This window comes from Lissotriton helveticus, chromosome 4_1 (assembly GCF_964261635.1).
Source record: "Lissotriton helveticus chromosome 4_1, aLisHel1.1, whole genome shotgun sequence".
Classification (NCBI taxonomy): Eukaryota; Metazoa; Chordata; class Amphibia; order Caudata; family Salamandridae; genus Lissotriton; species Lissotriton helveticus.
In genome coordinates, this window is record NC_136063.1 from 911415055 (window position 1) to 911487143 (window position 72089).

The window sequence follows — 72089 nt, forward strand, 5'->3', positions numbered from 1 at the left end:
GATAGAGATGAAATATGGTCCCTAATAGGTTGAAAGTTCTACAGGTATAATTTACCCTCGTTTTCATTGATATAGGTGGAGTAGCGCTTTGAGGTATTGTTGTGTACAGTTTAAATTAGATAAATATCCTGCTGATTGATTGTAATTTTTGTATGTTATGTACATTTTTTAATGATATGCCACAGTCAATTTTTTGCTGTTCCTTAAATTAAGACTATAGATTGTATGAGGGGCATGGTCTCACACGGGTGATCAGTCACATTTTTGTTATTATTTAATTTTTTACAATATGGTTTTGGGTGATTATAATTTGGCGATTAATGGTGGCCTTTCTATTGCATGCCTCTGATTGGTACCTCGGTTTGACAGGAGTCCTGTTTGTATTCAGATTGGGACTCGGAGGATTACCGTTCTAATGGGTTTAGTGGACATACTTGATTTTCGCGCTGAGTGGCGGCCATTTTAGTTTGGGCTCGCCTTCCTCGATTGTTGGTCCCTCTTTGATTTTGTTTGTTTGAAAGAGGCGCGGATATCCGCGGTAGGCTGTTGTTTTAGGATGTCCTTTCCGGTGAGACTTTGAAGAACTAGTGGAAAGTTACATTTGGCGTGATCTACAGACGCTTTCCGTTACAGATAATCCGCGTGCGGACCCTATAACTTGGATAAGTCGCGCATTATGGATATAAGGTATAATAGCTATTTGAAGTGTAATACGGCGTTTTTCGTCGAGTGTACGGTCCACACAGTGTACTTAGTAGTTAACAACATGATCGGACATACCGACAATAATAGCGGCGAGGTTTACATAGGTAGTACATGTAATGACTTTTAGATCTATGTAGAAATGGTTTTATTGTACAGTTCGTAGATTATAAGAGAAGTGGGGAATCATTAGCCATGTACAATATGACATTTAGAATTGGTTGTCGACTATGCCATTTTGGACTTGTCAGAATTTAGAAGAAGGGATATTATGATAGAACACAGATATGTCTCTATACAGATAGATTTTGGTTTTACTGTGACTTGATTTAGTTAGATATAGTCTTATTTTGTGCACATTGATATTGCAGGTTGTACCGCCGAAATGGATAATGGCCATATGATACTCTTGGTATAACATATATTTGTATATACGATCTTGAAACTAGGCTGGGACTTTCACCAGTTGGGTATGTGGTAGGTAATGTACTGAGTTTCACACAGGGTGTTTTTGGTGTGGAAAATGGTTTGGATGTTTGATAAAATGGTGTCCTTAGGTTTTTAGGAAGAGTGATACCAGTAATTTGTTTTTTTAATTTTTCGAATATATTCACTTGGTGGTGGTTTTTACTATATTCACATTTCACTCAGGTGTGATAATGATTAAGAGACCCCAACCTCAAGGAATCTCTCCCTCTAGAATGGTAGTGGCACCCTAGGGTACCTGTGTCCGTGAATTTAGCTGTCATGATATTGTGACTATTTATAATGAATATTTATTGTATTTTTTTATTTTTTGTCTTAGGTAAAATACTGCGTGTTTTGTTTGCCCATTGTCCTGATGAGGCCTGAAACTGCTTGACTGCCCGAAACGCGGCGACAGTTTACCATTGATTTCGACACCTTTTGTTTGATTTAGAAGCAATATGGGATACATTCCCTAGGAGTTGGATTGACCTGAGGAGCCACAAAAACATTTAGTTGTGCTTCACTGACTCCTACATATAATTTTGGTGTTCGAAAAAGGAATTAAGGTTACAAAAGACATTACCAAATTTCCTTGTGTTACAAACTTTTGGGCTTCAGACATAACCCATGGAGCAAGGGTCAACGATTGTTTAACTTTGTTATTTTTCTTGTATGTCCTGTTGAAAATTAATCGACACAAGAATATATATTGTGTGATTTTTTTGATGTGTATGATCGAAATACTGAAGATCTTGAAACGATTCTTTATAGATTAATACATGAAGACTACATATCATTTATGTGTTTGGTTTTTATTGTTTCTTTAGAAAATTAGCCATAAGATGAACATAGAAATGGGACAGTTGATTGAGTTAGTACAAATGTGTATGTTGGAGATAGTTAATTGATGGTATCTGTTTCCTCAAATAATTACATTTCAATTTGAATACCTTTGGCATCACCTGTATTTCGTTAGTTTAGATTCACCCAGATGCCTTTCGGTTGATTGGGTACCCCCTGTTATTATTAGAGACACCCTGCCCTATCAGCAAGGTTTCGCTGGTGGCAGTGTGATTATCGCTGTGATAATCACACTGTTTACCAGCTAACGCATGGATTCCTATCGCTTGGGAGATAAGCATTGCTGATAGCATGCTATCTCCGCGATGGAATTCAGCGTTAGCCTGCGATAATTATCCTCGCGCTAAAAGCGCTGAGAGATCATTATCGCAGGACCTTGCTAATATGCCCCATTTTTTCTACAATGGGAAGCTCCTCCCTTCTGCTTCTGTGAAAGGAAAGGACTTTCTGGAAATTGTGGTGGCCCTCTATCCAAATTGAAGTTTCCCAGCCTGACCTAGTTTGCCAGAGTGGCTGTGCCAGAACTGCCTCATAAAGCACTGCAATTGGCTGGCAACACTATGAAGCACAAACAACAATTGATGGACAGAATGCAGAACAATGTCATACATTCACCTAGTACAGAGATCTGGGCCTAAATCCATTGTTTTATTGCTCACCATGCCATTCCAGTTTGAACCAGCCATATGCAAATCAGTCTTGACCCTGTGCCTCATGGGAACAGTCCAGCCCGAACTGCCAAGCCAGGTCCTCCCTGGACTGGAAACAAGCATCCTAGGACCGGTTTCGGGGATTCACCCCTCTTCAGCCAGGATAGCTTGATTCCAGTGACATGGAGAGCACGGGACCCACGTCTGAACATAGCCGTCCCACTCGAGGTGACAAATGCAAAAACAACAGTTGATGGACAGAATGCAGAACAATGTCATACATTCACCCCAGTACAGAGATCTGGGCCTAAATCCATCCTTTTTCTGCTCACCATGCCATTCCAGTTTCTGGGAATCACCCCTCTTTGGCTAGGATAGCTTGATTCCAGTGGCATGGAGAGCACGAGACCCGCGTCTGGGCATACCCGTCCCAGGAGCAATCAATCAATCAATCAATCAGGACTCATGCTAAGCGTGCTACATACCTGTGAGGGTCTCAAGGTGCTGGGGAGAGGGGTGAGGGGGTGCTGCTACGGATCGAAGAGCCAGGTCTTGAGGAGTCTTCTGAAGGCCAGTGGGTCTTGGGTCTGCCGTAGGTTGGTGGGGAGGGTGCTCCAGGTCTTGGCGGCGAGTCGGGAGAAGGATCTGCTGCCGGCAGTTGTTCTTCAGATGCAGGGGATTGTGGCAAGGGAGAGGCTGGCGGAGCAGAGCTTTTGGGTTGGGGTGTGGAACCTGAGTCATCTGTTGATGTATGCTGGACCGGCGTTGTGGAGGGCTTCGTGTGCGTGGATGAGGAGCTTGAAGGTTATCCTCTTGTTGACTGGGAGTCAGTGTTGGTCTCTCAGGTGGGGTGTGATGTGGCTGCGGCGGGGTATATTAAGGATCAGCCGTGCCGAGGCGTTCTGGATGCGTTGCAGCCGTCTCAGGAGCTTGGTCGATGTTCCTGCATAGAGCGCGTTTCCGTAGTCCAGCCTGCTGGTGACGAGGGCCTGGGTGACTATTCTTCTCGTTTCGGTAGGGATCCACTTGAAGATCCTGCGGAGCGTACGGAGGGTGTTGAAGCAGGATGAGGAGACTGCGTTGACCTGCTTAGTCATGGAGAGGGTGGTTGTTTCCGGTCCAGGGAAGACATGGCTTGGCAGTTCAGGCTGGACTGTTCCCATGAGGCACAGGGTCAGACTGATTTGCATATGGCCATGTCTGAACTGGGGTGGTGGAGTGAGCCAAAGAATGATGATGGATTAAACCCAGATCAGTTAAGTGGGGGTGAGTGTTTGATTTGCTCAAACGCTCCGTCCATTATCCGCTTTGTTTGCCCTACATAGGAAGGGTATGCCCAGACGTGGGTCCCTTGCTCACTTTGCCACTGGATTCAAGATAGCCTGGCTGATGAGGGTCATGAACCCGAAACCAGTCCCAGGATGTTTTTTTCTGGTCCAGGGAAGACATGGCTTGGCAGTTCGGGCTGAACTGTTCCTATGAGGCACAGGGTCAGACTGATTTGCATATGACCATGTCTGAACTGGGGTGGTGGAGTCAGCTAAAGAATGATGATGGATTAAACTCAGATCAGTTGACTAGGGGTGAGTGTTTGATTTGCTCAAATGCTCCTTCCATCATCCCCTTTGGTATTGCTGTGTTCGCCCTAAGTTGGCAGGCTATACCCAGACGTGGGTCCCTTGCTCACTTTGCCACTGGATTCAAGATAGCCTGGCTGATGAGGATTATGAACCCGAAACCGGTCCCAGGATGTTTGTTTCCAGTCCAGGGAAGACATGGCTTGGCAGTTCGGGCTGGACTGTTCCCATGAGGCACAGGGTCAGACTGATTTGCATATGCCATGTCTGAACTGGGGTGGTGGAGTGAGCTAAAGAATGATGATGGATTAAACTCAGATCAGTTGACTGGGGGTGAGTGTTTGATTTGCTCAAATGCTTCGTCCTTCATCCCCTTTGGTATAGCATTGTTAACACTATGAAGCACAGCACTGTTCAGTCTATTCAGCTCAAGACAGACATGTGGACCACTTCTGAAGCAACAGATTGGATATACATCCCTGCACACTCGATCTCGATCTCCATCCAGAGAATTATGCACAGGCTAGCTCCTGGTCTCACCACTAATGATGCTTTTAAGGCATTCAGCAGCATGCACCAGTTGGGATGTTCCCCAAGTACAAATTGCATACTGCTACTAACATATTTGAAGAGTCTAATAAAAAGGTGTATGAATGGCTTAAACCCAGAGGTCTCACAATTGGATTTGTTGCCATTGACAATTGGAAGTAATATAATCAAAGCTATAGTTGATGGTGGATATTTCTGAGTCATGTGTTTAGCACATTGCATCAAACTAATTGTGCAGTACTTTTCTAAAAAAAGAAGAGGTAGTCAGTAACATATTGGTCATCTGCTGAAGATTATGCACAAATCTTAGACATTCATTCGGAACCAGGAATCAGTTGAGGATCCTTCAGTGTGCTACTAAACTACCTGTAAATGCCTATCTACAGGAGAAGCAAACACATTTAAACTATTGCTACATGCTGGAATGCCTGTTTGAGAAATACAAGTCTAATAATGAATACTTAATTCAAAGAATGGAACTGCCAAAACCATGACAATAGAAATGGATAGATGGGGCTACTGGAGTGCCTGCTGCAAATGCTACTCCTTTTAAAGAATATAGCATTGCAAGTGAACAAGGAAGACAGCACCAAGAGCCAAGCAATCCCATGGTTGCATCTGCTACAGGATCAGTTAGAAAATGTGAAGCATGGTCTAGGAGGGAATGGAAGTGATTCACCTGCTCTCCAAATCCTGCAGGTCCATCGAAGCACCATCGACTGCACCGGGGCAATCAAATGGGCATCCTGACACATTCATTGCCCAACACCTTCCATCCCAGGGGCACTGACTATATATAACAGTGAATAGTGTATTTTCGCCAGTTAATAGTACCCTCTGTGTTTTTCTCTTTTTTGCGTGCGCTGTTGTACATTGCTCTTTCTTTCTGGAACACAGGTACTAAGGCTGCTAATTATTAGGTACTTTTTTTTAAGATTGTATGTTATGTTATTGCTTAGTGTCTGAGTATAGAGTCTTTTATCAGGTTCAAAGGAGTAATTCGTTTTTTATTATTGTTTTTTTTCTCATGGCCAGAGTATTGGAAGTCATTGGCTGACACAGAGCCTGACTTTAGTGAGACGATAATATCTAGGTACACATTGTCCCTTTCTTTTCCTTTTTTGCTAATCCTTTGTTTGACTATAAACACATGTAGGTTGATTGTAAAAATATTTCATTTCTTACTCTTATGTTGACTGGCCCCATACCAATCCTATTATTTTTGGGTAAGGGCCAGCTAAATACTGCTGCAAATATTTTGTGAACATCAATTAAAGACTGGGTTGTTAGCGAGATTCAATAACTAGGGAGATTGTAAATGCATTACTATATATCCCCATGTGTTGATCTGCCACTTATAAACTAAGAGTTTCTGCAAAAATACAGCATTTTGAGCACCACAATTGTCATAGATGTATTGTTTTTTTAGTGCTGCTACTCTCCTGAGTGCACACTTGGTATTCAGGATCACCCTCTCCCTCCACGAGCACTGCAGGCCCTCTCTAGGGCGAGAACATATTTAAATGTAGAGCGAGAGACTTTTTGTAATTAGCCCATTAGAACAAGGAAGATGGTGGCGATGGTACGCCAGTTAAATGAAAAGGAATGAGACAGGTTTGCGCCGAGATGGTTGAACGGGGATGCCCCCCTCCCGTTTTAATTACATGATTCATTTTCTGTCACGGTAAGCGGAGGCTTTGAATATGTGTCCGCATATTGAGATTAATCAGAATACAGCTTAATGTGGGATTTCTCGTAAAAGTATTGAGTGAAGTTTGTGAGGGGAACTAGAATACGTATTATTGAGAAAGTGAACCTAGTATGTTAGTTTAATGCATTCTACCATGAAAGTGCAACAAATGTCAATCAATTACAGGTTTGAATAGAGATTCTCAGTAATGTTTAGATCGTAAACATGATGATTTAGTTATCTTGGCATACAGTGTTTAAACTGATGTATTTGTTTATAATTGTAGATGTCCCTGACGAAGGGAGGTTTTCTCCCTAAATGCATTGGACCATTGTAATAAATCGTGACACGGAATTAATCCCATGCCTCTGAGTGCTTTTTGGAACGTGGAAACGACAGATTGAATAAAATGAATTGAACTTAAAGAAAATGGTTTAAACGTGAGGAGGAAAACTCAAAAGAATTTAAAAGAAATGAAGAATGAAACAAACTCCATTCATTGGATTTAATCCAAAACTTGGCTGTGCGACTTTTGTGTATCCGTAATTGGGTCCACCGTACTTGTAGATATTGTTAGTAGCGCAATGAGACGAGCGCGGGAGAAGCACGCACGCCGTTAATGTTGAAAATGACAAAACTAAGGAATGCAACTAAAATGGAGTAAAAAAGGTGTGCATCTCATATCCAATAATTCATAAACATGAACTTTTTCGTCTCTCCTGAGATAGCACCCACGGAATGAAACTTTGTAGAAATTCACTTAAAAATGGTATGAAAACATTCAGCAAACAAAAAGATTACTATAAGCATGGGAATGACCACGTGCCACGTTTAAATATGATTTGTTAAAATATGATTCATTTAATTGTTGTAGACATCACAGTGGTGTTTGAAGTCTGATTTAGAAGCAGTTGTGCCAGATAATCTAAGGAATGATGTGCGAGTATATCAGTTGTTAATTACATGTGGCAGGGTTTAAATTTAACGGTTGTGAAAATCACGTTATTACGAAAAATCTGGAAGCACACAAGTATAATGCACTCTGGGAGATCGAGGAATCCACATATTGTAAGGACCAAAGAGGTTAAGGTTTGCACTCAACATCACCTGTTGACTATCAAGGAGGGCGTGAACATATTTAAATGTAGAGCGAGAGACTTTTTGTAATTAGCCCATTAGAACAAGGAAGATGGTGGCGATGGTACGCCAGTTAAATGAAAAGGAATGAGACAGGTTTGCGCCGAGATGGTTGAACGGGGATGCCCCCCTCCCGTTTTAATTACATGATTCATTTTCTGTCACGGTAAGCGGAGGCTTTGAATATGTGTCCGCATATTGAGATTAATCAGAATACAGCTTAATGTGGGATTTCTCGTAAAAGTATTGAGTGAAAGTTTGTGAGGGGAACTAGAATACGTATTATTGAGAAAGTGAACCTAGTATGTCAGTTTAATGCGTTCTACCATGAAAGTGCAACAAATGTCAATCAATTACAGGTTTGAATAGAGATTCTCAGTAATGTTTAGATCGTAAACATGATGATTTAGTTATCTTGGCATACAGTGTTTAAACTGATGTATTTGTTTATAATTGTAGATGTCCCTGACGAAGGGAGGTTTTCTCCCGAAATGCATTGGACCATTGTAATAAATCGTGACACGGAATTAATCCCATGCCTCTGAGTGCTTTTTGGAACGTGGAAACGACAAATTGAATAAAATGAATTGAACTTAAAGAAAATGGTTTAAACGTGAGGAGGAAAACTCAAAAGAATTTAAAAGAAATGAAGAATGAAACAAACTCGATTCATTGGATTTAATCCAAAACTTGGCTGTGCGACTTTTGTGTATCCGTAATTGGGTCCACCGTACTTGTAGTTAAACAGACATAGCCCACCAGTCTCGTACTGTGCCAAACGCTCCACACCATTATTAAAATATCTAAATCTGCAAAGAACAATCCAGTGATGTCTCTCTGGAGTAAGGCTTCATTGGTGGACTCTGAAGCACTGCCCCTCTCACTGACACCAGCAGAGGAAGCTGCATCCCAGAGGCCCATCAAAGGGCCAACGACTGCACCGCGGGAATTGAATGGGCATCCTGCAGCCCCTGGACTGCTGCCGCTCACCCTCCATTGCTGTGGAATGGTTCGCTCATTCTCCTATATGGGTCTTGGCTGAAATACGGAAGAGGCCTCCTGCTGCCAAGAAGGGCTCTCTGCGTCATCCTGCCCCAGTGGCTGCCGCATTATCCTCCCTTGGCACGGCTTCAGTAGGACGGCATGGTGGGCTTTCCCTAATCCGAGCCGGGTGGCAGGGACTGCCCGAAGGTGTATGTGGTGGAGACCGCTCTGCTACTACCTACATGGCACCCACCAGAAGTATTAGAAGTGTGTGGGTACTTGACTCCATGTGGGCCCATGAGCTCATAAGCTTTCCTGTAGCTTGGGGGTGACCTCTGCTTCCCAAGCACTGAGTACCCCGCTGGGAGGAGCCGCTGGACTGGAGTACCCCAACCCTCCCGCTGCCTCTGGCCTGTGAAGTGGCCCATCTGAGAGGACCCTGAGGTGAGATGTTGTGGCGTGGTCTGTGGGGTACACCTTTAGAGTGGAAGGCCCTGGGGAACCAAGCTTCTTTCTGGCCTGGGGCCTGCCCAAACTGCAGCTGTATGAGGGTTTGAGGATCTACGGACTCCCTGGGAGTCCCTCATTCCACACCCATTGAGGGCCTGGGGCATCCTGTGCTGCGGCAGCAACTCCTTGGGATATGCAACCCTTTCCGGTGAGCCTCCGGCCTTTGGTTTGTGGCCCCTGGTCTGTGGCCCCACTGCCTGGAACCCTGCTATTCTGCATGTTTGGTATCACACAGACTTAGGCCCGATGGGGAGACACTGGCTGGCAGTGAGCTGAACGGTGAGCACGCTGATCTCTGTGGGGGCCCGCGACCGACCCCGCATTTTACACGCTGGTCACAAAAGATGGAGGCAGCCTCCCTGGAGAGTATGGCAGTTTTCTGAGCGGGCCAGGCCTGGACCTCGAGAGAGGGTCCAGCTGATTCTACCCACGGAAACACCTTTTGCAAAGCCTGAACATTACATGGGACTCTTGTTACAACGTGTGTGGTCAAAGATTTCCTGACTCCACCTTTGTGGCTTCAGTGGGAAGCCAGAGGAACATCTTGGGCTAGAGAAGACCAGGACCCTTAAATGATTCAGCTGGCCTTGCCCACAGGAAAATTGCGGGTGAGGCCTGTGCACAATGCCGGACTCTGTGCATCATGTGGGATGGTGTCTCTTTTGCTCTTAATCCAATGGCTCAGTGACCTCTTACCTCTGCCTAAGAAGCCAAGTGCATTGCTCAGCACTTCCCATTCCAGGGTCGCTGACTGTTAAATTTCAAACAGCCAGAGTTTGAAGTGGAGCGATGTGAGCTTCAGAGCCCTACTAGCCTCGTACTGGGCCAGACACTCAGCACCATTATGCCACAATCTAAAACTGCAACAATCAATCCAGTGATGTATCTCTGGAGTAAGACTTCATTGGCAGACTCTGAAGTGCCATCCCCCCACGGACAACAGCAAAAGAAGCTGCATCCGCAGCCCCATTACTCAGGACTATATGGAACGCTTCATATAAGAAATCCGCACTGACATCAAGTCACTCAAAGAGCAATTCAAATCCTGCCTCCGTGACATCCAGAGAGATGTCTCTGAAATTGTTGAGTGAGTTGATGATCTTAGGCGGACAGTTGATGCTAGATCTGAGGATCACGAGAAGCTGGGGCAGCGAGTAACAGCCCTGGAGGAGCAAAACATTGACTAACAAACGAAACAGGAATATTTGAAAATAGAAGCTGCTGCAACAAAGGTCGCATCCGGGGAGTGCATAGGGGTATGAAGGGCAGTAATGTCATGGCCTTCACAGCATAACTTCTGCAGGCGATCTGTGGAGATGACAACGCTTCTCCACCTGCTCTTGACAGGGACCACCAGGTGACCGCCACCAATGGACACATGGATGTATTCCCTGACATCCTGTATAGAGTACAAATTTTCACAGAGAAAGTAGCGATATAATGAGTATCTAGTAGCAAAACTGAATTCACGTTTCGAGGACATGTTGTATACAACTTTACCAGGATCTCTCCCCCATATTATTGAGAAAGCGTGGTGATTTCAAGCCTGACACTTAAAAGCTACATACCCTGGAGATATGCCGTCAATGAAACCACCCCTTTGCCCTTCATATCACATGGAGAGGTAAACGTAACTCACTAAGGTCCCTAACGGAGGCAAAGCGTTTGTTGGGACTCATAGATGACTGTCAGAAGGATGATGTCTCCCCATCCCAGAGTCCCCCTGAGAATGATCTCAATTCCAAATGGACCATGGTGAAGCTACAACGGCCCTACAAAATACAAGCAGAGGTGCCCTCACAAGAGTCTAAATATGATATTATCCATCATCTCCACAGCATTGGAGGGGTGTCTCCCCTGCTTGCTCGACCACAGACTCTCTTTAAGTGCAGGTACTGCCCTGCACTATCCTGCACCATCATGCATGGGTTGACTTTGCTTCCTCTTTCTACTGCCGATGGCGCTGGGCCTCATGGCCTAGGAAAGTCCTACTATCTCCTGAACTTCTATGCCTCCCTACTTCATCTGATTGCCGCCTGACAACTTTCTCTGCTGGAGGGTGACACTTATAGCTGGTTTGGAACACTATGGTGACACACTCCGCAAGATGTAGAAGTCACTGTTGGACCCTATTGGTCTGTTGTTACCATTTGCTATGATATGTGTTCTATCACAGGTCGCATTCATCTGACAGTGGGAACAGCGGATGGGCATGGCTGCTGTCCCTGGTCCCAGGGGTGGCGGTGGGGCGCTGGTGTCTGCCTAATAGCCTGTCCCTTCACAGCCCTCCTAGTGGATTATCAACGTAAGGGGCTCATTTGTTTTCTCCTATTGTTGCTTCCTCAGGGGAGAGGCTGGGTGGAGCTGAATCCCTCCCTAGTTTGCACAATGCGCCCCCTCGTAACTCTGCCTCCCCATCTGTAAGACACTTTACACACACTCCCTGGCACCATGTAAATTCTGGGAGACTTTAAGTTGATATCTCAGAATGTGCATGCTCTGAACGCCCCAAACAAACATGAGCAAATCTTGTGTTATATACTACAACACTTTGGTTACATAACAGACACCCCTAAGGTAGGGTCTAGGTAGCCCAAAGGGCATGGTACTATGTACATAAAAGATAGGCCATGTACATTTTAAGCTTTACATGTCCTGTTTGTGAAAACCACCCAAATTTGCTTTTCAATACTGTAAGGCCTGCCCCTCTCTTAGGATAACATTGGGAACTCCATATTTTGTTTAATAGGCTGTAATTCCTAATTTAGAGGAGGTGGATCTGTTATTTTTAGTACGTATGGAATTGTAATGATACATCCTCTTTAATGGCATAAAGGGCATCCTTAGTATTCCTGATCGATAGCCAAATACAATGGTAGCTTAGGTGTGACTTGATGGGCCATCCTGGGAGATGGGAGGGAGGAGCTGGGTACAGCCTCGCACTTAAACTGGCATGAGCTATATCCTGTCCCTACACAAAGGGCTGCATACCCCCTGGAATGAGTCTGGAGTCATGACAGGAAGGAAGGAAGAGCTCTGTGCAGTTCATATACCCTTCTTTGAATACCGTTGGAACTGTGGATATTCTGCCAAGAAAAATGACTGTTGTGCTGCTGAAGGCCTACCACTCTGATGGACTGCTGCCCTGAAGAATTGCGTTATTGCTGTGCTGACCTGCTGCCTGCTACCCTCTTGGCCTGGATGAGAAGGACTGGATCTGCATCACTTGATGCCCAGAACTCACAGTGACTCTAACGGCTAGTTGGCTGGCCTTCTGATCTGAAATCTCAGGGACATAATGTTGTGCAGTTCATACAAATTGTCTAGGACTGTGTATCCTGGCAACATAAATGTCACAATATGTGGACTGAGTCCGTCCATACCAAGGGAGCATGTTGCCCTACTTGCTAGCTAGCTCACAGTGTGTCATTTGGACAGCTAACCTTATAGGGTGCCAGATGGTGTCTGCAACCTCAGAACACAACCACAATAATTCCCCAAGGGAGATTGTGGAAACAGTTCTACGGTTTCCTTATTTCTTAGGCATGCCCGACGAGAGACAGAAGACAGATACAAGGTACAGTTTCAAGCATTTATGAAGCAATAGAATTCTTATGTAAAAAGCATGAGCAGCAAATATTAGCAGGAGGAAACAAGCATTGTTACTAGCATTACAAGAATGCTGAAAAAGATAAACAGTTCAACCATTATGACAATATTGTGTGATTATATGGCTATATCAATCAATCAATAAATCTTTATTTGGATATGATATATCCATAAAATCACAAGTAAAATCAAACAATTAAACCATAACATACATGATCGATAAAAGGTAGTGCAATATCTTAAAGGAAACAGTTTCTGATAAGGCCATGAAGATGTGCGGGGTAACTACCAAAAAAAAAAAGAAAAATGCAGTTAATAATAATGAAAAAGCAAAAATACAAATGTTAAAAAGTGGTTAACATGATGCAATTAATATACAATTCAGTCGGCCGTCATGGAGTACACATAGATCTGCGTGTGCATACTGCTGCTTTCAGATATGATCCGACACAAAAATTAATACATCATTTTCCAAGCTAAGGATTTCCTTGTAGGCGACTTTAAAATCAGTACTAGCATGTTTCCTAAAAAATGGCTTTAAGAATCCTTTTCTAAATTTAGAAAAATATCTACAATGGAATAAAAAGTGTAGTGATGTTAGTTTACTTCGTTCGTCACATGGGCAGGGCAACTTGTTGAGGTTAGCATTATATCCTAAAGGGAAACAGAATACGAATTTCAGAGTGCCAGCCCTTAAGCAGAAGAACAGTCCTCTCTCCCAACGACCTATGGGTTTTAAAAGGTATCGGGCTGGCAAATAGGAGGCGTCCTCAATAGACATGTACCTAACAACTAAGCTTTTCTGAGCCTCTTTCCCATACTGGCACCACTATGATGTTCGTACAAAGCTACTTGTAGCACTATTTTGTTTATAGCCTCAGAATTGGATAGATTTAGAAAAATATGCAGGAGTTTCACACTTTAAAAGCTCTCTCTTACAGCTGCAAGCCAAGGTATATTCCTGCCCTTCTCGCATTTGATTAGTTGTGAAAAACAATTGGTCCTTCAAACATTTAATTCAATTAACAATAATTATAGACCAGAATCAGTACTATATTGTATCAATGATGTCCAGCCTGACACTTGATTTAATGGATCAAAGCAATTAGTAGTGATCAAACACAAAGTGATTGAGTGGGACACAGTCCTGTATCCATCAGAAACACACAAAAAACAATTACAACTGAACAAACATTTTTCAAGAAAAACAGGGAAAAGCTTTTCGCCAATACAAATAAACTGGGCAAGCTTTTTCAGTAAACAGTGATTGCACTTGTTTTAACAAATCAGTTTAACGTGCAAGCTGTTTAACAAGTCAACAACGTTTTGATCCATAATTAGATACTTGGATCATCATCGGGACAGGGAGAATTGCAGGCCTGAGGCAATACGCTGTCTGTGGAGAAATTGAAATGGGGAGGGTGGCAGGACACAGAATTAAAATGATGTAGGAAAAATGTAGGAGAGCAGTGACCTCCTGGAGATTGCTACAATGTGATATGGGTGAATCGGGTAACCGAGCGATGGTGGATTTAGAGTGCAAGGCCTAAAGGACCAATGGCCTTGTTTGTAGCCAATGCGTGAAGGCAAGGATCGAGGAGCCTGCAAGCAGTCATGCTGGTGCGGGTCTATGGCGGCGCTCAAGTTGGAGAAGCAGTAAATTATGGTGAGGACCGAGTGGTGGTGGAATAACAGCTTAAGGAAAAACGCTGCAGTGGGTTGGGGTGTGTAAAAATGTAATCAATACGTGAATGCACGGATCGAGGTGCCTGCAATTACTCATGTCTGGTGGGGGTACTGGCGGCGCTTGAGTCAGGGGAGTGGGGGATCGCTTGCTATTTTACGCAGAAGCGTCTGAGCTAAGGGTACGCTGCGAAAAGGGTGGGAAGGTGTTTTAAACAAGCATTTACAATGCAATGGTTTCGCCTTTGGAAAAGTTAGAGCTATTGGCATTGTAAATGACAAAATGTGTATTTATGTGTTGGTTTTGAAAACAGATAAATAAATGGCATTGTCATTTACATTGCCATTAGCCTCTGCAGTCACTCTGCAGTCCCTAGCACTCCATAGCATTCCCTAGTCACTCTGCACTCCCTAGTCACTCTGCACTCCCTAGTCACTCTGCACTCCCTAGCCCTCTGCACTCCCTAGCCCTCTGCACTCCCTAGCACTCCCTAGTCACTCTGCACTCCCTAGCACTCCCTAGTCACTCTGCACTCCCTAGCACTCTGCAGTCACTCTGCAATCTCTAGCACTCCCTAGTCACTCTGCACTCCCTACCACTCCCTAGCACTCCCTAGTCGCTCTGCACTCCCTAGCACTCTGCAGTCACTCTGCACTCCCTAGCACTCTGCAGTCACTCTGCACTCCCTAGCACTCTGCAGTCACTCTGCACTCCCTACCACTCCCTGGCACTCCCTAGTCAATCTGCACTCCCTAGCACTCTGCAGTCCCTCTGCACTCCCTAGCACTCTGCAGTCACCCTGCACTCCCTAGCACTCTGCAGTCACTCTGCACTCCCTAGCACTCTGCAGTCACTCTGCACTCCCTAGCACTCTGCAGTCACTCTGCACTCCCTAGCACTCTGCAGTCACTCTGCACTCCCTAGCACTCTGCAGTCACTCTGCACTCCCTAGCACTCTGCAGTCACTCTGCACTCCCTAGCACTCCCTAGCACTCTGCAGTCACTCTGCACTCCCTAGCACTCTGCAGTCACTCTGCACTCCCTAGCACTCTGCAGTCACCCTGCACTCCCTAGCACTCTGCAGTCACTCTGCACTCCCTAGCACTCTGCAGTCACTCTGCACTCCCTAGCACTCTGCAGTCACCCTGCACTCCCTAGCACTCTGCAGTCACTCTGCACTCCCTAGCACTCTGCAGTCACTCTGCACTCCCTAGCACTCTGCAGTCACTCTGCACTCCCTAGCACTCTGCAGTCACTCTGCAGTCACCCTGCACTCCCTAGCACTCTGCAGTCACTCTGCAGTCACTCTGCACTCCCTAGCACTCTGCAGTCACTCTGCACTCCCTAGCACTCTGCACTCCCTAGCACTCTGCAGTCACTCTGCACTCCCTAGCACTCTGCAGTCACTCTGCACTCCCTAGCACTCTGCAGTCACTCTGCACTCCCTAGCACTCTGCAGTCACTCTGCACTCCCTAGCACTCTGCAGTCACTCTGCACTCCCTAGCACTGCCTAGTCACTCTGCACTCCCTAGCACTGCCTAGTCACTCTGCACTCCCTAGCACTCTGCAGTCACTCTGCACTCCCTAGCACTGCCTAGTCACTCTGCACTCCCTAGCACTGCCTAGTCACTCTGCACTCCCTAGCACTCCCTAGTCACTCTGCACTCCCTAGCACTCTGCAGTCACTCTTCACTCTTCACTCACTACTCTGCGGGTGACAGTGCTCGCCATGTTGGCCGCGGAAAAGGAGTAGGGTATTGAGTGGGGGTAGGGTTAAGCTTTAAAAATACCTGCCTGGTACACCTAACACTTTAATCTGGCTAGCAGCCAGTATGATTAAAAACAGGAAAAATTAGGAAGTCCCATGGCTCTAGCAACCCCTACTTCCTCTTAAGGTCAACATATTTCTGCCACTTGTGTTCCCAAATGCTCAATCCACACTTATTCCATAATGCTGACATAACTGATGAATTTAACATACATACGTCAAGCACACGTGTGAGTCAAGGGAGGTATGGGGTCCTTGTCAAACTGCTGCAGCCTTAGTATCCAGCCTCCAGCGCTGCGAGAATAGGTACACAGAACCATGATTGACAATGCTAGAGGTGACGTCGCCTTCTATGTTTCCGAGGAGTCCGGGGAGCACTCTGGCAGGGACGGGTGTGTGTGTGTGTGTGTGGGGGGGAGGGTGCGGGGGGAGGGGAATAAAAGACACCGAGATGAAGGTGACTGGTGAGGGAGATGGGTGAAGCGGTGACTTTGATTGGAGTAAGAAGATGAGTCCACCTAACCCCCCCTTCACACACACACACACACACACACACACACACACACACACACACCTGCTAAATATTACACGTTATCGGGGACATACTATTCCAGTTCTGGGCTTTTGCGTAAGTGGAAGGAGCCCCGTGCATTCCGAGTGGCCCTTCTCACCTTAATAGAACCCATTGGGCTAAAGTTCCACGTAAAAACGTTTCGTAGAAGGAAAAACGGAACTGGAAATGTGTGACCTGGTGACCTTAGTCTATGCACCCCTCACCCTTCTCTGTAGGAGTGATGACCTGTGATTGGGGAGATCATGACTGCAGCGGACACAGGTCTTCAGCCCTGGTAGAGGTCCATTAGCGACCATTAACGCCCTATACCTACGGCAAAAGGCGCTTATTACCACAGACAAGGTCATGAAGAGGCCACCTCTGAGACATCAGCTCTTAAAAACTTTGATTGCCGCATTTAACCTATAGTGCTGATTGCGAGGCACACCCACATATTCTGAACGAGGACAATCGCCAGCCCCGGCCCAAATTCTGAAGCCCCGTGATGAACCACTCGCTGTTATTACATTTTCCCAGAGCTGAGCGCCCAGATGAAATGTTATCGCTGGGGAAAGTCCAATGAGGTCAGAGGGTGCTGTCCTGTGAATGTACTCAGACCCTTTCCGGCGTGCGCGAGGCAGCACGTGGCCAGGGCACTAATCGTCATTAAGGCCCAAGCGTTTGTGGCGCTGCTGGAGCCGGTGTCTGTCCAAGAGGCCGTGGGAAGGGGCTGGGGTGCGAACGGCCGGGACAAGGAAGCACCCGACACTGCTACGTGCACTCCCTCTTAGGCAATGGCATGCACAACTGAATATTCAACATGAAACTAAAGTTACATCCTCAGAAACCTGAATTTCTCCTCCTCTCATTGAGGGGCAGGAACTTCCCGTCGAAAAGTCTGGTGAACTCAATAGCACCAGCAAATTAAAACTCTTGGCATCAAACTCCATAAACTAAGCCATGTTGGTTTACAGATCAAAGAGATGGCCGGGAACGGAAGATTTAATCTAAAACGTATCCCCAGCCTCAAGCTTTGTCTCCCAAAACAAGATCTTAAACTGGCTGTCCAAGCCCTAGGCAGTGTTTAATTTGTAAAAATTAAATACGGTGCCCAAATTTCTCTCCTATACCGTGTCCCTTACTGTGTTTTGAGATCCAAGTCCACACAGAGACAACACACACTGCACACACCAAACCACCCCTGCCGCAGCTCTACTGCACACGGGATTTTCGCTATACCCGCTCATGAGTCTCTGTTAACCAATTCCTCCCACAAACCACCTCATGAAACACCAGCAGCGAGAAACCCCCCCAGCCAGATGAACCATCTCCCGTTTGGACATAAAAAGCCCTCCTCCCGCCGCACTCGCTCTCCCAGAGCGCGTGGGCTGCATTTATTTATTAAAATACACAATTACCAATCGGAGATGGGGGTTAATTGCAAGGAACTTACAAGAGCTTGCCCGGGACGCCCACTGCTGCCGCTGCACTCAGGCGGGCTCTGCTGCTCCTACCGCTTTCTCTGTGGGTTTTTTTTAGCGGCTCCACGCAGCTTCTCGCCGGTGCTTTGTTGTTGTTTTTGAGGCGAGGGGAGCCGCCGGGACGCTGTGACGACATGCAGCGCTCCCATTCACCGACATGACCCATCACTAATCGCTGCTGAACACACTGTTTGTCACAGAGCAGACACAATGCCACCAGGTCAACATAACTACGACCCGTGTGGGAAGGCGTGACAGACTGGCCAGAGCACTGCGAATACAGATAAAAGGTTGAATTTAGGCGCTATACGGATGCTGATAACATAAAACAATCTTTGTATTTTGAGAGGGGTGGGTGTCTGTGGCGTTAGTGCCTCTGTAGGTATGTTGGCTTTGGTTTGCAGGACTACGGCTGTCAGGATGTGTATGTGAGTCTACCAACTGAGAAGCTTCATAAAAGGTTTGCCTCTAGGCGCAGCGGAGAAAACTCATACTAAGATGTAAATCGGTGATAAGGAGCATTACGTTCATTACGTGGAGGGACATTCCCTGCCCCCGCAGCGCCGGAAACTAAATCCACTCAGGGGCTATGCGCAGGGGTGCATCAGAAGTGAAGTGGTGCATTAAAAGCGAAGCGACGCGTACATCCGGGTCTCTGGTTTGAGCTCTCTGCTCTCTGGGTGCGAGATCGCACTACGGGGGGAGGGGCGGACACCGACAATGTGTCCCGACGCCCCTCTCCCCTTGCAGGCACTCACCGGGTCCGGCGGCTGCTGGAGGAGAGCTCCCGCTCCTCGGGACTCTCCGGGGCCGCGGAGGGACGTTCTCTTTCCCCGGGGCTCCTCCTGTGCTCGGGAGCCTCGGGACGGTCGATGCAGGCTGCTTCCTCCTTCCGGCTCTCTCCTCCTCCTCCTGCGATGACGCGGAAGGGAGCTCGACCGGCTGGGCCAATCCCAGCGCGCCCGGGCTTGAAGGCGGGCGCTGCTTCCTCCTCTCACTCGGGGCCGCGGCGGTGAATACACGGAGCAATGCCGGGTGGGCACCGGCCTTAAATCTAAATATTAAGCGAGGTGGGCACTCGCTCGGGGTACCACAACAGCGGCAAGGTCCCTGGCAGGGTGGGCACCTGCCAGCGGACAAAATACTCGAAAATCAGGTGCCGGCAATGCCGGACCAGATTCGGGGGCGTTCCCGGCTTTCGGTTGACGTCGCGTGACGTCGGCAAAAGCCAAAGAATCTCGGGAACGCCCCCGAATCTGGTCCGGCATTGACGGACAGGCCCCTCGTCCAATGGCTATGCTCCATTTATGGAGCCAGCCAATGAATGACGAGGGCCGACCCAAAGCCACACTACAGTTCTCATAAGATTTCTCCTGCGCAAAAGCTGCTTGCGCAGCTTTTTGCAGTCGAAACCTAAAAAGGACGGGTGAGCGGTCGCTTGAGCGAAAGGCGAAACAATTGAACCTCAAGGGATGAAACACTGACCTGGACCAGAGGCGTGGAGGCTCAGTGTGAGCAAGGGAGCAAAAATTGCATCCTTGTGTTGTAGGAGACACTACAATGAGCAGTCTGAAAAAGAGATGCGGGGGTTGGAATCTATTATGGCTATGAAGGCTGGGTGGCATGCTGAGAAAATTACATGAATTTAAATGACGCGCTTACCTGGGTGAAAAGACTGAGGCGGCTTTCATAGGAACCCTTACAACAGAGATCAAGGCATCCTTGTATTGATGGCCGAAGGGCGTCCAAATTAGTACTACTCAGTACATGTGCTGGCTGGGTGCCGATCACACATGCAGCCTGGGGAGGAAAAGGATACCGGACTCGTTTAAGGTCCGGAGGAGCGGGTTGCAAAGGTTCACCCTGTAGTCTAACGCGGTCGCTTTGTGTGCTTACCGGTAGCGTGAAGTAGCGTCAATCTGATTATAAGGTCAATGGCTGGGATGCAGAGACGGGGGCGGACAAATTAAAATAGAGTGATGGCGTACACGTGGTCTATGGAGAAGGTGCGGCGTCCATGTTGGGTAAGGGAAAAAGTGGAAAGGGTGAAGGGATTGGATCAAGGATGAGACCGGAAAAAAGACTAAGTAGGAAAATAGAGCAGTGGAGGTAGTACCAGATAAAAACAATTATTGTAATTCGCATATATACTGTACCAGATAGTTATTGTAATTTGCATATGTAGAGTCGATAATTGCTTAAACAATTTACGGAAACAATTTTGCAGTACAGTAAGAGGAAAAAACAGGTAAAAAAAACGTTGTGAGGTATAGCATACAGGAATTGGGAATACAGCACAACAATTACAGAATTGCAATTTGGACAAGTAAAAGTAGGATCGCCAGTCAATGTTATCAGAGCAAAGTCGTCCAGTTTTCGTTTCTGCTGTTTAATCCATTTCTAATACTATCCAGATGGATAATTAGCTTCAGTTCTTCTTTTTTCAAGAGTTGTGTCAAATCAGCCCCTCTGGCTGGTAGTTTCACAGTATTTAGGACGGTCCATCTGATATGGTCCTCCTTATAGCCCGCAAGGTTGAAATGCTCGACCAGGGGCGCATTTGGTGTGTGGCAACGGATCCTGCTGCATTGTTGTTCAATGCGGGTCTTGACTTTCTGCGTGGTTTGTCCAATGTAGTTTTTCAGGCAGGGCCATTGTATCAAATAAATGACGTTACAAGTGTTACAGTTAGAAAAGGATCGTGACTTGATAACAACATTATTGAAAGTGAAAACTTTGCCTTCCATAGTAAAATCGCATACATTGCAGTTACCGCATTTCGAGTGTCCCACTAGAGGTGTGAGCCCCCAGTGTGCATCTAATGTCAGGGGTTGTGTGGCACTAGGCAGTGCTGCTCGTACCAGGTGATTTTTTAAAATTCCGTCCTTTCTAATGACTGACTTATAATGGTTATATGATAATGCATGTATGAATACTAACCTAAATCTACATATACTATCAAGAGCATACTGAGGTTACAGTCTGTCACATTTCTTGGTACAACCCAGCTCCCCATACATGTGTATGATGTATTAGGAAGCCAGTCTGTTGTAGAACGGGCCATAGTTCTTTGCAGGGTAGGGATTGGAATCAGCAGGGCTGATTTTCACAGCCGCTAGGATAATCCATAGTAGGGCTCCACTGAGGAATTCAACTCAGAGGCAGTTTATATTACCAAAACCCAGTTCTAGTAACACTATGTCAGAGGTGCAATGCTGATCTTAATGTTAGACTTTCCGATTCAGAGCTGTCTTCAGCCGGACAACAAAACTAGGGCACTGTCCAAAATGGTCTAAGCCTTGAACGGAGTGTACTACGCAACTTGATAATAGGACGTCTAAGAAATGTACTGCTGTAGAATGATTTCTAAGTATGCTGTTATGTGCGTACAAAGCATGCAAAAAGTTATAGTCTAAAAACGTCAAGTTTTATCACAGATTTCAAAATGGAGGCTTGTGGACGAAGCATGTGAACCAATCAAACACTCACACCCAGTCAACAGATCTGGGTTTAATCCATCACAGTTCTTTATCCCACTCTGCCACCCCAGTTCAGACATGGCCATATGCAAATCAGTCTGACCCTGTGCCTCATGGGAAAAGTCCAGCCCGAACTGCCAAGCCATGCCTTCCCTGGAGCGGAAACAAGCTTCCTAGAACCGGTTTCCGGCATTTTAACCGTCTTCAGCCAGGCTTCCTTGTATCCAGTGGCAAAGTGAGCAAGGGACTCGCGTCTGAGCATACACAGCCAACTTATGGCAAACAAAGCGGTACAAAAGGGGGTGGTGATGGACGGAGCATCTGAACTAATCAAACACTCACACCCAGTCAGCAGATCTGGGTTTAATCCATCACCGTTCTTTAGCCCACTCTGCCACCCCAGTTCAGACATGGCCATATGCAAATCAGTCTGACCCTGTGCCTAATGGGAACAGTCCAGTCCAAACTGCCAAGCCATGCCTTCCCTGGACCGGAAACAAGGTTCCTAGGACTAGTTTCTAGCATTTCAGCCGTCTTCAGTCAGGCTTGCTTGAATCCGGTGGCAAAGTGAGCAAGGGACTCACGTCTGAGCATACCCTGCCAGCTTATGGTGAACAATGCGGCACAAAAAGGGGTTGTGTTGGACGGAGCATCTGAACCAATCAGACACTCACACCCAGTCAGCAGATCTGGGTTTAATCCATCACCGTTCTTTAGCCCACTCTGCCACCGCAGTTCAGACATGGCCATATGCAAATCAGTCTGACCCTGTGCCTCATGGAAACAGTCAAGCCCGAACTGCCAAGCCATGCCATCCCTGGACCGGAAACAAGCTTCCTTGGACTTGTTTCTGGAATTTCAGCTGTCTTCAGCCAGGCTTGCTTGAATCCAGTGGTAAAGTGAGCAAGGGACTCACGTCTGAGCATATCCTGCCAACTTATGGCGAACAATGTGGTACAAAAGGTGGTGGTGTTGGACAGAGCATCTGAACCAATCAAACACTCACACCCAGTTAGCAGATCCGGGTTTAATCCATCACCGTTCTTTAGCCCACTCTGCCACCCCAGTTCAGACATGGCCATATGCAAATCAGTCTGACCCTGTGCCTCATGGGAACAGTCCAGCCCGAACTGCAAAGCCATGCCTTCCCTGGACCAGACTGGAAAATATTAAAGGGGTTCTGCCCACATCACCCTCCCATACCGGAGCAGGGGTCATCAAAAAGATGAGGAAAGTAGAAAAAATGGTATAAAGGGATACATTTCACATTTAATATTTGGAACCAAGAAAAATTAAATTATCTTGTTCTTCACAACTTAATGTAAACACATATAATTATACAAAATTAGATATGGACATACAAGCGTATCACAAGAAAGACTGGCACAAGAAAAATAATCTAACGGGAAAACACATCACAAATTATACATATATACAACATTTATATGCAACATATACAATAAACAGCGTACCCTAAGAAAGGCAGAAGAACATTTCTCAAAAATATATACAATCCCACTTAGAGTGATATAGATCAAAAAGGAAATCCTATTGGCGCCTGAGAAAAAATTCTCTCACAAAACTGACTTAATGTAGGGCGCAAAGGGATAAAACAAAAAACATCAAGATGAAGGGATTCCTTCAACACAGAAATGTCGACGCAGTCGCGGTCGCGTTTCTGCCAGTGTTCTCTTTATGGCTTCATCAGGACATGGGTACTTAAAGGTAAACTATCGAGGAATACGCCACTCCCACAGGGGGAGGGCAAAGAGGCAAAAATCCTCTCAATCTAGTGCCCAAGGTTAGGGTAGTCACAGGCATGTAGTGTCCAATGATCCAAACGAATGGAGTGACAATAACGTCCAAATCGTAGCGAGGCAAAACAAGACAGGGCGAAGAAATTACGCTCCTACAGCTCATTCTAATGGGGTCACACTCGCACACACGGCCAGGATCCAAAGTCCACCGACAACAGACTCGTCAGGTTCGTCTGGACCAGAAACAACTTTCCTAGGACCGGTTTCTGGCATTTCAGCTGTCTTCAGCCAGGCTTGCTTGAATCCAGTGGCAAAGTGAGCAAGGGACACACGTCTGAGCATACCCTGCCAACTTATGGCAAACAATGCGGTACAAAAAGGGCTGGTGTTGGACGGAGCATCTGAACCAATCAAACACTCACACCCAGTCAGCAGATCTGGGTTTAATCCATCACCGTTTTTTAGCCCACTCTGCCACCACAGTTCAGACATGGCCATATGCAAATCAGTCTGACCCTGTGCCTCATGGGAACAGTCCAGTCCGAACTGCCAAGCCATGCCTTCCCTGGACCGGAAACAAGCTTCCTAGGACCGGTTTCTAGCATTTCAGCCATCTTCAGTCAGGCTTGCTTGAATCCGGTGGCAAAGTGAGCAAGGGACTCACTTCTGAGCATACCCTGCCAACTTATGGCGAACAATGCGGTACAAAAAGGGGTTGTGTTGGACGGAGCATCTGAACCAATCAAACACTCACACCCAGTCAGCAGATCTGGGTTTAATCCATCACCGTTCTTTAGCCCACTCTGCCACCCCAGTTCAGACATGGCCATATGCAAATCAGTCTGACCCTGTGCCTCATGGGAACAGTCAAGCCCGAACTGCCAAGCCATGCCATCCCTGGACCGGAAACAAGCTTCCTTGGACTGGTTTCTGGAATTTCAGTTGTCTTCAGCCAGGCTTGCTTGAATCCAGTGGTAAAGTGAGCAAGGGACTCACGTCTGAGCATACAATGCCAACTTATGGCGAACAATGTGGTACAAAAGGTGGTAGTGTTGGACGGAGCTTCTGAGCCAATCAAACACTCACACCCAGTCAGCAGATCTGGGTTTAATCCATCACCGTTCTTTAGCCCACTCTGCCACCCCCGTTCAGACATGGCCATATGCAAACAAGTCTGACCCTGTGCCTCATGGGAACAGTCCAGCCCAAAGTGCACAGCCATGCCTTCCCTGGACCAGAAACAAGCTTCCTAGGACCTGTTTCTGGCATTTCATCTGTCTTCAGCCAAGCTTGCTTGAATCCAGTGGCAAAGTGAGAAAGGGACTCACGTCTGAGCATACTCTGCCAACTTATGGCGAACAATGCGGTACAAAAAGGGGTTGTGTTGGACGGAGCATCTGAACCAATCAAACACTCACACCCAGTCAGCAGATCTGGGTTTAATCCATCACCGTTCTTTAGCCCACTCTGCCACCCCAGTTCAGACATGGCCATATGCAAATCAGTCTGACCCCGTGCCTCATGGGAACAGTCAAGCCCGAACTGCCAAGCCATGCCATCCCTGGACCGGAAACAAGCTTCCTTGGACTGGTTTCTGGAATTTCAGCTGTCTTCAGCCAGGCTTGCTTGAATCCAGTGGTAAAGTGAGCAAGGGACTCACGTCTGAGCATACCCTGCCAACTTATGGCGAACAATGTGGTACAAAAGGTGGTGGTGTTGGACGAAGCTTCTGAGCCAATCAAACACTCACACCCAGTCAGCAGATCTGGGTTTAATCCATCACCGTTCTTTAGCCCACTCTGCCACCCCAGTTCAGACATGGCCATATGCAAATCAGTCTGACCCTGTGCCTCATCGGAAAATTCCAGCCCGAACTTCCAAGTCATGACTTCCCTGTACCGGAAACAAGCTTCCTAGGACCGGTTTCTGGCATTTTAGCCGTCTTCAGCCAGGCTTGCTTGTATCCAGTGGCAAAGTGAGCAAGGGACTCACGTCTGAGCATACACAGCCAACTTATGGCGAACAAAGCGGTACAAAAGGGGGTGGTGATGGATGGAGCATCTGAACTAATCAAACACTCACACCCAGTCAGAAGATCTGGGTTTAATCCATCACCGTTCTTTAGCCCACTCTGCCACCCCATTTCAGACATGGCCATCTGCAAATCAGTCTGACCCTGTGCCTTATGGGAACAGTCCAGCCCAAAGTGCAAAGCCATGCCTTCCCTGGACCAGAAACAAGGTTCCTAGGACCAGTTTCTAGCATTTCAGCCGTCTTCAGTCAGGCTTGCTTGAATCCGGTGGCAAAGTGAGCAAGGGACTCACGTCTGAGCATACTCTGCCAACTTATGGTGAACAATGCGGTACAAAAAGGGGTTGTGTTGGACGGAGCATCTGAACCAATCAAACACTCACACCCAGTCAGCAGATCTGGGTTTAATCCATCACGTTCTTTAGCCCACTCTGCCACTGCAGTTCAGACATGGCCATATGCAAATCAGTCTGACCCTGTGCCTCATGGAAACAGTCAAGCCCGAACTGCCAAGCCATGCCATCCCTGGACTGGAAACAAGCTTCCTTGGACTTGTTTCTGGAATTTCAGCTGTCTTCAGCCAGGCTTGCTTGAATACAGTGGTAAAGTGAGCAAGGGACTCACGTCTGAGCATACCCTACCAACTTATAGCGAACAATGTGGTACAAAAGGTGGTGGTGTTGGACGGAGCATCTGAACCAATCAAACACTCACACCCAGTCAACAGATCTGGGTTTAATCCATCACCGTTCTTATGCCAAATATGCCACCCCAGTTCAGACATGGCCATATGCAAATCAGTCTGACCCTGTGCCTCATGGAAACAGTCAAGCCCGAACTGCCAAGCCATGCCTTCCCTGGACCGGAAACTAGCTTCCTAGGACCGGTTTCTGGCATTTCAGCCGTCTTTAGCCAGGCTTGCTTAAATCCAGTGGCAAAGTGAGCAAGGGACTCACGTCTGAGCATACCCTGCCAACTTATGGCGAACAAAGCGGGCCATGTGAACTCCATAACACTAACTCCTTGGCTGGAGGGAGACTCTTACTTCAGACCCACCATAAAAAAATATCCTAAAATTGGACCTAAAATGCATGCATATATAAGCCTTAAATAATAAAATGAGTTTAATAATGAACATTAATATTAAGAGCAAATGGAAGCCAAACTGCATTAAAAATGGCAATTAAAAACACGCAGTCAATAAAAATTAATAAAAATGTATTTGGAAATCAAAATGTGAATTGAATTCAGGAGATTCCTGAAAGGATTTCCATATTTGAAAAGTCAGTAGGATCCAAAAAGGATCCAGATACAGCAGACAATGTTTCCATTGTGGCCTGAACTGCAAGTTCCAAAGAACAAACAGGGTTGTCCCAATCAGCAGTTGCCAATGGTGTGCCAGCCAGCAGTGAAGAATCCAGGAAAGGCTTGTAGTATACATCCTATAGCAAAGATAGTGCCATAGGACACTGAAAAGATGAAGCCTTAACGGACTCCTCTGCAAATCCTTATCCATAGATCACCTACTTGCATCCCAAGACACAGATCTAGTGCACACTTGAAAGTGCACAGCAGAGAACAAAGCAATGGCTGAATGCAGTGTAACCATATAGGTTGAAAGGTAAGTTGATGCCCAGTTCTTGTAGCAAAGACACTTCAAAGTACTGTATAATTTTTTCATGATACAGAGGGACGTGTGGCATATTCCATCACCATCTGGCCACGAGGTGGAACTTCCATAGTGCAACAACAGAAATAAGACCAAAAATCCAAGAATCAGAAATGACACGAATGGTATGCCTCCAAATACATTGGAAAATAGGGAGCATATAAAGAATGGAATGACTCCAAATACAGTGTGGAACATGATGACAAAGCCAGACCCAATCACTTTAAAAAATTGTACTTCTCCGACAGTATTTATAGCATTACATTTGCTGAACACTAACTCACCAACATTTTGGTGAGGTTTATCTATAGTAGTGATTGTAGTTCGGATGGAGACCTTGCTGCTTGGAGATCAAATGTCTCTGTAGCAGATGTGAACGCTACATCCTTTTAAAACAATAAGGCTTTCTTTCTGCTGAACTGATCAAAGTTCACATGAAAAATAGCTAATTAAAACCATACTGTATTTTCTCTGACTGTGTGTGCATGTGGGAACAATACACTGTTGCAGCAAGTCTCCACCCTAGAAACTGTTACCACATATGGTACTCCCAGTTTCATCCCACAACAACCTTGGTCATTCAGAATCAAATAACTTCTTTTCGAAAGCAAGTTGTATACTGGCCGAATCAAGGAAGTTGGGGCATCTTTCAGGTAACCCGCCAAATTGGCAATGGACACACTGCAAGTGCCATGAAGTGTGACCTCTTTACATATTAATGAGTGGGCCAACAACGTTTCACATTAGCTTTCACTCAGAAAGACCTCAGTTTCTCCCCTGACACATCTGTAATAGAAAGGCAGGACCGATGTTTCATGTACAAATCTCCCCCCTAACACCTTATTTCTACCCACTTGAAAAGTTTTAAAAGAATATGTAAAATTAAACACAGAAATTGGTAGTGGAATTCATCAGTGCATCAACCATATGGCAGATGGTGTTTCAGCTACTTTAATGAGCAATTTTTCTAAATGTTCGATACCTAATATTATGTAAGTTGCATTTTTTTCACCATTATTTTTCGAGAGTATGTTAAATTATTAACCAAAAATATACCAGTTGTGTTCAAGTATTTCCAAGGCACGCTGTTTGATTTTAATATTTGGAATGTCCAACTCAATTGCAAAATTGATCAAAGCTGACGTTGCCTGGTATATAAGAGGGACATGTCACATTGTATTATATCAAATGCAGGTGACACAATATTAGAGAATAAATGCTAGTGGACAATGTTGTCATGCTGTTTTTTACAACAGCCAAAACATTTTCTGAATTAGCCCTGTCAATTTCACTTATATGTTCAGCAGATTCCTGCTGGAAAACTTTTGAAAGTTCATTATATATGGTGTACAAAAAGGGTTTAGAATGTGGTGATCTAGGACCCAACAAGAAATCTTCTACATTCATGTCATCAGAGAGGAGAGACAAGTGTTCCTTAACCCCTTCGCTGTGGGGGTTATTCCCCCGCTGTGCTGGGGGAGGGGGTGCACACAGCGCCCACATGCTCATGACGAGCTGAGCTCGTCATGAGCTACAGTGCTCCGGTGCTCATGACGAGCTGAGCTTGTCACAGGTGCATTGGCTCCTGTGGAACGCTCAGCACAGCGGGGGAATTCTCCCCGCACCTGAGAGTTCCACGGCTCATGACGAGCTGAGCTCGTCATGAGCACCAGAGCGCCATGGCTCATGACGAGCTCAGTTCGTCATGAGCACCGAAGGTGTTAAATGCAGATGAAGTCAAATGTTGTAACCATTGCTGGCCGTTCCCGGGATTTTCAGGTATCTCTGTGTCTGTATATCCAGACAACATAGAACGTGACGCTAACTCTTAGTGTTAAACATATAGTCAATATTCAATAATTAATAACTAATAATCAATAATCACCAAACTAATCTATAATAACCATTGCTCTGCTACCAGGAAAACGGATCCAGCGAAAGGCCAGGGATAGGCACATCACAGTCAACAAAATTTCAAATGGGCCCATATACATATTCAAGTTTCCTGGCTGCCTCACTTGGGTTCAAGTTTTGTAATTCACTTTTATCTTCATTAGTTAACACTGTAGACTCAAATTTATTCCCGAGAAATTTTTATTCAATGTCTAACTAATCTTCACAGATCAACACTGTTCCTTTGGTCGATGGACCATTAGTTGAGCAGTTGATGGCGATATTAACAATGAACTAATTAACTTACAGATCTTAGTGTAATACCCACTGGGTAAAATTCAATGAAATTTTATCTAAATCTTAGTCATAAATGAACGCTCATTTAGTACAAATTCACAGTGTAAACTCCATCAACTTTCATGGGAGAGAAAATTCATTTAGCAATACATTTAATTCACAGAATCATTCAACAAATCAATGCATTAAGAGGGGATAGATGAAGAGACAAAAGGATTGATAAATCATTCATTTGCAAAGGTATGCACATTTAAGACAGAATAATAGTTACCCAAGGGTGATAATGGGAAAACCAGCCCTCTGGCCAAAGGACTGGTGGAGGTCCCATGATTAGGAATCAGGAGACAAAGACTATAGGACAGCTGCAGTACAGGGCAATACGAACTAATCTTCTCTACAGACCCGATGCACCAGGGCGCATCCCTCTCTTACACTCTCTCCTTCTTCGATATTCTTCCGGAATCTTCGAACTAATGAGGTGTCTTTCAAAGATGAATCTTCCCAGTCTGTTTTTTCCTTCCTCAGCAGTAGTAGATCTTGCCATTCTCCCTTTCTTTTGCACTCGTGCTTGCCTCGACTCGCCTACATGCATGACAACTCTTACATTTTCATTCACTCTAGTTATAGTCTTCATTTCTGCATGTCCCACCCTTAAAAGTAAAAAATCTTGATGAAATACAAACTCTGATTGGGAAGGAACAGGGGAGTTGTCATCCACTCATGCTGACATGTTTAATTTCATAAGAAACTCTTTTTTCTAACAAACCCTTCCCCTTTAGCTCATACATTATTCGGTCTAATTTCCTTTCTCATATATTTAATGTTGCAAATCAGACACATCTTGTATGCTGTTCACAGTCAAGAAGAGGTTTCACACAGCTATCCTCCTTGACTCTTGACAGTCTGTCAGCGACACAATCAGTGGGTCACACGATGATTCCACTACACAGGTTTAGCTTTCCTCCATTTTTGTCGCCATTTTTTCTCTTGTATGCCACATTTGGCCTAAACATACACTATTAATAAAGGAATCATAAACAAATGTTAATTTTTAAAATATGTGATTTTCACTGTTCACCACCCACTTCTACTCTATACCATGTTATTTTCTCTTTCTTTAAGCGAAAGCATTAGAAGCACCAGCTCTTTAAATTTAGGGAAGCATATGGCAGGCATGCAGTGCCTCAAGACCTAATGTTAGTAATTCCTGCGCATGCGTGAGAGTTTTCCCTCTCAAACTGGTTATTCACATTGTTGTCTACGTCATTATGGTTTGCACATGGGCAAAAGCATTTTCCAGTTTAAAGCGGATTTTAGTTACGTTGCATTTTATTCTTCATTAATTAAACATGCATAAAGCTCTTTCCCCAAATGTAAATGTTGTGCGTATGTTAATTTTCTTTTCTATACTTTTTTTACCGATTAGTACTGTTAATGAGAGATTGCTCAGAGCAAGTTTTGTTTTCTATAATCCTTGCTCCATCACCACCACTTTTCCCCAAAGAAGTTTATGCTTTATAGAAATTCCTTTAGGATCTCGGAATCCATTCAAGCACCAATAAGCTAAACTATCAATTTAGGCTTGGACTGGGTAATGGAAATCACACACTGTAAGTGTGAGGAATTCTGAATTTGTATGCTGGAAACCCAGAACCAAAGCTTTCAATTAAGCCAGCTGAATTGTACAGTCACCCAAGTTTTTTTAATACATTTTTTTGGTGCCTGAAATACACTGACTTTCGTGAAATCCTTAACTTCAGCACAGGCAGCTGCATACTTGTACTTTGTACCAACCATGGGCTGGGCTGCAATATTGGTATAGATTTTGAAAGCATATTGATCTTGAGGCAGGATTTCACTGGAAATGGGGTATTCTTGTTCATGCAAGAGATAGTCCTGTGTTCTCAAATTAGGATCAAATATGAAATCTATATTATTAGCTGTTAAGGAAGCAACCCACCGGATCAATCTTGGATGCAAGACTTTCATCACTGGGCTGGGTGACAGCCACTAAAGTCGAAACAGTTGGCGCTACAATTATACATCTCCTTGGTGCAATGAACGTTCCTTGAATTGCATTTTAAAAATTGTTGTACATGCTGTGTAACTTTTATGGCTTTATTCATAAATCCGAATAAAGTATTATTGAATTTGCATTTGAATTACAATCAAACATTTTTCTGTTAACTCAAACTGCATTGCCACACTAGAACATAAATGTTATTTATAAGAAATCAGCATTGTTTCACCTTCATTAAATAAAACATATGTGTAACCACTGAAACCTGATTATGCAAATCATTACATTAGTAGAGTTAACACAAGTGTCTAAGTGTTTTGATTCAAGCATGTCTGCCTGTAAATTCTGGAGAATATTAGTATGTTTAGAAGTCCAATTTTTATTAGGAAAATCTGGACAAATTATTTCATACAAAGGTGTAATCCGTTGTGCATAGTCTGGTATGAAACTCCTAACAAAACTTTAAAATCCTAAAAGTGATTGAAGCTTTTTTAAGGTATTAGGTGGTTGCACTATAGCACATTTCACTAAGAGATGTAGTGCCAAACTTTTGCTTTCATTTGATAATTCAAATCCTAAGAATAGGACACTGAGAAAGGCAATTTTAGATTTTTGGGGGAAAAGTACATTTATAGCCATGGCAAAATGTGTGTTTAAATCATCTTCAGTGATGTGAGCATCACTAATATAAGACAATGCTGCTGAGTCAATTTCTTGTAGAATTGGTATCACTCAGGCTGCAAACAGACCTTGACTGTTCCTATACCCTTCTTGGTGCTGATTTGAATCTTTCATGGGCGCCTAACGCTGATAACACAGTCAAACTTTGCCTTTCAGGCATTATATTTTGGCAGAAAAAAACATTGGAAATGTCCAATATAGTTTTGTATTTTTGAGGAACTATATTATTTATTAAACCAAGGCTGTGTGAATTTTGTGCAGCAAAAGTCTGTATGACTGTTCATAAATCAATAGTATAAGACTAAATGATAAGAATGATCTGGTTTTATCACAGCAAACAATGGATTATTCATAAGAGAGCCACAAGGCTCAGTTAGACCTTGATATTACAATTGTGATCTAATCTCTCTAACTGTCCATTTAGCTTCATGTTATATAGGCTACCTGAACCTGCGGGCTGGACCTTATAGGTATACCATGATAAGGTGAGTTTTTATCCCAACCTGCTTGGTTACGATATAAATCTGGGGCCTGCACAAGACCAAATTCTGCAGCATATGCTGCCTTCATCTCTTCTGCAACAAGAACAGAAAAGGAAGGTATGATTCTATCCTCTCCTTGTAGCACAATCCGAGGTCAATCAGTCTCAGCCAGAAGAATTTCATATTCAGTGTTAAACACCTGCCAGAGAATTACTTTAAGAGTATGCGGTACATCGCCCTCAATTTGAATGTCCACATCATAAATTCTATCTGAAGGATTGAGCCGCTGATCTTGAATTTCAACCTGCACATATTCTTCAGTCAGTCTCACCACCAGTAACTCCTGTAGAGCCTGGTGAACTTTTGTGACCTCTGCTGCGTTGAGGAGAAGAGGTCTTGCACACGTTCTGAGAGTTTGAGGCATTTTTAGTGGAAATATTTGCCACTTTCCTCTTTTTAAACTGTGCTTTTTGTTGTGGAAGTTTCTCTTCCTTTTTAATAAATACGTCAGAGGAACGATGTGAGTCCGTCTTCGGTTTCACATACTCTTCCTGTCTGTGATCTCCTTGACCCCCTATCTCTTTTCTGTAGAAACCTGCAAGGAATGAGAGGGATGGGTATCACAACACTGATACCTATCAGACAGTTTAATTTTATCATGATTACATAAATTATAACTCCTTTCAGAAGACTCAGATTACAGAGCTCCAGTCTGTGTTCTTGTTCTATTCTTTTGTTTATTCTTATCCTAGTGTTTTTTGAAGACAGAGTTATCTGCTTGGTAATAACAGTTTCTGACTTGCCTTTAATTTGTAGCTTATTAGGCCTGGTTCCCAAACTATCTTGGCCTATCGTAATATAGGTTACATAGATTATTTTAGGTAGCTCGTGTTCCTGACCCACAACGTGAACTAAAGTGAGTTATTGGCATATTACCTGAGAAGCTGCCTCCCCTATGGTATTGCTTAAAATATTTGAGGACACTGTGGCAAAGTTGCCGATGGATTTTATCCCCAAATCTAGGGCAAGGAATGCTCCATCTTCAGTATGAATCTGTTTCAGCACTTCAGGCAAAACAGCAATTGAAGGCGTACCATGAGTATTGGTGTAGAAGGAATCATATACAGTTCCATATGTATTACACCTCTCTACTGGGGGAGCCATACTAAGTGGAAGACACACAGTGAGATTTCTACGTTTAACTTGGGGTCCCATATGGGCAAACACTGCCTCAAACTGATTCATTTTTTGTGAAATCCAAAATGCAATCACATCAAGTTTGCCTAGGATCTTACCCATATATATAATGGTAATTGGACTAATTGCAAGCATAGCTAACTGTGCCGGTCCAGATTGGCGAGCCCTTACTGGGGTCGTAGTTAATGGGCCTGATTCACAGAACTAACTTAAGACAAAATCCTAAACTTACTGTTGTAATTTAGCAGCGATTAGGTTAAGCATTAGTAGAAGACATCTTGTATTTAGAGACTATCTTGCCCGTTGTGTGAAATCCATTTTGTATTTCTGGCAGCCATTTTTTTTGTCATGGGCTCTGTCCTACCTTTCTGTTAACTGCTCTTGAAATCTGCCTAGAGGCGAGATATATTTAGCATCTTCCACCTTCGCACATGCTCAGTTGAGCTTGCAGCTGTTATAGTCTAACTGTCAGGATGTGTCCACCAGAATTAGCTAACTGTTAGCCTCTCCCACTTGTTGCCAGTACACTTTCTGTATGACCTTATATGTACCTAAAACCAGCATTCTGTACTTGTACTGCCTTCATTTGAGACCCTGTGTGGGTATAAAAGGACCAAGCTCCTTCCATTCAGTGTGCTACGTCATACATTACCGAAGGGTGTTGTGTGAATGTAGTTCCACCTCATTAGGTTTAATAAACTCTGTATTTTCTATTCCAGTTTCTGTGCCAACTTCTTCCTATTGGTCTGAGGACTCTGTGCAGAGAAGGGAGAATCCCTTGCACTGGTAGGCCTTGCTGAGGCTCACCACCATAAATTGGCGCTTCCAACGTGGGGCTCATCGGCGACTCGGATGCCCGAAGGACTGGTCGAGACGAAGGATTGGAATCTCTCTTTGGACGCGATCGCTGCCTGAAGAGACCCGAGTCTTGGCATCCACGGCGTTTTTCCTTTCTTTCTGATCTGACCATCCAGGTGGCGCCGGTCCTCGACTGAGATCTCTTCTGTTGATTTGCCGTGCAGTGACCATTTGGTCGATTTGAGAACTTGGCAGTTGGAACCTGGACACCATTTGACTGGTAAGAGCCGTTCTGCGGCACTTGCTGTTGCTTTTGATGCCTTTGATTGGTAAGGTAGTTTAGTAACACTTACTGCTGCTTTTTGTTTGTATGATTGGCCAATATTAGAATTTGTTTGACAATTATATATGTATTGCAATTCATATAAACAGGTAATGAGGAGATTTTTCTCTATTTGAATTTGTTTGAATGGCGCAACGTACGAAGAGTACTTTAAGCGCTACTTTGATCATAATACTGCATATTCTGCACTATTTTTGGCATGCCTGTTTCCAGCACACTTCGTAGGATGTGTTGCTTTTGTAGTGGTACCAGTTTGAAACTCGACGAAGCACAACCGGCCCCCCCGGAGAGACGCCTAATAGGGATATGTATATTAAGTATGGTATTTCTTCCATATTGTACAGCACGTTATGGAATAAATATACTTGTAAAGATCTTGAGTTGCGTTGGCCTATGCATGGGTCATTTGATTTGTGAAAGATTCAGTAAGTGGAGCAACAGATGTTTAAGTGAAAGGCTAGGCAAGATATGTTTCACTGAGCGCAAATGTGGGAGAAAGAAGTACATGAGCGAATGAAGCGTGAGCAAGCCATGATTGAAAAAGTACAACATAAGAGCATTCATGCGAAAGCATTGGAATTGAAAAATAGGGAAATTAAAGAAATGAAAGAGAGGGAAGATAGGGAGCTTCATTTACAAGTAAATTACGAATAAGCTGTTCTTAGACCTCTTTATCCTATTCATAATAAACTCCAAGATGATTCTCTCTTATTAGATCGTTGTCCACCTCCGTATACTCTTCCTTCTGCTCCTTATGAGTCAGATGAGGACTCTTCTACAGACCAGGACAAAGCTAGAGAAACTCGCTCAATGTTGTCTGCTGAACGTGCGTCTCAGAATAGATCTGCTGTGCGTAAATCCGTTCCTTTCCCCCTGCAGAATCCTCTGCTCCACTCCACCTTCCAAGTCGCCTTGCAGACCAGTAGGGTAAGCGGTTTGAGTTGGTGGTGGTTCACTCTCTTAGTGTCATAGAATTTTTACTTAGAGACCAATTTTTCATGCTTTATTCATTCCTTTTAGATATCCCATTGGCCCTGAGGAGAATCCCCCGTTGATTTCATTTGGGATTCGAAACGCGTAGGCCCTTGTATCAAATGTTGCTCTGTTCTTGAATAACTTAAGTGTTGACAAATACTGCACTTTAGTTGTGTACACATTGACATAAAAAACTTTTTCATTGTATAATTGATTGTATTTTGAACTCCAAGTGTACTTTTTTTTCCAGGTTGATATGCATTAATGTATCACATCTGATGTTTTGATTAATTGAGCAACTTCTGTTTCTTTCTTTCTTTCTTTCTTTTTCCAGATTGTGTAAGAATGGATGTATGAAATTTTGTACGACTGTGATATGTCTGATTAGTATGAATGAATATCCTTAGTGTTGTAATATTGTTTAGTTTAACGGTGTAGTGTCCTATTGTATATAATATGTATTAACTTTTTTCAAAAATTTCTTTGTCTTAAAAAATGAAAAAATAAAAAGCTATTAAGTAGTAAAATCTAGGGTGGAAATATAATTTCTTCCTTTAGTTTAAATCATATATGACTAATCGCATCAGTTCAGGCACTTTCTTTTGTTGTTCAGATATAAGTGCTCAGCCTAACTGATTAGAGCCAACTCTTTGTTGTTAATAGACAAACATCCCAGATCAGCATGGCATGAACTTCTACTCCTGAAACAGAAAAGAATGTTGTAATTAATGTGAAACCCATGTGGGAAGCCGCACCTTTATATGTTCCTCCTAAGGGAATGGGTACAAGTGACGATAAGACTTCTATTGTTGCCAAAGGTTATTTTATTTATAATTGGGTTTACACTCCTTGGAATAGAGCAGGTGTTATGGCCCTTTAAAATGCATTGCCTAATCCGCGAAAGAATCCAGCAGCCTTTTATGAGGAAGTTGAGGGTGCAATAAGTTCTTGTACTTTGATTTTGCTTGATATTGATTTATTTTTTGGACTAATATTACCGCCTGATATGTGGAGAACTGTGCGTAAAGTTGATGATTGTGCGACATTTGGAGCATTATGGAAAGATTTAGAGCAGTTATATGAAGATAGAGCACCTGCACAGAAACCGTGTCAGGTAATTTTAAATCTTCCGGCAGCTATATTAGTTAAGTTAAAGACGATTATTCCTCCTAAAAAGATAGTTTGGACTGTCTTAGCGTCGTGTAAGCAAAAGGTAGATGAATCAGTTTCAGATTTCTTTACACGCTTTGAAGAAGCATTCCATGATTTTAGTGGCCAGTCATTGACAGATGACACGGGTAGGCATCTGTTTGTCGATAAATATGTCGCAAACCTTTTGCCAGGAATAGCTAGTGGCCTAAAGTCCATTGAGAGTTCATGGACTACCTCTTCTCCAGTTTCTCTCCTAACCATGGCTCAGTATTATGAGCGACAAGAATTAGAAGCTAAAGGTAATGAGGATAAAAAGTCTAAAGAGTTTAAAACAAAGGTTATGTTAGCTCAAGCTTATGGCCCACCTTCTAGAGGTAATGGTAGAGGCGGACTTGGATCCTATAGTTCGTCTTTTCAAGAAATTTGGACACTGGCTTTCTGATTGTCCAGTACTGCGTGCTCAGCAGTGTCCACGTGGTCGGGGACAAATGAGAAATCGCTCAGGATATTCAGGGCCTAGGGGAAGCACGAATGATCGCGCTAGGTTTGATGCAAATACATGTGGGAAGGATGGGTTTAACACTTTTGATAGAAGGAACCAATATCAAATGTCTGACTATGTGCTGTCTCATTTTCAAGATTCTGCTTATGCATAGGATTGCCTAGGATGGGGTAAGGAATCAGTTGAAGTTCCAGTAGATCAGAGGAGTCCCTATGTTACAGCACATGTTTTGGGTTCTACTGATCAGTTTCTGGTTGATACAGGAGCTACTCGTAGCGCCTTATCAAAGCAACTGATTCTAAGGGTTCCCCTGTCTGGCTTAATGATTACATCGATAGGTTTAGATGGAACACCTTCCCTTAGCCCATTGTCACAACCACTCGCATTCCATGTTGATAAGTTTACTGCTCCATGTCCATTTGTGCTTTCTCCGAACACACCAGACAATATTGTGGGTCTTGATATGAATAAATATTTCAGGGCTGCGATAAGATGTTCTCCAGAAGGAGTACGGGTTATTTTGAAAGACAACTACCCTGTGATTGAGAGATCTTTTACTGTTAAAGAGGACATTGCACTAGCCTCACTCCCTAGTACTTTGTGGGCTAATTCAGACACCGATGTAGGGCAAATGGTTATTCTGCCAGTGCATCTTAGTGTCAAGGAGGGTGCTTCATTGCCAAGACTGCCTTAGTATAACATTTCTCGAGAAGGAGAATTAGCACTCACACGCATTGTACATGACTTGATCAAAGTAGGGGTCATAGAAGAAGTTTCTTACAATGTTTGCAATAGTCCGATTCTTCCCATTTTGAAAAAAGATACTGACACTAAGATTTACAGATTTATCATTGACTTGAGAGAAGTAAACAACATTGTAGTACCGCAGTACCTGTGGTTTCTGACATAACAACACTACTTACTTTGGTTCCCCCCCAACAGCAACAACATTCTCTGTTATAGACTTGAGGAACGCTTTCTTTTCGATCCCTATTCATCCTGAAAGCCGATATTTGTTCGGTTTCACTTTGAATAACCGATCGTATAGATTTTGTAGAGTTCCTCAAGGTTATACTGAGAGTCCAAGTATTTACAGTCAAGCATTGAAGAGACAGCTTGATTCCCTTTACTTTGCCTGAAGGGTTGGTTCTCATACAATATGTTGATGACATCTTGTTGGCCGCCGATACGCCTGAACTATGTGAAGAGTGTACTTTGTCTTTGCTTTCTTTTCTTGCTACACACCATCATAAAGTGTCACGAAAGAAATTGCAATATTGTAGACCGAAGGTAACCTACTTAGGTCACCTTCTGTCTAAGGAGGTCCGTGCACTGACACCAGATCGCATTCAAGCAATATTAGACACCCCAGTACCTTCCACACAGAAAGATGTCCGTGCATTTACTGGTTTGACTTTGTTTTGTAGGCAATGGATATTGGGCTTTTCACACATTGTTAAACCCCTGCTAGCGCTTTTGACTAAAAACACTCCAATTCCCCTTCCATGGACAGATGAATGCCAAAATGCTATTCGTCAGTAATGACAAACTCTTTGCTCTGCATCAGTGTTAGGAACATCAGATTATACAAAAGCTTTTACACTCTATGTACTCGAGAAAGATGGGTGTGCATTGTCAGTTTTAGTACAGACACACTGTGATAAGCAGCATCCCTGTGCATATTTTTCTGCAGTTCTTGATCCTGTTGCTCGTGCATTGCCTGGGTGTTTTCGTTCAGTTGCAGCGACAGCTGTGTCCATACATCAGAGTGAAAGGATAGTTTTGTCACACAAACTGTTGGTGCTAGTACCCCATGTAGTAGATGCCCTTTTATATCAGACCAAGACACAACACTTAACTAGTGCTCGTTTGACAGGATATGAATTGACACTGTTAGCGCCTCATATTACCTTGAAGAGGTTCACAACACTGAACCCAGCCACTTTGTTGCCATATCCTGCGACTCAGTCTCAGTCAAAAGAACCTCACGATTGTATATTCCTTACTGAGGAACAGACAAAGGGTCGCATCGATTTGAAAGATACACCCCTTCCAGATGTAGATGGGGAACTGTGGGTTGATGGGTCCTGCCTGAAGTTACCACATGGCACGACTTCAGCTGCTTATGCAATTACCACGCTTGAGATAGTAGTGGGAACAGCTTGCATACCTCAGAAGTTGGCTCAAGAAGCTGAACTAATAGCTTTGACACGAGCGTGTGAACTTAGCACTGACTTGTGTGTGAACATTTACACGAATAGTCGCTATGCTTTTGGAGTGGTTCATGATTTTGGCCTACTCTGGAAGGAAAGAGGTTTTCTTACATCCCACGGGATGCAGATAATGCACAGAGAATTAGTACATAATCTCTTGACTTCACTTACATACCCAAAGAAAGTTGCTATTATGAAGTGTAGTGCACACAAGAAAATCATTAACAAAATAGGACAAGGTAATGCCTTTGCAGATCACATAGCTCGTGAGACTGCGATGCAGCGAAGCACTACTTTCATGTACTTAGTGAAGTCTCAAGCTAAGCGTTGGCATGACGCTAGAGAGGAAGTATTGGATATACAGAGATCTGCCTCTGTGGAAGAGCTTGAGCAATGGTCTAAAGAAGGAATGTTAGACGATGAGGGCTGTTGGCGTAACAAAGAAATGAATAAATGGAAATTGCCTGCAGCCTATTTAGAACCTATGGTTCAAATGGCACATGGGCTGGCACATGTTGGAGCTCTAGCAATAACTAAATTGTTTACGCAAGTTTGGGAGCATCCTGCAATTGCCAGCACAGCTAAAAGAGTGGTACAGTCCTGATTGATCTGTTGGCAGTATAGTCCTGGAAAAGGGACACAAACTCCTACAGGAGGGTTTGCTACATCAACCGCACCTTTCGAAGTTTTGCAGATGGATTACATCAAACTTGAACGTTGCAATAATCTGAAATATGTCCTAGTGGGGGTATGTGCCTTCAGTAAATGGATAGAGGCATACCCTACGAAGGATAATACTGCTCTCACCACAGCAAAGGTGCTTCTAAAGGGTTTTTTCCCTAGATATGGTGTTTGCACATTTTTGTGGCGTGACAACTGACCTCCTTTTATTGGGCAAGTTGTTGAGTATGTCCTGAAAGTATTAGGGATCAAACCGAAGTTCCATACAGTCTTCCACCCGCAATCAGCAGGATTAGTGGAAAGATACAATGCTACTTTAAAATTGAAGTTGGCGAAAATACTGGCTTCCACGTCTTTGAAGTGGCCAGATGCATTACCCTTGGCATTGTTATCCATAAGATGGGTGCCACACTCACGATCTGGTCTCACCCCATATGAAGTGGTCTTTGGGAGACCGATGAATATTTGGGGAGTTCCTAAGCCACGCCCCATACACGATGTTCCTTGTGTTCTGATGAATGATTATTTGGCACAGTTAACTGACAGTTTGATCCCTATTCATCAACAGGTTCGAGAGGCGCTTCCTGACAGATCTACAGGTGAGGCCCACGAACTCCGTCCTGGCGACTATGTGATGCTCGAGGTCTCGAAGGTCTTCGACAGATCAAATAGCTTGGAACCGAGGTGGCGAGGTCCCGAGCAAGTGCTCCTTGCGACAAGGACAGCAGTTCGAGTAATGAACAAGAGGAACTGGGTCCATAGCACACACTGTTAGCGTGTGTCGCCTGCCTTGGTGCAACCTGCTGTGCTGACCGACCATCGAGAGATTCTGGCGACGTAGAAAGGTCAAGCTATCTCACCTGACGAACAAATCTGCGGAAGTCTTCCCGGACCAAACGATTCCTGGATCATCACAATACCACTTGAGATGGAGGAAAGAATCTGCAGGGCTGAAAAAGACTGGTTGAGCTACCGCCCTGGGTTAGTGAAATGGAGAGCCGATGTGGCAAGGGGGGTGGATCAGCCCTGCGTTAGTGTAGTGACACCCGTCTTGGCCCGTGGTGAAGAAATCAGCGGCTGCCCAAGGGATAAGAGCGCCAAAGATTGTTTTCAACGAGTTTTTAGAAAGATCAAATATCGCTGTTGTTGAAATGAATAACAAAAGAATCATTTGTACTGTAGGGTTTGTTGTTGCTCTGGTGATTATGGTGATAATCACCTGGTTTGTTGAGAAAGTGGCTCCTGCTCGACAGCTTCTTTTTGCCACAACTCCAGCTTCAGTGGAACATCATTATTTTATGCTTCCCTACCATGAGCAGAAGTATCGACAATCCTACTTAAATAACACATTCATCCAGATGTTCCATCATACACACAATGCCAGGAATGCTTCCAACTGTTGGGTGTGTGGAATGATACCTGCACACCAAAAGAAAGGAGGAACACCTTTTATTCCTCTACTGTTTTCCCATAATGGTTCTTGTCAAGCTTGGTATGCTCTTTTGTTTGCTTTCAGAAAACCTTCTGTAGGAGGAATTATCTTTTGTCTGAATAAAGTATGTTACCAAGATAAAGATGGTTATCCTCAAGCTAAAGGGACTAAATGGGAATGGGAAGAGTACCAACTTGACAATAATTCGACACCAGATGTCTTCATGAATATGAGGAACATTAAAGACAGTGGACCTTTTGTAATTTCTGTGACCAGAGCTAAAGCAGAACTGTGTATAAGTAGTGCTGGAAGAATTCCAGTAGGACGGAGTGAATTTATTTTGACATTGATTATTGAAGGAGCTCACAACAATTCGCATAATACTTATTTTGTATGTGGTAATAAAGGATACTATCAATTACCTGTTGGGTGGTCCGGGGTATGATACATATAATTTTTGTTACCACCTGTGTTCTTGGCCCCTCCATCATATCACCTGAATTTAAAGTTGTATAATGACATTTCCAAGAGTAGATACAAACGAACAATAAGTATAGATGAAGTTGACCAGACAGATACCACTTTGCAACAATGTGTCGATTTCAATTTGGGTTTATTCTTTTTTGGGGGTGCTGCATGAATAGCAGAAAAATTAGGCGATTGACTCGTGTTGTGGAAGCTGTCCCCAATCAAACAGCTATGGCACTTGGGAACATTACAGAGGAACTACAAATTGTGAGGATTGTAGCACTTCAAAATAGGATGGTATTAGATGTGATTTTGGCTGATCGAGGTGGTGCATGTCGCATCATCGGTAGCAGTTGTTGTGTATACATCACAAGAAAGGCGGATGTGCTATATTTGATCAGCACATCACTAAGCGTATCTTTCCCTGTACAAAAACCTATATTTCTTAAATATTGAGTGCAGCTGTGGTGTACAATGCTTATCCGCCTCAAGCATTAACCTTAGACAATCTGCCCGCCAATGGTGTTACAGAGTGTCAAACTCTAAAACACAACAAGACACCAGCGCACATCTGATTCAGTCTCTATAATCCGCATTTCGCACCAACATTTCACTCCAAAGCTTTTTTTTTTTCTTCCTCCGCACAAACACTCCTTTTCAATCCAAACGCGTGTTTTACCCTCTTGCAGGTTTCCTCAAGGCCGATTTTCAATATGTTCAGCACCGTACTTGACAACACTTTTATATTCAATAGTCCTGTAGTCTTGCGGTATCTCTATTCTTTCAAAAGCCAGCGAAATGTCACGGTCAATGTATTTCTAGTTCCACACCGGAGCCATGATAAATTCCATCGAGAAACACCCACGTTCTTATCTTACATGTCCATTCGCAGCCGAGTTTCCTCTTGACTCGGCTGCGAATGGACGTGTAAGATAAGACATCTTCAAGTAAAGTTGCGTGTCGTCCATGTACATGTGGTAATGAATGTGAGAATAGTTCAGAATGGCAGTGAGAGGTTCAATAAAGAGTTTGAAGAACGTGGGCGAGCGTGCGGATCCTTGCGGCACTCCAATCCTGACAGGGGTAGTGGATGCAAGGGATTAGTTGAGTTTAATCCTTTGTGTGCGGTTATGTCAAAAAGAGGCAAACCACTTTAGGACCGGCCCCGAGAGACCCATCCTAAGTTCAAGAAGCTTAATCAGGTTTTCATGTTTGATGGTGTCGAACGCAGCAGACAGGTCCACAAGGATCAGAAGACAAGGGACATTTTGCTCAAGGGATTTCAGGGCGTCATCTACAATGTGAGTTAGATAAGTTTCAGTAATATGCCCTGCTCTGAATACAGATTGATGGAGGTCAAGTAGTTACAATTTCTCTATATGGTTGCGGAGCTGCTTGTGGATGCATTTCCCTTTGGTCCGGTCACTCCACTACCGCACAGCCCCGTGTGCTCGGATTCTGCTGCCACTGCCTGCTTGGCCCTCTTGCTGCCGCCTCTCCTTAGGGCCCCTGCTCTCCAGGCTTGCCCTCTTTCTCCAGGCTTGCCCAGGCTTGCCCTCGCTCTCCCCCGCTCTGCTTTCCTGCTCTTTCCAATCCCCCCTCTGCTCCCCACCGCTGCTCTCCTGCGGCCCGCCCCCTTCTCCTGTCTCCCACTCCCCATCCACCACCCCGCTCCCGCCTCCCAGCTGCTCCTCGCTCCCACTTGGCCATAATGGCGGGGACCGCACGTACGCGCAGGGGCCGCGCGCAGCGGGCGCGCCGATTGTGCGCCAAAGGCAAGCCCGTCCACGCATGGACCGCACCCAGCGCCAGAACCCCTGGACCCCGCCAGCCAACCCGACTGAGCTACGACGCCGCCATCCTCCACGCACTCAACACTGGCCGACATCGAGCCTGCCACCAAGCCACCCCGAAACGCACCCACGGAGCCTTCACCTGCCACGCCTGCTACTTCACCTGCACTTGGTCCTGCACCACGCCAGCCAAAACAGCCGCCAACAACAACCACCTCAAGTGCATCCTGCTCAACACCCGCTCCATCCACAGGCACGCTGTCGAACTATGGGACCTCCTGGACAAAATGGCACCAGACGTCGCCTTCTTCACGGAAACCTGGATGAACGCCTCCTCAGCCCCTGACATCGCCATTGCCATCCCGGACGGCTACAAGATCATCCGGAGGGACCGCGTCAACCAGAACGGAGGAGGCATCGCCATCACCCACAGAAACACTATCCGCATCACGACCAACACCGACGACACCCTTGCCACCGCAGAGCACCTGCACTTCCAGATTCACACCAACCCCTCCCACCCTCAGAGGAACCCTCATCTACAGACCCCCGGGACCACGCTCACACTTCAGCGAGGCCATCGCAGACTTCATCAGCCCGCTCGCCCTCGCCTCCCCTGACTACATCCTCCTAGGAGACCTCAACTTCCACCTGGAGAACGACCAGGACAACAACACCACCGCCCTACTAGACAACCTCGCCAACCTCGGACTCAAGCAACTGGTCAACACCCCCACCCATTACGCCGGCCACACGCTCGACCCCGTCTTCTCCTCCAGCAACCACATCTCCTTCAGCCACACCACTGAGCTCCACTGGACCGACCACAGCTGCGTACACTTCAACTTCAGGAAAACAACGACCCACCGCCCTCAACAAACCCCCCGAAGATGCTGGAGCAAGATCACCACGGACCGACTCACCACCTCCATGAGCCTAAACCCTCCCACCAACACCACGGACCGCAACGAAGGAGCCCGCAACCTCACACAGTGGATCACCGACTGCGCCGACACCCTTGCTCCACTGAAAAACCCTCCCAGCAACCTCAACAGCAAGAACGCCGTGTGGTTCACCAACGATCTCAAAGACTCCAAGAAATCCTGCCTTGACCTCGAGAAAGCCTGGCGCCACAACTAGTCAACGGAAAACATGACAGCCCTCAAGAACGCCACCCGCAAACACCACCAGCTGATCCGCACCACCAAAAGGTCATCCTTCAGAGAACGACTGGACAACAACACCCACAACAGCAAGGAACTCTTCAACATCGTGAAAGAGCTCTCCAACACCAGCAACAACGAAATCACGCCTTCTCAAGACTTCTGCAACTCTCTAGCCACCTTTTTTCACCGTAAGATCGTCGACATACACGACAGCTTCGGCGCTCAGAACTCGTACCCCACCACCGAACCTACACCCCCCACCACCACCCTGTGCGCCTGGACTCAGGTCAGCATGAAAGATACCACCCACACGATGAACACCATCCACTCGGGCTCCCCTGCCGATCCCTGCCCACACCACATCTTCAACAAGGCCGACTCCATCATCGCACCCAAACTTCGGGACATCATCAACAACTCCTACATATCCGCCACCTTCCCGGAGAGCTGGAAGCACACAGAGATCAGCGCCCTCCTGAAGAAACCCACCGCAGACCCCTCAGACCTCAAGAACTTCCGCCCCATCTCGCTCCTCCCCTTCCCTGCAAAAGTCATCGAGAAAACCGTCAACAAACAGCTGACAGCCTTCCTGGAGACAAACGGCTTCCTCGACCCATCGCAGTTCGGATTCTGAGCAAACCACAGCACCGAGACCGCCCTCATCGCAGCCACCGACGACATCCGGACCCTGCTGGACAACGGAGAAACCGCCGCCTTCATCCAGCTCGACCTTTCGGCCGCGTTCGACGCGGTCTGCCACCGCACCCTGACAACCCGCCTCCGCCACGCCGGGATCCAAGGAAAGGCCCTGGAATGGATCACCTCCTTCCTCTCCGACAGAATCCAAAGAGTCCGTCTCCCGCCCTTCCTCGCAGAAGCCACCAAGATCATCTGCGGCGTACCCCAAGGCTCCTCGCTCAGCCCCACCCTCTTCAACGTCTACATGAGCCCCCTCGCAGCCATCGCACGCAAGCACAACCTCAAGCGCAATCATCTCCTACGCCGACGATACCCAACTGATCCTCTCCCTCACCAAAGACCCCACCTCCACCAGAGCCAGCTTCCAGGACGGAATGAAAGACATTGCAGACTGGATGAAGCTCAGCCGCCTGAAACTGAACTCAGACAAGACGGAAGTCCTCCTCATCCTCGGCCCATCCATCTCCGCCTGGGACGACTCCTCGTGGCCCCCTGCTCTGGGCCACCCACCCAAGCCCACGGACCACACACGCAACCTAGGCTTCATCCTTGACTCCTCCCTCACGATGGCCAGGCAAGTTAACGCCGTTACCTCCTCCTGCTTCAACACAGCTGCTCCCTGAGAGGGTCCATTTTAGCAATGCGTTTTTTTTTGTTGTCGGCACTTCTCATTTTCCTTAGCTGACAGAGGCTAGTAGTGGAAGGCTCATTTCTTCAGAGCCTCTCTGAAAGCCTAAGTTTACGGAATTCGTCATTTAGGGAACCATTAAATCAAAGTTTGGATTGTTTGAGAAGAATACTTTCAAGTTGTTTTGGTGCAATGGTGTCAAATATATTAGCCACAGTGCTAATGTAGTGATCAGAACGATCTGTAGTGATCAGACGATCATCAAGGTTGGTCATGTCAGGGGGAGGCTGAAGTCTATTCATAGTGATGGCAGTAAGATCATTGATATTGACGTCTCTCATGTTGCGAGACAATTGCAAGTGGTCTTTCCAGCATGTGGAAGGCAATTTGATGATGGTCCAACCAGTCCCACGGAATGATGTCACCTAGTTGAATGATATTGTCTCTAGCAATAATGAGGTCGAGGGTTGTGCCTTTGTTTTGGGGAGGTCACTTACAAACCTGAGAAAAGTTGAGGTCCGAGAGGAAAGACTTAAAGGAGTTGACTAAAAGATCATTGGTGTCATTCCAATGGAGGTTGAAGTCTCCTAGGAAGACAAGGTATAGTTGATCTGAACATGAGCTAATAAGCACCATGATTTGCTCTATGAAGAGCAAATTGTCACCCGGTGGATGGTAAATCGTGTGAAGCACACAGACAACCTTGCCCTTGTTCCAAATTTCTTTTACTAGTAGCTCACAAGAAGATAGTTGAACATTCTGAGATTGTTTTATAGTTAGGCTGGAGAGATGAATGCAAGCAATACCCCCCTCCCCCAATTTTTCCCTGATGATCACATTGGATAATGGCATAATCAGGCAGGACTAAGATGTCAAAAATGGTAAACAGTCTAAATATCAAGTTTTTTATTTCGACTTACAAGAATATCGAGTTGGAAATATTGTAGGGACACAATATCTAATTCAATAATATCGATGACCAGAATATCGACCTGAAGGAAAGAAATATTGTTTTTGTTAATATCGAAGTTAGTAATATCAATAGCAAAAATATCGATGTTACTAATATCGATATTAATATGAGTGTTATGTATTTTATTATGTATTTTATGTTTGTGTTTATATTATTGTACTAGTTTTAGAATATATGTATTATATTTTTTTAAAGTTAGTAATATTTCTATTAAGTAAATTATGCGTTTTAGTACCGTAGCAGGTTGTGGGTTTATAGAGGAATAGGTTGGGAAGTAATTTAATTATACTACATTTTTTCATTTATTTGGGAATTAGTAATTATTTTTAAATACATTTTAGGTTTTAGTTCTGTAGAGGGTTGTGTAGAGGTTGCTGTCGATATTAACAAAAACGATATTTCTTACCTTCAAGTCGATATTCTAGTCGTCAATATTCTTGATTTCGATATTGTGTCCCTACGATATTTCCAACTCGATATTCTTGTAGGTCGAAATAAAAAACTCAATATTTAGACTGTTTACCAGGTGCTGAGGGTCTGCTAGAGAGGATAGAGCGTAGGTGCTGAGGGGCTGCTGAGGAGAATAGAAGGAGGGTGCTGAGCATCTGCTTAGGAGGATAGAGGGAGGGAGATATCTCAGAAAGCCAGCCTCAGTGCACCAATGCATGAAAACCTTCTGAGTGTGCAAGCCTACACATATCTCTATGCAGCTATCTACATTCTAAGGATGAATGATGGGGCCAGTGGGGCAGGCTTTCATTCAAAGCTGTCTGCAGTATTCATGATAACTCCAGTGTGATATGCCACTCACCGACTTCAACACGGGCATGGTTTAAATATTAAAACACCAGTCTTATCGCATTGTGCTAAAGACGCAGAATAACACCGTTACTTAGTCTTGAGGGAAGGAGCCATCGCCTGGTAACAATGACATCACGTTCTAGTATGTTGCCTGGAACTAATAGTGCAGACTACTAAAAAACAATGTCTACCACACATGAATGCATGTGCCAACCACAATCTCAAAAAGATGCTAAGTGAAAAAGGAAAACTAAAATGAAGACAACATATAATCCCTGTAACAGACCCACAGTGCTACAGGGCTATCATACTTTAGCTATCTCATGATGTACCCCTGGCACTTCATTTGGGGCAGGACAAGACCTTTCACTGGCTTACCACCCACTTTTATTGGCCTCAAATGAGCAGGGCCTCAGAAGGATTCTGCAGGACGTGTCCTACCTGCCTGGACAGTGGCAAGTCAGAAGGGAAGAACAAGGCTCCCTTGCAACCATTTCCTGTTTTTGGCACTTCATTTGAAGGGGTAGGCATCTACATTGTTAGGCCTCTGGACCCCAAGTCAACCATGAGCAACAGGTTCATCCTGTGCTTGGTGGACCAAGGTACCCAGTACCCGGAGTCTATCCCTTTGAGGATGGTGACTGCACCTGCAGTGGCTAGGGCTCTTATGGGGATATTTACACATGTGAGACTCCACAAGGAGGTGGTTTCAGACCGTAGTACCAACTTCATGTCGGTGTACATTAAGGGCATGTGGAAGGAGTCTGGGATAACCTACACGTTTTCTACTCCTTACCACCCTCAAATCAATGGGCTTATTGAAAGGTTCATCACACCCTCATAGACATGACCATGGGTTTGTCAGAACCCTTGAGGTGGACGTGGATGCCCTTTTGCCATACCTGTTGTTTGAGTACCAGGAGGGGGTTGGTTTCAGCCCATTGGAGCTCCTGTATGGGCAACCTGTGCGAGGACCCCTCAGTCTGGTCAATGATGGCTGGGAGCAAGCATCAAGGAGGGCTCCCCAGGATGTGGTCAGCTACATGCTGGCACTCCAGACTCAGATGAAGCACCTCTGGAAGCATGCTAAGGAGAATCTAGAAGCCAGACAGTCATGAACAGTAGTATGACCAGATAGACAAACTTGTTGAGTTTCAACCTGGTTAAATGTGTGGGTGATGGAGCCTGTAGAGCCCAGGGCCCTACAAGACTGTTGGCCTGAGCCATATGAGGTGAAAGAGCGCAAGAGTAAGGTGATCTACCTGGTGGACCTCACAACTTCCAAGAAGCCTTTAAGGGTTTTGCTTGTTAATTGTCTCAAACCCTATTTTGAGAGGTCTGAGTTAACCGTGCTCTTGGTAACAAATTATGGAGTGCTCTCTCCTGCACTGATCATAGAACAATGGAGAGACTGCAGTCAGTTGTTGAGGCAGTTGGCCTCTTTATTCTCCCTTACCTCAGCACTCACTACATGGTGCACCCATGATATTGACACTGGGGACAGTGCACCAGTGAAGAGTAAAATCTACCAGTTGTTGGATAAAGTGATAACCAGCATTAAGGAAGATGTCCCCAAGATGGTAGAGTTAGGGGATATTGAGACCTCAAACAGCCCTTGGCCCAGCCCAGTGCTGCTGGTCCCCAAGGCTGCTCCTCCATGTACCACCACAAATATTAGGCTCCGTGTGGATTACTGAAGGCTCAATACAGTCCCCAGGACTGACGCATACCTCATCCCCTGAGCTGATATGCTCAAATATCGGTTGTCAGCTGCTAAGTTCTTCAGCACGTTTGATCTAATGTCTGGGTACTGGCAGATTGCCTTAACCGATGGGACTAAAGAGAGGTCTGTGCTCTCAACCCCAAAAGAGTACTTTCAGTTCCAAGTAATGCTGTTCAGGTTGAAGAATGCCCCTGCCACCTTCCAGAGGTTGAACAACCAGGTTTTGGTTGGGTTAGAGAATTTCAGTGCCCCATTGTGTAGAAGACATTACAGTCTTCAGTTCAAGCCATTTGTGCCACCTCAAAAAAGAGCATCAGGCTCTGAAGAGGACAAGCCTGACTATCAAGGCCAGTAAGTGCCAGATAAGGTAGGGTTTAGTGGTCTACTTGGGTCACCAAGAGGTAGGAGGCTAGAAGCAACCCCTCTGGGCCAAGATTGAAATCATTCTGGCTTGGGAACTTTAAGACCCAGACAGAAGTGAGAGCCCTGGTTATCGGAAAATACATCAAGGGGTATAGCACCATTGTTGCAACCTTGATAGAGCTAACTTCTAAGAAGCAGCCATGTCAGGTGATATTGACAGGGGCATTCTAGAACACTTTTGACACCCTGAAGGAGGCCAGTGCACACACCAGGTGCACAAAACACATGACTTACCCAAATAATTTGTTGTACAGACAGATGCTTCAGTGCATGGCATAGCAGTCATGCTCTCACAGCTAAATGAAGTAGGCTTGAATCAACCTTAAGCCTTCACCAGTAGGAGGTGACTTCCCCAAGAACAGAGGTGGAGTGCACTAGAGAGGGAAGCCTTTGCAGTGGTCTGGGCACTGAGGAATCTGATAGCATACCTTTTTGGTGCTCACTTCACAGTTCAGACAGCCCACAGAACCCTCATATGGTTAATGGACACGAGGAGTGAGAATAGCAAATTGTTAAAGTGGTTCCTTCCCCCTACATGGAAAGGACTTTACAGTGGTTTTAGACCCCTTTATCAGGCCCATAGGGTTAGGGTATTAGGGTATCCTTACCCTCCTCCATTACGTCTTTTTATTATCAATGCTTGACCATCATAAATTGATCATTTTTGTTTTTCTGGGTATTAAAAGTTTTAGTACAGGTATCTCAAACATAGGTCCAGGATGGCTGACTCCATCGCAGCTTTTCATGATGGTAACAGAATCTACATTTTTATACAATTAATCTAAATTGAATTTGTAAGAAATCAGGTTATTAGTTGTGAAGGATGTTAGTCCTTCACAAATATCTAGCCCACAATTGTCTCTTCACTGTGAATAAGAACCCATTTGGAGCACTCTCAGGGTGCCGAAGTAGAGCAGTTCAAGACCTACTGAGGGTAGGTGTTGTGGGTCAGTACTCAAGCTCATGGTACTCAACAAAACTCAACAAATTATTACTCAGTCAGTGTTTTTCTTATAAAAAAGAAGTACCGTTATTAAATGTACGCTACTAAAAATGATACATTGATATTTACAATTGGGTAGATGGAAATTCCTCTAGTGACACCATCTTAACACGTTACACCCCTAGTGGCTCTTGAAATGTTTAACCACAACCCCCCCACACCTATACAAGACGTAATATCACAATATACAATAGTGTCATTATTAATAAGGCAGGTAAAATAAGTTTCCTACGGTGTCATCACATCTGTAAAAGCAACAACATGGTAGCCACTGGAAAATCAACAACATCAGTGGAGATAAAACCAACATTCAATAGGATTCATTGTAATATAAAACTTAGCATTGTCAATCATCAGCATTAAAATGAAAGTAGTGTATTGACAATGTATTCTAGAGTCTTATGTTTTACGATGCTGCTACTGCAGCTTTAGGAGAGAGTGACTACTCTATAGCCTGAAGGTAAAAGCTCAAGCTCCAGGAGTTCTTTAAACTAGGGAAAGCCTCTCTAGGTGTCATATGTATAATGCTCTATGACAGTTAGGGTGACTTTTGAGAAACCTTGTATGAGGCTCTGGTGGGGGCTGCTATAATCCTGGCAGTCCCCAATACACTTCACAGCACAACACTAACAAAATATGCCTAACCTGAAGCCCACACATTGAGCTTATTAGCCGCTTAATAGCCCTGGGAATAAATAATGGATGAGCATGGGGACGTGATACTGACTCTTGCCCTGCTATCTGTAGGAGGATTTGTTGCTGCTGAAGGAAGGACCCATCTACACCTCGCGGAACCCGCTTCGCGGGTCCCGCATCGTCAAGGCTGCCCATCCGAGTGTTGGCCCCTGCGGGGCGAGTGTGCGAGTGACAGGGCTGCGAGCGCTGGGAACCGGGACTCACTCTCCCAGGAGTCCCGGTGATCCCGAGGCCAAGTCACCTGGCCCGCTCTCCCTGACCGCCCCGCCCCGCAAAAGCAGCAGAAAAGGAACCCGCCCCAGCAGGAAATTGGGACGTGATACTGACTCTTGCCCTGCTATCTGTAGGAGGATTTGTTGCTGCTGAAGGAAGGACCCATCTACACCTCGCGGAACCCGCTTCACGGGTCCCGCATCGTCAAGGCTGCCCATCCGAGTGTTGGCCCCTGCGGGGCGAGTGTGCGAGTGACAGGGCTGCGAGCGCTGGGAACCGGGACTCACTCTCCCAGGAGTCCCGGTGATCCCGAGGCCAAGTCACCTGGCCCGCTCTCCCTGACCGCCCCGCCCCGCATAAGCAGCAGAAAAGGAACCCGCCCCAGCAGGAAATTGGGACGTGATACTGACTCTTGCCCTGCTATCTGTAGGAGGATTTGTTGCTGCTGAAGGAAGGACCCATCTACACCTCGCGGAACCCGCTTCGCGGGTCCCGCATCGTCAAGGCTGCCCATCCGAGTGTTGGCCCCTGCGGGGCGAGTGTGCGAGTGACAGGGCTGCGAGCGCTGGGAACCGGGACTCACTCTCCCAGGAGTCCCGGTGATCCCGAGGCCAAGTCACCTGGCCCGCTCTCCCTGACCGCCCCGCCCCGCAAAAGCAGCAGAAAAGGAACCCGACCCAGCAGGAAATTGGGACGTGATACTGACTCTTGCCCTGCTATCTATAGGAGGATTTGTTGCTGCAGAAGGAAGGACCCATCTACACCTCGCGGAACCCGCTTCGCGGGTCCCGCATCGTCAAGGCTGCCCATCCGAGTGTTGGCCCCTGCGGGGCGAGTGTGCGAGTGACAGGGCTGCGAGCGCTGGGAACCGGGACTCACTCTCCCAGGAGTCCCGGTGATCCCGAGGCCAAGTCACCTGGCCCGCTCTCCCTGACCGCCCCGCATAATTTCCTCAACCGACGCATTTAAAAAGCAACGAACCCCGCTGCGCGGGAGCGCGCGGGAGTGCCCGGGGCGAAGCCCGGGCAAAGGGCGGGCCCTCTGTGGCCCTCAGAGGCACGAGAAGGCAAGGCGAGGCCACCCCCCTGAGGTTTACAGCCTGGCATTCATAAGGTACTGTTTAAGCTCGCCTATCATCACCCTCTGCCCAGCTGCCATTTGTCTGTCGATTCTGACACCTACTTTGGGATATTGCTAGTTTGCCTCACCTGGTAGGCAATATGGTAGGGAAAAAGTCGGCACCCGCCGCTACGGAGCCTCTTAATACTATGTACTCATATGTGGTACACAAAGTCAGTAAGATCAATAATGAGAGGAGGCAATCGCTAGGCTTGAGCCAATCTCCAGTCATGCCGCCAGAAAGCCCGTCCTCAAGTGCATCATCTACAGTGATGCTGGCTACACCGTTAGAGACTCCCCAGTCAAATAGATTAGACCACATCTCACAAGACCATGGCAGCGACGAAGAAGATCCCCATGTTTTGGTAAACTCGTCTGCCAATAATGATAATGACTCTGATCGAAACCATCAGTCATTTACTGTGGAGGAAGTACCATCACCGGAGCAGCCCGCACCACGGGCAGTGAGAGCCTGTAGAAAATCTCACACAAAGCGAGGGGGGAAACAACAAGGCAGGAGAAAGTTGGCTACACCACCCCCAAGACGCGAAGGGCAACATATGGAGCTTGATGTTGAAGCAGAGTCTAGACGCATCATAGACGATGAATTATTCAACCGGATACAAGACATGATCGACATAAAAATCAGGACAATCATCAAGCCCCTGATTGGGAAATTAGACAAATTAACATCGGAGGTCAAAAAGGCGGGGGTAGTACAAAATAATCTGGTTGAAGAGGTGGCAAATCTATCCTCCCTTATTACAAAATTGGCGACTGGAGATGTAGAGGCTCTACCTAATGAGAGCGCACCACAGTCCACCCTACCAGAGCACCCCCTACCATTAACTTCATTAACGGCACCTAGTCAGGAGGTAGCAGGAGGAGCCGCTTCGTCCTCGACATCCGGTGACATAAGAGGTCCAATACACGAGGACATTTCAGCCCAATTCATTTTGGAAACCTCTCCAGTTGTGCTAGTACTGGCAAATGTTCCAGTTTTAGCACAAAACAAAATAGAATCTAAACAGGACCTGAAAGATAAAGCACTACATTGGCTCACCACTAACATGATCATGGCCCACCAAGGGATGGATAGTTTAGCAAGGGACATTGTTATGACCAGGAGGGTTTCTTGGATCGGGTCTAAGCCTAAAAAATTTAAGGGGGATTGTGTGATTATAAACTTTGCCGATGCAGACGTCCTCCCAAACATTTTGACTAATATCTTCCCACCCCAATGGCGGAGCGGTTCTATAATCCCGCTCACTTTAAAATTCTTTTATAGTGAGGCTCAGCTCCCTACTTTTTCAAACTCCCCTAGAGTTAGGAGAGCGTATAATGCCTCAAACCGGGAAGGGGGCTCCAGACATCGATATCCTAACGACCGTTTAGGGCCCATGTTTAACTTTGAGTATGGAAGACCTAATCATGCGCATGAGACAAATCTCTGGCCTTCCATGCCATTTGACCCAGCCGTCAATGGTTGGGGTCCTGGTTTGCCGGGCCTAGACCCTACTAGTCGGAACAACAGGTTTATACCACGGTTGAGAAATGACCAGTTTCTGTTACGCCCAAATACCCCACTACCTACGTGGAACACCTCAGTCATGGGTCAAGGTCAGGTAGCTACCCCCTTTGATTGGGGGTGCGGAATAGGGAATAGGTATGCTCCTTTATCTGACTTAAACAACTGTGATTGACTTAAACCTGAAACTGTCTCAGAAAGCGAGACCATAAATATACCCTTAATAAATTGTAGCCAACGTCATTTTGGTGAAGACCTTAGTGTGCCCACTTTTTACGAAACACCAGAGAGATATGTGTCCTTAGTCAACGACCACCCTGGGTTATTGTATCTGGGGGTGGTTCGCGAAAAGCCAATCCTGAACACCGTCCTAATACAGAGCCCCTCTGAGGTGGAACGGAATGAGGTGGACATATCTTCAAGCTTAGCTGAAGGGTGTTTGGTGGGGGAAAAAGAGCCTAGGATACCAACCGACTCCTGTAAAATTATAAGCTGGAACATTGCTGGCTCAAATGCAAAACGACAGGATAATGCCTGTTTGAGCTTTATTTCTAAGTACCATATAATTGCCTTGCAAGAAACGTGGGACACATCCGCTAATTTTTGGTGGGATGGATTCACTTGCTTCACTAATTCTGCCGTCCTTAGCCGTATGGGTAGAGCCAAAGGTGGTTTGGCCATTATGTTTTCCCTAGATCTGAAGGGAAGCTACAGGCAGATAAAAACCGACTCCGTAAACATCCTAATGGTTGAAAGGGTGACTAATAACAATAGCAGGACGATATATGTCAACTTTTATAACTCTGGGAACAGCGAATACAGAGGTAGTAATGTCGCTAACCTAGACAGCATTTTAAACACTGTGTCTCAGAATATCAATTTAGTTTATGAGTTTATCCTATTAGGAGATTTTAATATTCATTTGTGTAATTTAGCCTGTATGGGAAGGAGTGATAATGCAATTGAGGAGGGCGAGGAGGCCCCCCGGGGTCCCCACTTTGAACATTCTACAGAGGGGTTCGAGTTAGAAGAATTACTTGCAAACCATGACTTGTATGAACCCGACAAGGGCGTAAGGGCGCCAACCTTCACTGGCATCCATCATGGCTCAGTGATAGACTACATCTTTGTCTCACAAAGTATTCTAAATCGGACTATGGACTATCGAACAGTCATAACACCTTATAGTGACCACAACCCTGTATTACTTGAAGTGGCCTGGGGTGGCCAGATGGGAGCACCGCCAACAGCACTTAAACCAGTACATCCCCTGAAACCTCACGACCAAGACAGACGATTGAAATGGGCTAAAGTGATCCCGGAAAATTTCTATGAAAAAAATTTCCCTAAAATAAAAGACAAAGTGGACATCTGTCAAAAAATTGGCGCGCAAGGTAAAGAAATAATAGCGGCGTATGAGGCAATTTGTGGCCAGGTGGCTAAGGACCTTTTAGCCAAACCAAAAAAAGGTTTTTCTGGAACAAAGCGTTGGTTTGACTCTGCATGTTCAAAAGCCCACAGAGCATTGTTGACAGCGTTAAAAATCTCCCCCAGGGTCGGGGATGATATTGTCAGATTAAGGAAAAACTATAAGGCAGCTATTAAGAATCGCAAGGAAATTATCAAACGCGAATCGTGGGAAAATCTCCTTTCAGCGGCAGTGTTGAAGGACAGTAGGAGATTTTGGGAGATTATTAGACAACCGTTATTTTCCAATGATAATAATGCTCCTATGGACTGTGTGATCACTGATGAAAAATGGCTAAATCACTTCAAAAATGTCTATGAGGGCGGGGTTGAAGGAACTGTAGATGCCTCATTGACTGCGATAGTTGTACACCCTATTCTTTTTAATCCCGAAGAAGTGGAAAAAGCTTTAATGGCCACAACAAGACATAAGGCACCTGGCCCCGACGGTGTCCCTGCCGACTTCTTTATGTACTCACCTAAACTGTGGGCGGAGGTCTTGTCTAAAGTGTTTAACGCAGCCAATGATAATCAAGCCCCTAGTTCCTGGTCCACATCCACCATTGTTCCTATTTATAAAAACAAAGGTCAGCGTGATGATCCCGCCTCCTATAGGCCCATATCTCTTTTGGACTCAACCATAAAAATATTAGGTAGAGTCCTTCTGGCCAGACTTAATGAAAATGTTGAGAACTGTGGTGGGCTGTCTGAATTACAATATGGATTCAGAGAAAGAAAAGGGACAATCGAACAATGCATAAATCTGCACCTTTTGATATCTAAATATACATTGGCAAAGGGGGGTTCCATGTTTCTTGCATTCATGGACCTCTCCTCTGCCTTTGATCTGGTGAATAGGACAAAATTGTGGCAGTTATTGTTGGAGATGGGTATTGATGAGTCTTTGGTTGTGTTCATGGCTAACCTGCATCAGGAGCTTTTTGCAGCTGTTCGAGTTACAAATGATGGTAGACGCACCCCCTTGTTTAAATCCCTAAAGGGGGTGCGGCAAGGCTGTATTTTAGCCCCTTTACTATTCACCATCTATATTAATGGGTTGGGCAGTCACCTGTGGGGACAGGCAGCCGACGTACCGCATGCAGGAGGCGTTAAAATCCCAGCACTCCTGTACGCGGACGACGCAGTGTTGATAGCCCGTACTGGTGTAGGCTTACAGCATCTCCTGGACGCATTTGGTAGTTTTATGGAGACTCTGGACCTCAAGGTTAACGCCTCTAAATCACACACGATGATAATGGGATGTGAGTGTAACAAAAAAAGACATAAAACATTTTTTTGTAGGGGAGTTCCCGTCACCAATGTAACCACATTCCCATATTTGGGGGTAATGTTTGACCAGAAAGGATCTTGGGGCCCTCAGATTAGAGCAAAAAGGCTGGCTGTAATAAGATCTTCCTCAGCGGTATTGGGCTTTGCTGGGAAGTTAGGGGCTAGGCCCATGCAAGCTCTCGTAAAAATCTACAAGAGTAAACCGGTGGCCATAGCGGCCTACGGTTCCCAGCTGTGGGGGTATGTAAATCTTGACCCAATTCAGAGAGCAGAAAATAGATTCATTAGATCTCTGCTCTCAGTTCCGCAATCCACCCCAACATATTCGATCCATAAAGAGGTGGGCTTGCCCTATCTGTCTGATACCCTGAGCCTCGCACCGCTGACTTTGTGGCTGAAAATGTGGACAAACGAAGACCTACCTTTGAACCACAAAATTATGCATGACGTCTTATCCTTGGATAAACATAACAGCATCCCATGGCTGGCTTATGTAGCGAAAACTTTTGCAGATCTTGGTCGCCCAGAACTTTTTTCATCCCCGGAAAAAATTAGGAGACAGGACATAGTTATTATTAAAAAATTATTTAGGGACAGGCAGGAAGCACGGCGGGAGGAATACGAATTGCTGAAACCTGCGGTAAGGTCCCATAACCTTTTGGTTTGTACATCCTCACTCGCCCCTTACTTGAGCTTTGTCACATTCCCATACCATAGGTTTTTATTAACAAAGTTTCGATTTAATTTGATACATTTTTATTTGGGTTCTTTCAAGAGCTGGCAGAAGCCTGAGCTGGCCCCACCGTGCTGCTGTGATAACTTTTCGGTGCAGGATACCCTGCACTTTGTTATGTTTTGTAGTTTGTACCACGAGCAGAGAAAGAAATATTTGCTCCCTATTTTGAAAAAAGCTGGTTTCGTTCAAGTAAGACCAGCTTTGCTCTTTTTACAACTTCTACCTAACACACATATTACTTTTTGCATGGCAAACTTTTTGGTAGCTGCAATGAGGGCGAAATCTGTCGGTCAAATTTTACCTTAAAATTATTAGCTTTTTAGGATGTCTTTTGTGCAGGATTTGTATAAATTATTCCATCCATGTTTAAAATCTTTCTTTGTTTAACTGGATCTTCTTTTTGTAAAATGTAGATAGATGTATAGTATGTATTGCATTGTAATGTAATTGTATCCATTATTATTTGTTCTTTGTATGACTTGTAAAAAGTCGAATAAAGATATTCTGACTGACTGGATGAGCAGCTTTCTAATATGGGGTAGAGGGGATTTTCATCGCAATATGTGGTTACACTCAATGTGTTTTATATTTTTAGTACAGGTGGCCTGATCTCACCCAGGACACCTAGATGCATATTTATTTCTTATTTATTGACAGGGTGTGGAGCCCAGTCCTGTCCTGCTCAGCCAGTTCCTCACCTGCCCAACGCTATCCAGTGCCGGCACAGGAGCAGGCATCCTCATTCTCCCACCCTTGTGGAATGTGGAAGGAGGTGCTGTATGTGGTATTCTATCTGCTATCCCAGATACAGGCACGGGGCAGATTATGTGCACTCATCACTTATGGAGCTCTAACTTCTCCAAAAGCAGTGATTCATGAGCACAGTGGTGCTCAACAGTCGGTGCTTCTGCCCTGGCGGTTGCGATCCCTGGGCCAAGGGTAGTTCAGAAAGAGGGGCCCCATGAATGCCTGGCCTCTAAATCTTACTTTTTGTTAGAGAGCTTGATTTTGCTTTTTCCTTGTCAGACCTGTCCTCTGCCTGGGAACTGTCTGTCCTCTCCTGCTTGGTAGGTGTCTTACACAGCCTTCTGGGTATTTGCCAGGCACCAGTGTGTCAGCAGATTCAAGAGCCATGCCACAGAAGTCCCAGGTGAACCATCCATGGTTCCCCAATAGGTTAAGTTTCCCAATTGTTCCACAGGAAGCATATGTGGGCAAGCACTACTGGCCCTGGAGAGATCCATTTGCGTCCTGGATGCAGAGGAAGTCAGAGTTCCAAAGTCCATCCTTGCATGGGTTCAGGGGTGTTCTCATTCTAGCTGGACATTATTCCCTTCATAGCCCCAGGTCCAGTTTCTTCCCAAGTGTGTCTCCTTTGTGCTGGGGTTTGTAAGCAGGGGTGCAAACTTCTAGAAGGCAGGACCATTGCCCAATCTTGGGGTGCTGCATTATCACTGCACTCCTGCCCAATCCTACTGCACGGTATTCTGGGACATTTTCAGATGGCAACTTCAAGAAGGCTAAGGAAAGAAATGCACAAACGACTCAGCTTCCCGATGCCTTCCCATAAATACCTCAAATGGGATGCCCTCCTGTTTTTGGTTCCAAAGGTCTGACCTTTAAATTTTGGTTCCAAAGTCTTGAGCTTTCCCAGCCGAGGTGCAATGTGATGACTTAATCAGCTGATGCACATTTAATCTTCGCCTCTTTCTTTCTAAGGAACTGGGTCAAGCACTGTTAGTGACTACATTTTGAGGGGAGGCCCACACAACATAGCCATTAACAGTGGCTTTGTGCCCTACTACTTGGCACAGTAGGGTGGGGGGCAAAGTCCTGTAATGTGATAATGGCCGAGCCAGGGAAATAGGACAATTCTTCATAACATGTATAGTTATGATGAAAGTGACAGTGATTTTATACTCGGGATGCATGTTTACCCTAAGATCAATACCCAACTGGAACCTGTATGCTTAAGTGTGACAAAACTGTACTTTGGTGTAGATTCACCCCTAATGTAAAAGAAAGTTAAGTTCCACATGCTTTGAGTAAGCATTAAAGACCTACACTATGAATGCCCCTTCACATTATAAGGCCTACTCAGATCAGCATCAATTCTTGAAGGGTCTAGTCTGCAAAAGGCTACCTGTGCACAGATACCACACTGCACAAGATGGTATTCTCACACATGCAGCCTGCACATGTAAACAGAGATGTGTGCTTCCATCTTCACATTAAACCAACCCAGAGCATATTACCCTAGCAGCACAGCAGCAGGCCTTATCATAAAAGGTGGACAATGGTAGTTAGCACTCTCAGTCTATTTCTACAGAATGTACCATTGGTCAGACTTAGGCAGTGAGGCTCACTCACAATATAAGTACAAAACCAGATAGTTCAAAAGCAAAAATATCAAGGGGGATTAAATAGGCAGAACCCATTTGCTACAGAAGTCATCTACATGCTCAGTGGTTATTGTGCAAGTTTGGCATGGTCCTCCCTGCTCCCTGAACTAGGCTGGAAAGTTCTTCTGTATTAAGCAACATTATCAACTTCTTAAAAAATGTTGGCACTACCTGTTGAAGAAATACCTAGATCTTGATTATTTCCAAATTGGGATAGCATATTTAATTACCTCCACTACAAGAAAAAAACCACAATATTGTTATGTGTCATCACTGCTTAATTTGTGAAAGAAAGAGCGCTGGTGCCCAAAGCTCTGCAATTAACATTCGGTACACCAGTACCAAGGATGGTAGTGTTAAATCCACTATCAGACACTCCCTGCCCCTTTTACTTGCTCTTGCAGGTTACTGCTTTCTCCCTTTGAGCCAGTTTTGCCTTATTTCTCTAACTTTGTCTTTGCGATATCTGTGCATTTTCCCTCTCTTTCATCCAGTTAATATCTGAGGCAGCAAAATAAGAGAAGTCCCTAAAAATGTGTTCATGTGGCCCCCACTGGCAACCACTATCTCCAATTAGGCACTGTACTTATTTGGCAGTTTTTAACAAATACGGAATATTTTCTTCCTGGTAAATGTGTCTTCATTTAAATATTAAACTGTGCAGTAACCCTTCCTAGTTGAATAATAGAGGCAAGCCCGTCTGCGCTCGTCCGTGCCTGGACCGCGCCCAGCGCCAGAAACCCCGGTCCCCGCAACAGCCACAACGCCAGACCCGCCTACGATGCCAGCACTCTCCTCGCACTCAACACCGGACGAGACCACAACTGCTTCCAGGCCCCCCCAGAAACACACCACATGTACATTTCTCCTGCCGCATCTGTAGCTTCACCTGCGACAGAGCCACCAAACCTCCAAAAACCGGACCCAACAACCTCCGCTGCATACTCCTCAACACCCGCTCCGCACGCAAACATGCCGTCGAGCTCTGGGACCTGCTCAACACCTCCGCCCCAGATGTCGCCTTTCTGACCGAGACCTGGTGGAACAACTCATCGGCGCTCGACATCCCCATAGCCATCCCGGATGGCTACAAAATCACCCGCAGGGACCGCGCCAACGGAATCGGAGGAGGAATAGCCTCAAGGTCTCTAAACACACAGACAACACCATCAACACCGCCGAACACCTGCACTTCTGGATCCACATCGACCCCAACACCACTCTCAGAGGAACGCCCGGTCCCCGAGCACAGTTCAGCGACTCCATCGCTGACCTCGCCAGCACCCACGCACTTGCATCCACAGACTACATCCTCCTCGGGGACCAGAACTTCCACCTCGAGAACAGCAACGACGCCAACTCTGCCATGCTTATCGACAACATCGCATACCTCGGCCTCGGACAACTCATCACCACACCCACCCACGCTGCCGGCCACACGCTTGACCCCCGTCTTCTCCACAGGGACCCACGTCGCCTTCAACCACACCACCGAACTCCACTGGACTGACCATCGCTGCATCCATTTTACCTTCAAGAAACCCACAACGCACCACCGCACCCAATAGCTGCCCTGCCACTGCTGGAGCAAAGTCACTGAAGACCAGCTGACCACCACCCTCGCCCAGAACCTACCCACTGACACCACCGACCCAGATGCCGCCGCCCACAACCTCAGACAGAGGATCAACGACTGTGCCAACACCCTCGCTCCACTGAAGAAACCCTCCAAAAGCCGCACCAGCAAGAAAGCCACCTGGTTCATCGAAGAGCTCCAGACCTCCAAACGTGCATGCCGGAAGCTGAAGAAGAAATGGCTCCACAAGCGTACACCGGATAGCCACACAGCCCACAAGGATGCCACCCGCAGACACCACCACCTCATCAGACTATCTGAAAGATCTTACTTCAATGCCCGCCTGGATAACAACGCACACGACAGCAAAGAGCTCTTCAGCATCGTAAAGGAACTCTCCAACCCCAGCGCCAAAACCAACGACATCCCGCCCTCACAAGAACTGTGCGACGCACTGGCCACCGTTTTCCACCGCAAGATCGCAGACACCCATGACAGTTTCATCACCTTGACCGCCTGACCACGCCTGACTCCACCCCCCCCTGCAAACACCACACGCACCAACCGCCTGACCTCCTGGGCCAACATCAACGACAATGAGACACGCAAGGTCATGAACTCCATCCCCTCAGGATCACCATCAGACCCTGCCCACACCACGTATTCAACAAAGCAGACGCAGCCATCGCACCCCAACTATGGAAGGTCATCAACATCTCCTTTGAGACAGCGACATTCCCGGAGAGCTGGAAGCACGCCTACATCAGCGCTCTCCTCAAGAAGCCCAAAGGCGAACCCCAAGGACCTCAAAAACTTCTGGCCCATCTCCCTGCTCCCGTTCCCGGCGAAGGTCATCGAGAAAATCATCAACATGCAACTGGCCCCCCACCTCGAGGACAACATCCTAGACCCATCCCAGTCCGGATTCAACTGAACCACAGCACAGAGACAGCCCTCATCCACGCCACAGATGACATCAGGCGCCAACTAGACAACGGGGAAACATCAGCCCTCATCCTCCTGGACCTGTCAGCCACCTTGGACACAGTCTGCCACTGCACCCTAAAAACACGCCTCCAAGAAGCCGGAATCCAAAAAAAGGCCCTGAACTGGACCACGTCCTTCCTCGCGGCAGAACCCAGAGCGTCCAACTCCCCCCTTTCCGTTCGGCAGCCACCAACATCACCTGCGGCGTACCTCAGGGCTCATCCCTCAGCCTGACGCTGTTTAACATCTACATGGCCCCCCTTGCACAAGTGGCCCGCCAGCACAACCTCAACATTCATTTGTGACACTTGCTAGAGAGCAGCCAATCATTGCTGTGATCTTTAATCTATACTGCCAATAAGCTCCTGTCTCAACTATATTTGTCAAAACTCGGTTGGTAGTTTATGTCACATTTTGTGCAGCACTCAACATCACCTTGTTTACACATATTTCTCCAACACAAAGACAATACTGACTGCTACCCAAAAGACCTAGTACTGCTGCCTTCATCCTGCGAGGAAGCAACAGTTTTTTGTTTGCACAACCTTCTAATTGATGCCACAAAAGGCTGAGCTGACACAAACAAAATTCTACTGACACAGATGAAATCAGACATTCAACTAAACACACTTCTTCAATTTCACTCTAGTTTAACCAAGATGCAAGAGTACAGGTTTACTTCCTGTATCCGACAGTGTACAATTTCGTACCCATCATACATTGACATCAGAAGCTGGAGGAATTAAGTTATTGTGCATAATTCCTCTTCATTGTTTCCAAAGCCGGGCATTTTTCTTAATCCCCTACAAATATCTATTTGAATACCCTGAGCAACACACCCTTTGGCTAAAATTCTGCCTTCACCAGACATAGCACAACCTTTCAAATCACTATTATATCTAAGGAGCTGATTTCTAAAAATTAATAATTGGACTTCCACAAAAAAATGAACTTTGTCCGTTCATCTTTGCATTGACCCATTGTGATGGGTTCTTATGAATGTGCCATTGGGGCCTACATTAGGCACTGATCTCACTTCTGGAGATGGAGTTAGAGCTTCTGGCCAGTCTAGGCTAGATGATATACAACCATTAGGTCGAGCCTAGACAGCGCTTGGTCTCTCGCTTAGCGACCTGTTGTAGATGTTTGTAGGGTTCAACTCCGCCCATTGCTTAACATTTCTTTTCATTTGTCTATGTAAGTGTCCTTTAAAAATCCTTGCTTGCTCGAGGTCAATTCTGCCTCGTTGTCCTTTCTTTTTCTCTTCTGTTCCTCCCACGGAGCAGGGACTAAGTACTGGATCCTTACGCTTTGGTTGTTTATCTGTTCTTCAGGACATTTTTTTCTTGGTTTCCTGCTCTGTTACTGTTTGCCTGTGTTCAGCTCTGCGCCTGTAGCTGCTTGCATTTGTGCCCGCCCCCCCCTCACACTCCCACCATGTTACTTGTTTTGTTAGGCAGAGGGAGATTCAGGTATTTGCCCAGAATCACAGGCTGTTGACTCAGCTGCAAGATCTGAAACTGGCACTCCAACCCCAATGCCAATGAATTCCTAAACTGAGTGTTAAGTGCACAAAGACATTTTGTAAATACAAAGGAAAAATAAAGCTCGACTCGGGACCCAGAGCTGCTTGCATCTGTTCCTTCCACCTCCTCCCATATTGCTACATGGACCTGCCCACTCCTACTTGTGCTTGATGCTCCCGTCTTCGCCCCTCGTCCCTCACCCTCCCGCCACGTTACTTGTTTTGTTAGGCAAAGGGAGATTCAGGCGTTTTCCCAGAATCATAGGATGTTGACTATGTACCTATACCTGAAACTGGCTTTCTAGCCTCAATGTCAATGTATTCCAAAGTGGTTCAAAGATCCCACCCTTGCGAGTTCTGGAATGGTCTGAGGAAGAATAAAATAGAGGAATAAAAAGCTAAATATTTGTCCTGTATTACAATAAATCTGTCGTCCATCTTGGAATGATACAGAAGGGGTTCAATAGTGTGGTTGGAAAAGCTGGCCAAGATATAAACTCATTCAATTGTGCTTTTTACAAGCACAACATATGTCAACTTTCACTTTGTGGCATATAAATAGTAATTTTATTGTCATGTAGAACTAAAATGTAGCCCACTGTTATTCTAAGTTGTTGCAAAAGCCTTTCGGTAATAACATTTTGTCACTTACTAGAATGTGTCAGCCTTTATATTGAATTAGAATGCTACATTGTATTTTTTGACTCTTTTAGGGTAGGAGACACATTCCTGAAACCCATCAGAGAAATGGTCAATGGCAGAAGCCTCTCTTCTATTTCTTCATCTATGCTTGAGTGGAAGCCAGCAATGGAAGTAGGCATGTCCTTCCCATACTCTGCCCCTGATTGGCTCTTGCTCCACAATCTGTCACAGTCAGCGAGAAGCTGGGCTTAGGGGCTTCTCCCATGAGAGTAGGTAACCTAAGAGGAGCTTGGAGAAGGTAGAGCACCGTCTTCATGTTGCTATGTCTCACGTGTGCAACGGCCTCATCTCTGTGTTGCTATGTTTTGTCATGTGCTTCTGTGTCCCCCAGCTCCATATTCCTTTGTCTCACCATGTTGTGTGCTTCTCTGCTCCTACCATGCTGTTTCTGTCCTCCAAGTTCCTTCCCTATGTCCACATACTCTGTCTCAACATGTGATTGTGTTCCCCATCTCCATGTTGCTCTGTCTTGCTACATGGTCCTATTCCTTTGGCTAGTCACTTGGTCTCGTCATGTACTTCTCTCTGACATCCGTGATGTTTCTGTTTGCCATGTTGTTTAACCTCTTCCACCCGCCTCCCCCGATTTCATCTGCTTAACTCCCTGGCATTATTTCATTTTAGTTACCGATCCAGCTCAGAACTGCAAAAAAAAGCACTTGGTAAATTTTGTAGGTGTGCATGGGTGGTGTGCATGCTTACCAAATTATGCCACCATTCAAGCCCTAAAGAGTTTTTTAAAAAAAACCTTTAGCCATGCTGCAAAGGATGAGGGATGCTATGCAGCATAGCTAAAACCCATCGGCAAAAGCTACTAGCTCCCAAAGGCGGGCTCTTTCCACCTCCCTCATGTGGTTAACCTCAGCTCTGGAAGTGCAGTTTCCTTTTCAAAGTTTCGATCCTTTAATACCATGCTCTCCTTCTCTTCTGAGTGTGTCTTATGCATACACAGGTACTCCTTCTTTATGCATTTGTGGCATGGTCGCCCCTTATTTCTCCCTTTCTCACACCCTCTTTCTTCTCCTCTGTCTCCAGTTCATTCACCACTTCATGCACAAACTACTTATCCCTCTCTATCTTCTTTTCTATCTAGTCTGTGCAGCTCTCACCCATATGTGAGAGGTTGGCCTGGTATATGATATCCATTAATGTAAGTGGGCACCTTCCACCAATTCAAACAACCCTTATGGTAACTTAAGAGGTCTTAGACAACCTTATAAAGCTCTCTCAGTGGTAGCCGTGGAGAGCAGCCCTCAGGCTTAGTCCAGAAGTAATAAAAGCAGCTTGTTTTACCATAATGCAATCTTATAGTATAGATTAAGTGAAAAGAACAACACAAAGTATTTGGAAAAATATGTATTTAATATATAATACTCTCTAGAATGTTCAAGTTTCTCCAACACGGAGATAAACACAACGCACACAATAATTTAGCAAATAAATGCAGTAAACAGTACGAAAAACACTGTGGCCACGGGGGGACCAAACCATATACTAAGAAAGCAGTAAAAGAACCACAACTTAAGTCAGGACGATGTTGAGAGGACGTTGAATTGATGCGAACCCACAGACCCACCCACGGAAAATAGATAGGGACCCCACAGAGAACGTGTGTAGTGTGAGAACACGACGGCGGGCTCCGTACAAGTGTATGTGCAAATTACGGTTGGATTTTTAAAGATTAAGTACTCTTCCCAGTGGACCCAATCAAAACCCGGTGGAAGACAGAAGGTTGGAGAGCTACCCCATCAGTGGATACCCTAGTACCCATGTTACCTGCACCAGGGAAGCGGGTGCATAGATGCGAAGTGCGGCAGAAACTGCTGTCGAACCCACTAAAGAACTTCAGGAATGTGCAGCTGCTGGAAGAGGAGAAAGTGTCTGTGGGAATCCAAACATGTATTCTTGAAGAAAAGTACCTGAAAGCAGAGGGGACAGAGTCTATGTCACTTGGGAGGGACCTGGAGACTTGAAAGATGAATGTCCTCAAATGTGGGGTGCTTTAGGAAAGAGGATGGTACCCTTGACTCTGCAGCTGTGAGGACCAGGCGATGTGGAGGAAGACCAGGACCTGGATACAAGCTGTCCCATGATGGATGTTGAGTGCTAAGGGCTTGGTACCCAGTAGAAGCACCAACAAGCCTTGGCAAAGGCAACCCATGCAGGAAGTCACAAGTGCACGGTTGGGACCAGCAAAGTCCACGAGACTCACCATAAGCAGGGGAGTCAGGGCAGGCCCTAAGCAATCGGGAAAGCCCAAGGAAAATAAAGGTTAACCTCAAATGGACCCACAGACCAGAGGCACAGGAGTCGCGAGAGCACCGTGAGCAGCTCGCCAAAAAGGGCAGGCCACAGTCCCCACGAGGCGGTGCGGCTTGGTGGTGGAAGTTGCCAGAGGATAGGGCTGCTTGGAGCCCAAAGCACTTGTAGCAAAGTTGGCAACATACATTTGCACTTGTAAAAGTATGTAGTGCACAGGGGTTCAACCCCCATGAGAAATTCTGGCCTCAAACTTGGTGAGAGGACATCTCAGGCCTTGAGGGACAATACAACCACCACCTTTGTTGTTGAACCCTTCAGAGTCTGCAGGAGCTTGGGATCAACAGATGGGCCAGCTGTGTTGAGGTGCAAGCGAATAGAGGGAAGTGACTCCTTCACTTTAAGGGTGATTCCTTTAAGTGTCTTTGATGCCTCACAGGTCTTGCACAGATCCTGTATGGTGCACAGGCACAGACAAGACTGTAGTTTGAAAGGGAAACAAAGCCAGGCCCAAACAAAGTCCAGCAAAGTCCAGAGTGCCCAGACGGCGGAAGTGCAGTGGTTTCAGTTCTGAATCTTATCCCATGAGGAATCTAGGGACCTATACCCAGTTAAGCCCTTAAGTACCCTAGGGAAAGGGTTGGGAAGATTGAGGGGACCCTCCCAGGGGAGGGTCTGAACAGGGGGGTGGTTACTCTTATATCCTTTGTCCAGTTTTGTGCCAGAGCGGGAGTGCCATGGCTCCCGGAACTGGTTTGAACTTGACTATGCACAGGGACAACAAATGTGCCCCCCATCCAGACTTTCAGGTGCTGAAAAGTGCACCCCCCAGTCCCAATACACTAGAGGCCAGATGTACGACCAGTTTTTGCATGTGCAACGGGTTTGCAAACCCGTTTGCGCATGCAAAAACATCATGGGCCATGTACAAAACCTATTTAGCGAGCCATAGTTTATTTGTGACTCGCTAAATAGATTTTGCGACTTGCTATTTGGAAGGGGCGTTCCCTTCCTAATAGCAAGTCTCAAAATCATGTAATAATGTTTTGAACACTCGCAATTACCACTTACTTCAAGTAGGTGGTAATGCATTCACAAATTGGAACAGGTCTCCAGTGTCCCAAGTGACATAGACTCTGTCCCCTCTGCTTTCAGGGACTCCTCTTCAAGAATCTATGTTTGGATTCCCATGGACACTTTCTCCTCTTCAAGCAGCTGCACATTCCTGAAGTTCTCCAGTGGGTTCAACAGCGGTTTCTGCCACACTTCGCACGTATGCACCCAGCTTCCCTTGTGTAGGTAACATGGGTACTAGGGTATCCACGGGTAGGGTAGCTCTCCAACCTTCTGTCTTCCACGGGGTTTCTCCAGGGTCCACTGGGAAAGGTCCTTAATCTTTAAAAATCCAACCTTAACTTGCACATACAGTTGTACGGAGCCCACCGTCGTGTTCTCACACTACACACTTTCATTTTTTTTAAAAAATGCATCCCATTTTCCTTTAAGGAAATCGGGCTGAAATTAAAAAACAAATACTGCTTTATTTAAAAGCAGTCCCAGACATTGTGGTCTGCTAAGCCTAGCAGGCCACCATACCTGGAAGGGCCTATCAATACCAATGGGCTCGCAAATTGCGGGAGGCTCCTTAATATTAATAAGCCTCGCAATTTGCGACCCCATTGAGAATCGCAAATGATGTTAAACACATCGTTGTACATTTGATTTTGCGCCTCGCAATTTGCCTCTTGCAATTTGTCACAAAATTGCGAAGCACAAAATCAAATGGTCGTACATCTGGCCTTAAATCCTGTCTGGGAGGTGAACACACCTCCCTGTGACAAGATACCTATTATTCCACCTTCGTCTGCTTGAGCTTGGCTCAGCAGCAGGAGGGCAGACATGTGTCTCTGGTCGGCACAACCATTTTGTGCTGTCCGGGACTAGAATGTTGGCACCAGGAACTCTGAGAGCCTAACGGAGTGCTCGTCCAGTGCTTGGAATCATATGTGTGGGGGTATGATTCCAACATGTTTGATACCAAACATGATAGGATTAGTTGCAGCCGTTTCTGAGATGGTCATTGCGTAGTTATGCGGTACCCCTCTATATAATGTATGGCTGCTACACTGACAACCCGGGACATGTCCTGCTCATGCAGGGGCACCCTCTCACTTAGAACCAGGCACCCTGCCTTCAGGATTGTGTGTATGATTCCCTCCTGAGGCGGAAGCCGGGAGGTTGCTGTGTCACTCTGCTCTGATTTTTAATATTTTTATTATTGATCCCATCGCTTGATTTACTAAGCCTTAATAATTGTTTTGTACCCATCGCATGTGTCACTTGACTTTTAAATTGTATTTTATCGTTAGCTTGAGTTACTAAGCTTTTTAAACCTGTTCCTCGCTCGACATTGTAGCTGGAAATTGCACTCTGCACTTTGTTCTCCCCTCTTCCCCCGCTTGAAGTACTAAGCGTGGTATTAGCAACTCTCCACCCCCGCACTCCCACATTCACTGGGTCAGTCTCGGCTGACTCAGGCGCTGAGGGCATTCTTTCCGTCCCGGGCGAGCTCAAAATCGCAGCGGCCATCTTGGGTGGAGGAAAGCGTCAGCACGCATTCTAGTGGCCAGCATAAAAAGGGACGGACATGCCTCCGCGCAGGGGAGGCGACCAGCGAACGCGTCGGATCCGCGCCGGAGTCGTGCCAGAGTCCTGCCCGTCTGCGCCCGTCCGCGATCATGACGCGGCCATGGTGGCTAGCAACTCAGTTAGTCTCGGCACCATCCCCATCATTTCCTACGGTAGGGAGTCATTAATGACCCTTAATCCCAAATATTGTAACTTCACGCATATCCCACCACCTTACCCCAGAACCTACCCCCTTCCTTACATTCCCTGCAGCCTTGGAAAGGCTGTATGTAATTCCATGAAGCAATGCCCCCTCCTACAGGTACCCACTCAACACCCCCCTGCCAGTAAGAACATTAGTATTAAAGCTGACTTAATTAACTGCCGTTCATTAGTTAAACACTCTTTGGACATAGCTCAAACCTTGGAGGACAACATGTGGGATCTCCTCTTTCTAACTTAAACCTGGTTGGGGGATGAAACCAACCCTGCCTTATGCCTCGCCGTTCCTCCTGAATATAATATCCTGTGTGCCAATAGACAGAGTCATAATGCGGGTGGAGGTGTAGCCATAATCTATAGATCACAATGGACTATTTCCTCCTTCCCTTATGCTCAAATAGATTCCATCGAAGCACTACCATTCTGCATTAAACTCGCCGCCAACATCACATGTTCAGGCCTACTAGTTTATCGTCCTCCCAAATCCAAGGCTTCCTATCTCCCTGTCCTCTTAGACTATGTTCTTCAGGCTAGCTCCCGTTATGCGAATTTTACTCTGCTTGGGGATTTTAACCTCCATGTGGAAAAAGCTTCTGATCCCACCAATTTTAATTTACTTTCCACCTTATCTGATGGTGGTTTAAATCAACTGGTCTCGAGCCCGACCCACAAGGCCCTACATAATCTTGACCTGATCTGCTCTAACTTGGCAGACATTACCATTAGTGACCCCCTCCCAGTGATCTGGCCGGATCATTTCTTCATCCCTTTCTCCATCCTTTTACACCACCAACACAGATCCAGACTCCCGGCCAAAACAGTAGGCCGTAACTGGAGTAAGATCACTATAGACAGTTTAGCAGCTCATCTTACTTCGGCCTCCCCCATAGAAGCCACGGACTTGGATTCTAGGCTAACCGACTTTAATAACAGGATCTCTTCCACCATGGACATTCTCGCTCCCATTAGGCCCATCAAAACCTTTCGAGCTGCCCCCTCCGCACCCTGGTATTCTGACAAACTGCGTAAATGCAAATCAGCATGTAAACTCCTGGAGAGATGTTGGAGACAATCATACTCCCCAGACAGTTAACTTAAATATAAATCAGCCCTTAAAGACTATAGGAAGAGGATAACCGATCATAAGAGAATCTACCTGGAGGAAAAAATTAACCGGGCACAAGGCTCCACAAGGGAAATATTCAACACCGTTAGATCTTTTATTGATCCTATGGC